Below are 72,089 nucleotides of genomic sequence, written 5' to 3'. Positions count from 1 at the left end.
TACACCGAGGTGACACCAATGATTCGGTATAATTAGATGGTACTGGTAGCGTTTTTTGAGTTTAAGGAGAAGTACGATATGGGAAACTTTCTCGGCATAGGTTAGTAGCCTGCGTGAAGGATCAAACTGTAGAGATTGGCAAGGATTTCTATGAAGTGCATGGGCATTTTTAAGATTTCCGATACGTAATATCGTCGTTATCAAGAGTAGTGTTTAGGTTTTTGTGTACCGTTTGTGTGATCTCTTGAGCTATGATTAGAGTATTAATATCTGTTTGTGATACGTGGTTTATCTACTAGAAACTGGAGCAAGAGGTGGATGGGAGTGTTAATTCGCTCATGGACTACATGGTATAAATAGTAATGAAGTTGCAGGTCGTCATGAGGGGTTGTAAAAGTATCTGAAAGTTGGAATACGAAGTGCTTAGCTTCATTTAGGTTGTCTGGACTGGATAGTAGAAAGTAGGTTTGTTAGCAGTACTTGGAGGAGTTTATGGTTAATGTAGTGTTGAGAACGGTACTTGTTCGGAGACAGCGCAGGCGTTTCTTTGCGTTCAGTAGGATTCTGATGTGTTTCTGTATTTGCACATGGAGTGTGAGTGATTATTAATATTTCCATGTTAATCCTAATAGTACACTCTGTAAAGTTACTATGCAGAAAGTTTGAGAGGCAAATATGATGAGAAATTCATATTTTATTTTATTTTTTAAATTTTTTATCCTTTTGGAAAGTTTCTTGTTATACCCAGAAAACCTATGGCGACATGCGTATTCATCCTGAACCATATACTACTTCCGTTTCTCATTTTTGTAAATTATTTGTTAAAGACTTCCAAGACTTCCGCTCTCAGGCGCATCATTTACTACTTTGTTTCTGTGTCACAATCAGGTGTAGACGTTTCATTTTCATCCACTGTAAGTAATTTACAATGAGGAGCTTGCCAGTCAAATCAAATCTGGTAAAAGATACTCTTATTTTAATAGGAATAACCTGTTCACTCACATTAATAATAGTTTCTGAGGTTTAGTCGATTCCAACTTGAACACTTTTAATATTTTCGTCTGATGGTTCTGAGTCACGATTCAGTGCATTAATCATTTTCATTTTAAATCAGAATGAACATTCCTACTGAAGATGGCCAAGGTGACAAAACAGGAAGCAGATATCATATATGGTTTTCACTCTCTGTGAAGTCGCGCGAGGGATGTCCCAAAAACACAATCTGATTTCTATAAAGTTGTTAAACGATAATGACACCCAATTTTTTGTAAAGGTTTTAGGCGATACTAAAGTCCAAAAACGGTTCTTCGACAACAAAAGGGACACAGAATCATGCTTCAGAATACAGAGTGACAAGGAAAATACATATCTTCTTGTTGCGATGATTCAAATTTATCAGTGAACATAAACATTTTCAAGCAGAAAATAATATTCGTCATCCACTTTGCATGATTGATACCCTAGAACATGGAAAGATATTCGCTGAGATGGTGCTGTGACAAGAGAGATCGCATTTAATTTTAAAGAAAATCAATATAATCATCTCTAGGTTGTTATTTTCTCAAAGTATTTCCAGCAAACGTGAGAATACTGAACACATCAACTTGATGCAAGTGTTCCCTGACTTTTTATTGTTGAAGTCTTGTTTGGAATTTGACATTAATTCAACATCAACGTTTCCAAAGTCTTTCAAGAACTATAGACGTACCTGTGGTTGTACAGCTCATCTTTCACACAAAAACGTGTCTGAGGAGAATTTCATGTACCGACATCCGACACCTGTTGATAAGTACAAACATTTTTTTTTCCGAGAGCTGTTCAGTGAAACCACATATGTCTAAAAACGATCGTAGTTTATTCAGTTTTGTAAAAAAACTTATGCGTTATCATATCAAGTTAAGGGACCGAAATATATCAAAATTTTGAGCATTGAATCACTTGTAGTTTTATTCTTTATTTTCAAAAACACTTGTATAAAATTTATATTATATAAGTTCATAAATACAGGGTGTCCATAAAGTCTGGGAACACGTTCAATTATTTATTGCACAGGAACCAAACGTTGTACAGATGTCATACATATTACATTTTGAAGACAAACTCTGAAAGTTTTTTTTTTTTACAAACATTCGATATGCGAACCATGAGTGACGCGGCAGACGTGATTGTGGTAATCGACTTCTTGCCATACCTGTCCCAGCTTGGCATCGTTGACTGTGGCAGCCAATTACCATATTCTATCCCGGAGCTCTGCTACATCACATGGTAGAGGCGGTACATACACCAGGTCTTTATAATGTGTCCCCACAGAAAAAGTCACACAGAGTGAGATCTGGTCATTGGGGAGGCCATTTCATGAAACATAGCACGGCAGATCCATCAATGTGGCAGCTCCGTGTTCAAGTACCCACGAACTTCACAATGAAAATGGAGCCCCATCCTGATTAAAGATGAATGGAGAGTCCGACTGCATTTGAGGTATCAGTCATTGCTGCAACATGTCCAAGTAGGAATATCCAGTCACAGTGCTGTAGGTGAAGAAGAATGGTCCGTACAGTTTTCGACGTCACAAGGCTCGAAAAACATTTACTTTGGGGGAATCACACTCAAATTGAATGAATTAGTGTTTATGCTTTGTACCCCAGATTCAACGATTATGCCTGTTCACTTTCCCACTGGTGTGAAAAGTGGCTTCGTCGCTAAAAATTAAGCGATCAACAATGCTATCTCCATCCTCATTCAATTGTTGTAACTGCGAACAAAACTCAAAACGCTTGTCTTTGCCGTTGTCACTGAGCATCTGCTCTAGCACCAGTTTGAATGGTTTCATAGACAGCTTCTGTCATAGGAGGCAATTCTGTCATTGGAGCCAATTCAGGTTCACGGGATGCACGATGCACTGACTTCTTTGGTCTCCTTATGAATGTCTCTCATATGCGCTCCACATTCACTTCACTCACACTGGGATGCCCACTTCTCTTTGCTGGGTACAAGCAACTCACCGAAACGAATTAGTTGTGTCAGTGGTAAACGGCCTTCCTTGTTGGTGGCTTCCTACTGTACTCGGTTCTAAACATCCGTTGAACAGCTGTAGCTCACTTGTTTTTGTCGAACTCCAACACACAGAAAGCTCGCTCCACACCTGAACTCGCCATGTTTGCGACTAGTGCTGACTAACAGCAAATTACCAAACTACACTGAGGTGATGTACATGAAAAACTTTCAGGGTTCCTCTTCAAAATGACATTTTGTATGATATTTGTTCAATGTTTGGTTCTTGTGCAATAAATAATTGAAAGTGTTCCCGGACTTTATGTACACCCTGTATATTACTTACTGAACTGTATTTCATATTCGCTTTACTCTCGCCTTTATGGCTGCGTGCACTAGTGAAGAGAATTCATGAGTGAAGCCTGGTTTTTCTTCCAACCGCTGCTTATTCAAAACTTTCTTCTGCAACAGTATTGATGTACAATGCTCAAATTGTTTCTTATTGCTCATGAACCTCAGACAGTCTTACAGCGAGTTTTTTTTTTGTTATTGTCTTCGTTGTTGATACAAAGTTCCTAAATTTCGTACGCAGTTTTTTTAACCCTTTGTCGGAATTCTTTTCTCAATAAATCAACACTTTATGCACATTTAGTGTGACACTTTGACCCTCAGTTAATTTACACATCCGCAAATCTAAAAGAGAACTATTGACTTTTCAACGGACGATAGCTTGCTTTCAGTCCTTTCATACGAATAATATCCGAGAAAATAAATTTTCTCCCGTAAGTGAAATGAAGTCAAATACACTGTCGTCAGTACTATTGCTACAGCCTCAAGAAACTGAAAAACTACCGGAGTGGTCCTTGTTGATTGTGTAATAAAAGGCACAGTCTAATGGAAACGAGACAGACGGAAAAAAGTATGTTAACTGTTTATTATTCCAAAAGCCATCGCCATAAGTGTTAGTACACATACCACACTGTCAGACAAGACGGTGAGTGCCTTCAAGGAGAAATGTTTGCAGTTGCCTACGGTGCCAGGATTGTTGTTCCCAGACGCGTACATCTTTGTCCGGAGCAAACTCAGCGAAACGACAGAGCGTAGGCGAAACATGTGGGCCACCCCCACATGTGGCCAAGGTTGTTCCGAGTATGCTGCAGAAGCCTCGCTGGGAAGCTCTTTCACATCCTTCATACAGTCACGATCTCCTCCCACGCGATTTACATATGTTTGGAGCTCTGAAGAAAGACATTCGTGTCGTGGCCGTCAATTTGCTTTGGACAAAGAGGTACATGTTTGAGTACTATCAAGGTTCCAGAATAACCGCAAACATATTCCCATGAAGGTTTTGACCATCTTGTCTCATGGTGGCATAATGGTATTAACGGTTATGGAGACTACATCTGAAACAATAAACAGTTTATTTCCTCCTATATTGTCTTCATTTCATTGCCACTTACAAGAAGGAAAGGCTCGGTTCACTTCGCCCTTTCAGCGCCTCTCTTGGGATTATTGACGTTTCATATCTTCCGACCAATGTGGTCTGCGAAAAGATAACTCATTCAGTTTAGGGGGCTAGAAGTAAACAACTCACGTACATTAGGAAATGAATAAATGTATCACGCAAACTACTATAACACGAAGTTGACGGTTTTTTATCCGGTTTTGAATGCACAGTGGCACACTTCCCCTTGTACAACTGAGCCCAAATTTCGCATTGCTCATTTTTGTATGGAGAGCGACAAAACCGCTGGGAGCGGGGGGGAAGGGAAGAGGGTAGCGCAAGAAGATTCATTAAACATTTTTAAAAAAGTGCCGTATAAGAGCCACCCTACAATACACAATGTCTGATAACAGTTGACCACTTTTCACAACGATTAGATGCGCTCCATGTGGATGACAAGCTGCATTTTTTCCATGCTATTATGACTACTTTACGCAGGCCGTAGTGCACTACATAGACATCTTAGCCACCACAATGCAGCAAAACTGTGATAAGCAGCTGAGGCCACGGGCATTGTTGCCCATGCAGCAACATGTGGAGGTGGGCTGCGTGAAGTTCTTCTGTCTGCACTTTGGCGCTATCTTATATTTACTTACAGCAATCACACTTATTTTTTAAAGAAAAATAAAGGAATTGGAAAGTAGGAAATTATAAATTTATGCTATATTTTAAGAAGAGACTAAAAGAAGACAGAAAGGAGTAGGTGTAGGTACTCTTTCACCAACATCACTTGGGGAAGAGAACTTGGTATTGAACTTAGTCCACCGTTGACATGAGGTGGTATTATCCACATGAACTTCCCTCTTTGGGAAAACTCGATTTGTTGAGTCCATCCATCTGTGTCGGTGTTTCTTCTCAGAGTGCTGTGTGAGGTGATATTTGTTAAGTTACATAACAACTACAACTACTAGGTTAGTTAGTAAACAAATTCTGCATAGGTTTGTAACAATATCCTGCTTCTATGTAATCTAGTTAAGTTATATACTGCTCCTGCATAGCTGTAGGAGAAATAACAAACCACCACTACCCTATTATTAATCTTGTAAAACCATTTTTGCAGAATATAACTAGACTTTTTTGAGTAGTGGTCCCATTAATTTTCTGTAACTGCGTAACACGCATGATCTGTTTCTGTTACGTATTTACACTGTTTGCTTGCTTGCTTTATATTAAATTTATATTACATTCGTGTGTAACTATTAACAATGTTGTATACAGGTTTAACGTGGATTCTGGAACAATATCTACCCATGGACTATTCTAATTACTTCTACTTTTACTTTGATTCATTCATAATAAGATGTATATTACAATCTTTGACTAATGTTCACATGAGTAGTTCTGCGTGTTTTACGTGTTTTATGTTATGTGTATTTTGTGTGTCTATGTTACGTCAATCTTGTCACTGTCACAAGTTTCATCGTCGGTACTGGAGTTACTCAAGCTATCTAGGTCGTCCTGTCTTCATCGTCTGCTCCTTCTGTATTGATGAGTCTGTTTGTATATGTCCTCTTCTGCTTTTGAAATGTTGGCGATTGCGTTCGACTGCGTCCATGTATCTGGGTTCCTCAGTGCATCATATGGTGTTGTTTCTGTCAAGTGTTCTATGTCATTACGTAAGTACCTGTGCAAAAGGAAGTGTTCGGGGAAACCAATTTCCCTGAATGTGCAACGATTGCTTTCTGAAGCGACATGCGTGTATAGACACAAAATGAACCTTGCTTCGGTTGAAGTTGTCTTGGCGCAGCCGTGACCGCTCCCTGATACTGGGGAAAAGTAAATAGAATCGAGGCCCTTATCACTCTCATCTCACTCTTTTTGCCGTGTCCACACATCATTTTTTTTAGTTAGCGCCTATCTTCTTTGTGCTGCACAGTGATCTGCAACTCTCTCGCAGGTCTACCCATTTTCAGCCAGTAAGTTGCTGCCCGATATGTGATGGTTATATTGATCAGTTGTATTCGAGGCACCACATACACAAATCGACTGATGTGGTTCCGAATGCCCCAGATACTCTAAGTAGCAGGCCCCTCTGTCCCCGCCTAAAAGTGATCCTGTTCATGACGAGAGCGAGACTATGGGCGCATGTACTAGCTTCAAAGCTCAATACCGACTCGTAAAGTGCATAGTAGTGCATTATTATGTGTGTGAGTGATAGTCTGTATCTTGTCGAATTTAATGCAATTAGTTTGTTAAGAATACTTTCGGCTTAATGCAATTTTGTCACATGATGGAGACCATGGCTGTTGTTTGAAGACAAATGTTGATGGTGTTAGGGCAGCAACCAGTCACAAATTTACTTTCAGTTCCTTTATTCAAAGGCTACCTTTACCGGTTTCGAATGGTTGCTGTCCTAACACCATCAACATTGACTTTCAGCTTTATTTCTGATTAGTCGTATGTTCGTTGAAGCTATGTCGTTCGTCAAGATGTGCCCCAAGATATCTAGTTACTACTTGGCGTTTTATGTTTGTGTTGTTTATTTTAATTGCTGGTTGTCTTTGTAGTGATTCTTTAAGCATTATGTTCGCTGTTTTTTGTGCTGCTAAGGATAATTTGTTTTTGGTTGCACCAGTGTTGTATTGTGTGTAGCATACCCTGGCCTTGTTTTCCAACATTGCTCTTGTGTTGGCTGATATCACAAGTAACAGGTCGTCAGTATACGCAGCGGTCCCGTCTGAACGTTAATCTCCCTCGATTAAGTTGAAGAGCGATTCAGTTGTGATATCCGATGGAATACACCACAGCTCAGACCGTAGCCAAAACAGTCTCTCGTGAACGTTCGCGAGATTTGGCGTATCACTGCGCGTAACTATAGACAAAGGCCGACAATTCCACCGTAATTTATTCCAGGCGCTATGAACGCTTCTGGGAATTAACAGAACTCGGGAATCTGCCTACCATCCTTCAGCAATCGGAGTAGTAGAACGCTTACATCGTCAGTCGAAGGCCTCTATGATGTCGTGACTGCGAATATTGGTCGGAGACTCGACTGATTGTCCTGCTCGGCATGCAACCTTCTTCAAAGATGAATTGGATACAATAATCGCAGACTTGGTGTGTGGAAAAACGTTAGGTCTACCATCAGTAGTTATTTATACCTCTGGAAGTAAAGATACTGGAGTATCTGACTCTGTATGAGAGTGAGTCAGTAACGAAGTCGCAAACTGGGGTAGAGACATCAGAGCCGCATGTATCAGCCTGGAAGTTATTTTTCTTTTGAACATACTCCTCATATAAAGGTAAACACTTATCTCATCGTTCGACGAGGCATTAAAAGCCTACAGCATAGAGTTATTGTGGCAGCGTTTGCATCTAATGAGTGCCCTATTGGGATGTAACAAGTTTATTCGGTTCCTTTAACTGCAATAGACCACAAGATCGATGTGTCCTGGGGCTAGAGAAATACGCCTAGACGGGGAAACAATGTGCCATCACTGTATAACCAGGTCGGCCAGCACGCTACTTGTTTGTACTCATTCTTGTCCTTTGCCAAATTGCTGTATCCAATTGAACCCAAATTTCCATGAAATACATATGAAAACCATATGCATATGAGAACCATATACGAGACGAATTTCGTTTTGCATGTGCTCTGCGGACAGTCCCTCGGCTCACAAAAATCGCGTTGTTCTAGCCGGGTACACACTCGTAGCACAGCTGCCATCTTGGTCTGACTGCAGATCATTACCCAATGGCCACGGAATTCTGCGATATTGGCTGCCTTCCACGTGACATGTGCTGCCACCTTCTGCAACACTGTTCGAAAGAACTGCATCTCCTTGATTGCAATAATGTTCTTTTGTTAAGTACACATCTTCACGTAGAAATGTATACAGAGCGAGTCAAAAGTCCTTGGACACCTTCATAAGTTGGAAGATTAAAGGGAAAATTGAAATGTGATGGTGGGAACATAGGTTTGATGTGGTGCCACAACTTTTGGAGGGAATATCATTCATGGCCGCCATCTTTAAATCCGCCATTTTGGATTCAAGTCATTTTTTTAAATGGGAAGGGGGGTGTATGACACATCAAATAACGCTAGCTTGAGCTCTGTAATTTAGTGGTGTAATTTGTTTTTGTCTATCTTGTAGAGTTTATGTGTTATTAATGTTCAAAGTAAGGAAATTACCTTCATACCGACTGCTGCAACACATGTTCTACGTGTTGTCCATCCCGTGCAATGCACAACTGTAGTCGCCGCAACTACTCTGACTGCACACGGAGGAGAGTGTCTCCTGCAGTTTGGTCACAGGCGTGTTGCATGCGTTCCTCCAGGTGTCTCAAATCATGGACGCTCTCAGCATACACTATCTGCTTAAGATGTCCCCATAGATAAAATCAAGGGGCTTTACGTCAGGGGATCTGGGCGGCTACTCCACAGGACCACGGCGACCAATCCACTTCCCTGGCAGTTCTTCCTCCAACCATTCACGAACACCAATGCCATAGTGGAGAGGGGCTCCATCGTGCTGAAAATAAGATGGGAAAATGCCGTCAGCATTCTGTGTGAAAGGGAAAACAAGGTCCTGCAGCAACATCAGCTAGTGTGGTGCAGTTAAGATGTTATAAATGAAAAATGGCCCAATGGTGCGGGTGTCCGATATGCCACACCACACCATCACCTTCCCTGAACTATGTTCTCGAATTGGGGCAACCCAGTTTGGGTTTGCATCACTCCAGTATCGAAAATTATGTCGATGAACCTCCCCATTCAAAGTGAAATACGCCTCATCGCTGAACAGTATGCCCTTGGCAAACGAAGGATCCAGTTCGTGTTGTTCAGTAACCCATAGGCAGAACTCCAACCGGCGATCAGGGTCATACTCGTTAAGTGGATGTTGCATCTGCAGCTTGTAAGGATGCCACTTTTTGGTGTGCAATATCCGGACAACGGAGGTTTGGCTTATTCCACATTCTAGGGTCACACAACGGGTACTTTGTTTAGGACTTTTCACAAACGACACAACAACCGCAGTTGCAGGTTCCTCATTGGTGGCAGTCCTTGGTCGCCCTCTACCTGCACTATCGTGAAGAGAGCCCGTGTCCCGCAATTGGGTGATCACGTGAGCCACCGTGCTGTGCGATACCGGTTCTCTGTCTGGGTGCCGTCTGTTGTAGCCAGCTGCTATTGTTCGGTAGCTGCGTTCCCCTGATATAAGGATGATTTCGATCTTCTGTTCATGTGTCAGACCCATTTTAGATCACCTGGAGCAAAGAGAGGCATGAGTCGGTATCAAGGTAACTTTGAACATTAATAACTTCTAAAATGTACAAGATCAACAAAAACAAATTACACCACTCAATTAAAGAGCTCAAGCGGGTGTTTTTTGATGTATCATACACCCCCCCTTCCCATTAAATAAAAAAGACTTGAATCCGAAATGGCGGATTTCAAGATGGCGGCCATGAATGACATTCATTCCAAAAGTTGCGGCCCCACGTCAAACATATGTTCCCATCATCACATTTAAATTTTCCCTTTAATCTTCCAACTTATGAAGGTGTCCAAGGACTTTTGACTCGCCCTGTATGTATTTTTTTTTGGGGGGGGGAGGGGGGGTTGCCTTGCCTGCAGCAACGTGATCTTATACAGCCGATTATCGCCTCAGAAGTGCTCTGTGTTAACTGAGGGTGCGTGTTCGCTACCTCTGTCTTGAAAGTGTTACTTCATTTTTTAATTTTCTTCCTACTGTGCATGTGTGCACTTACCTTCATGGTTAAAACTCATAATTAACCCCTAGGAAGAAAAAGCGCATAGAAATTTTATACAACATAGGCCTAAACAACACTGAAATTGCGAAGAGATTAAACTGTTCGAGGGCTGCTATGAGTCGAAATCTGCAGAAGCTGATAGCCAAAGGAAATATGGAAAATTTACCACGAAGCGGGTAGCCACTCATTTCTCCACCCCAGGAGGACTGAATACTTAATCAGCTAAGCCTGTTAAACAGTACAACTTCAATTGAACTGGCAAATGCATGGCAAAAGTCAATGGGAATTGATTCCAGCTCATCAACTGTTAGGAAAAGATTCTGTGCTATGGGAAAGAAAACTACAGTTGCCAAGAAGCAGCCTTTTCAACTGCTATGATGAGGAAACGAGGCTGCCTTTGGCTGAACTGCACGTAAACTGGACAAAAGAGCAGTGGAGAATTATGGTATTTTCAGATGAAAGCCGATTTTGCATGATGGGTGACAGACCCACAGCTCGTCAGGTGTGAACTCAGTGAAATGATGGATCCTGAAGTCCTTGTGCAAACCACAAAACATGCTCCATAGGTAACTATGGGAAGCAAGAACATACCGAGGTATTGTACTTTGTTCAGCCCTCCAACGCCTTTTTCAAGGAACAATGAAAAGTGATCAATACGAAGTTGTTATTGGGCGCCCGCTGATGTTCACTGGTTTTGATGTTTTCCCAGATACGCAGTGAATTTTCCAACATGATGTGGCTCCAAGCCACACATCAGAAAAGGTGAGTTTTGGTTATTTAATCTTGGTAATACAATATCCAAGGTTACTGCTGTTACGCATCGTCCAAATCTATAATTTCATATTTGTGATGACTGAATTCAGTATCAGAGAACTTCCATGCCTGGGAAATTCCCCAGACCTTAATTCAGTTCAAAATTTGTGGCGACTGGATTGGAAAGGGGTTCAGATGAAGAAGTTTGCAACAAAACATGAACTGTTGGCGGTGATTCTGAAAATGAAATTGACACCAATACCATAAACAAACTGACAGATTGAAGGCTGTTGTAAGGATCAGGGCGGTCCAACAAAAAACTAAGATCATTTAAAGCATGACAACTGAATAAGGCACTTGTGAACACAATATTTTACACTATGACCAAATGCGACCTACAGTAACATGGTGTCAAGTGCCCATTCACTTTACGAGGCGTATGAAGTGAGTGCATGTCTATGAGTCATGATGTGACCGCTTTAAAGTTCTCACACACTGTGAAAAGACATTTGACATCAACACGTGCGGTTCTATAGCAGCTTCAAGACTAGGTACATCAGTAGCAGCATCAAAGCTAGTCCATTCGCTTGTACTCTCTATGTAGCACAGACTTGGGATTGTTTATGCTGAAGAAGACTGATTATTTTGTATGTCGCTCTTTGCTTGCGACACATCTGTGTAATTGCCAAAGTTAATTATTGTAATTTTCTTTTTGTAATAAAACTCATGAATACCACTTGTTTCATTGTTTGTCTAGCGAACCGAGTATGCAGGCTTCCTAGACACTACACATACGATATGAGAGAACAAATATATTCAAGGATTACAACTGATAATAGAAGCTACTTCTCACTGGTGAAAGTATTTAAAGCAAGAAGCCTTAGTAGGAATCTGAAGCTGACAGTGTGTGGTACAGTAGTGAGGCCTGTGGTGATGTACGGTTAGGGGACTTGGACAATGATGCAGTATGATGAGGAGTTGTTGCAGGGATAGGAAAGGAAGATATTTAGAGAAATCTTCGGGCAGGTGAATGGTAGGGGTTTTTGGCGAATCAGAAGTTATATGATCAGAGAGTCGTACAGCAAACCAGATATCGTGACAGAAATAAAGAGTAATAGACTAAATTGGTTGGGACATTTAGAAAGAATGGCGGATAGCAGCACAATCAAGAAAGTTTTCAGAGGAAAAGCAGGTGGACGGTGTATAAGGGGCAGACCAAGGACCAAATGGCTAGACAACGTGGAGGAGGACTTGAAAAGAATGGGAATTAGAAGACGGAGAACCAAGACAGCCAGTAGAGGAGAGTGGGCGGAGATTGTCCAGGAGTAAAGTAAAGTAAAAGCTTGCCGCAGAAGAGATTTGCTTCACAGTGTCGAATATGAAGCAGTGTTCATAGCTCTTAAGGCATGCATTTTAGAGCCGATGCTCATTACACTTATTTGCTTCGAATGTTCATTTCTGTCAAATCTCGTTCCTCCTGGGACACCCTGTGTATAGAACCCTGCACGTGCACTGATGTTCCGGTCGACTAACCAACCAACCATCCAACTTCGTGGCAGCCTCCACACTGCCCAGTAAACGGCACTCAGCGACCACAGCGCCGCCCTGTTCCTATTGGTCGCTGTCTATTAGGCTCGTTGCGGTTGTGTTGCTCGAGATGGCTTCTGGTTAGACTGTTCTTTTTGAATTATTGATTCCATAAACAGGTGAGACAAATCTAAGGGCAGGTAAACGACTTCTTCAAAGCAAGAAATTCATTCACGCTTTTTTACTGAAAGAGACGGAATCCGACGATTTCCGAAATTCTTTAAGAATAGACAGAAGTGCTAGTCATAGCTGTCAAACCTCGTCGAACCATATTTGACGCAAAAGGTTACTCTCATCAGAGAACTTGCAATGTATGGGGAGAGGCTCTTAGCTATGTTAAGGTTTCTAGCTACTGTCAGAACTAACGAGTAGCCCTAATATGGTACAGCTGTATCTCTTTAGTTGCTGTGTAAAATTATTCCTGAAATCTGCGTACTTGCCAGTTGCCTGAGGAAACATACACGGAAGCGCCAAAGAAATTATTATTCACATACAGAGGAACTGAACAGGCAGAATAAGGCGCTGCTGTCGGCTACGCCTATATAAGACAACAAGTGTCTTGCGCGATTGTTAGGGCAGTCACTGCTGCTAAAATGGCGGGTTATCAAGATTTATGTGAGTCTGAACGTGGTGTTATAGCCGGCGGACGAGCGATGGGACACAGCATCTCTGAAGTAGCGAGGAATTGGGGATTTTCCCGTATGACCATTTCACGAGTGTACTGTGAACATCAGGAATCCCCTAAAACATCAAATATCCGACATCGCTGCAGCCGGAAAAAGATAGGACCAATGGCGACTGAAGAGAAACGTTCAAAGTGACAGAAGTGCAGCCCTTCTGCAAATTGCTCCAGATTTCAAAGCTGGACCATCAACAAGTGCCGGCGTGCGAACCGTTCAGCGAATCATCATCGATATGGGCTTTCGGAGCCGAAGGCCACTCGTTTACCCTTGACGACTGCACGACACAAAGCTTTACGCCTCGCTTGGACCCGTCAACACCGACATTAGAGTGTTTATGATGGAAACATGTTGCCTTGTCAGACGAGTCTCGTTTCAAGTTGTATCGAGCGGAAGTACATGTACGGGTATGGAGACAACCTCATGAATCCATGGCACCCTGCATGTCAGCAGGGGACTGTTCAAGCTGGTGGAGGCCCAGTAACGGTGTGTGGTGTGTGTGGAGGGGGGGGGGGGTGCCGTTCGAGAGCTATGGGACCCCTGATACATCTAGATTCGACTCTGACAGGTGACACGTACGTAAGCATCCTGTCTGATCAGCTGCATCCATTCATGTCCATTGTGCATTCCGACAGACTTGGGCAATTCCAGCAGGACAATGCGACACCCCACACGCCTAGAATTGCTAGACAGTGGCTTCAGCAACACTCTTCTGAGTTTTAACTCTTCCGCTGGCCATCAAAATCCCCAGACATTAACATTATCGAGCATATCTAGGGTGTCTTGCAACGTGCTGTTCAAAAGAGATCTCCACCCCCTCGTACTCTCACCGATTTATGAACAGCCCAGCAGGATTCATGATGTCAGTTCCAAAATGGTTCAAATGGCTCTGAGCACTATGGGACTTAACATCTGAGGTCATCAGTCCCCTAGAACTTAGAACTACTTAAACCTAGCTAACCTAAGGACATCACACACATCCATGCCCGAGGCAGGATTCGAACCTTCACCTGTAGCAGTCGCGTGGTCCCGGACTGAAGCTCCTAGAACCGCTGGTCCACCGCGGCTGGCGTATGTCAGTTTCCTCCAGCACTACTTACGACACTAGTCGAGTCCGTGTCATGTCGTGTTGCGGCACTTCTGCGTACTCGCGGGGGTGCTACACGATATTAGGCAGGTGTACCAGTTTCTTTGGCTCTTCAGTGTGTAATGGTAAAGCAAAACAAAGAAACACATTTATAGGACATCATATTTTGGCATTATGAGGTGTAATAAAAGCATAGTGAATACGTTGGAAAAATAATTGATATTCGTAAGCTTTTTATACCTGATAAACGAATGAAAGCCGAAAATGAACGTGAGTGATTGGAAAACGTACTACATGCGATGAAATATCACAAGAAAAGGGAGAGTAAAACCGGAATATCTCTATTAAAAATCGCAATAATTGTAACGGTGAAGAAAATCTACCCATTAACTCTGCTGGTCTCAAGTGCTTTGATGAGAGGGGTAGTACGAGGGAGTGTGGAAAAGTAATGTCTCCGAATTTTTATATGAAAACTTTTGACGATTTGTAAATAAAACTAATGGTATTAACGTTTACATCTTTATTTTTCATGTCTACATATTTAAAGCTCTCTGTCGCTAGAGGACTCAGACTTTAAGCGTGTATCATGGCGGTGTGTAACGAACTATGTTGGTGTGTGAGAAACAGCTTGCAGCATGCTGTAATCGAGTTCCGAATTCAAAGAGTTCCTCCAGACATGGAGAACCCTTTGTTTTAGCATGACATGGCACCTGAAAGCAGGTTAGTTTTTTTCAGGATTCCAATACACCATGTTATTCCCCACTCCTGCGGCTATAAAATCTTTTTTTTTGTTTGTTTCAACATTGGACGGCCTTACGCCACCTTAGAGGGAGCGTTTGTATGCCCACACATTACCACTCTATTGTTTGACGTCCGAGCCAATGTCGTGCTGCATCAGTAACCTCCCCATTAACCATCTACAGCTTTCTGCAGAGTGCATCCTTCATTGGACCAAACACATGGAATTTGCAAGCTGCGAGATCCGGGCCAGTGGGTGGATGAGGAAGAACAGTCGAATGAAATTCTGTGAGCTCCTACCGGGTGCGCAGTCTTGTGTGAGGCCTTGAGTTGCCATGGAGAAGGAGAAGTTCGTTTGCATTTTTATGGCGACGAACACGCTGAAGTTATATCTTCAATTTCCTGAGGGTAACACAATACACTTCAGAGTTGATCATTGCACCACGAGGGAGGACATCACACAGGATAACCTCTTCAGAGTCCCAGAAGACCGTCGACATAACCTTAGCGGCTAAGGGTGCGGCTTTGAACTTTTTCATCGGAGCAGAGGTCGTGTGGCAGCCCTCCATGGATCGCCCATGTCTCATCACCTGTGACGATGTTCGACAAAAACTGGTCTCGATCAGCCTCATAAAGTACAAGCAACTCCTCATAGATGGTCTTCCGTTAGGTGGCGAGCAACCCAGCTGGCGTACACCTTTGAGTACCCCCGCTGGTTTACGAGTTGTCAGCACTACCAACGGAGACATCCAGTTGTGCAGTAAGGTGTTTATGATCCGTCGATTACTTCGAATGAGTGTGTTCACACGTTATAACATTACAGAAGTCAGCTGTCTGCGGCCTGCCAGCCGGCACACGGGAGATCGGTTAGGTTTGCATGACCTTGTTGCGATGATAACAGATGCTCCACCCAACGGATTCCCAAGCCTTTCTCTACTGGTTCTCCATAGACATCTGCGATGCTCTGGAATTTCACCGAAAGAGACTCGTTGACAACTCTCCGCTTGGAACGGATCTCCGTTACAGACGGCATTTGGAAGCGGGAATATTCCACGATGTCCCACAACAAAGTCCCCATTTTTTCAGCCGAAGTTACTGGACGCCCCTCGTGTAATCACTGTCTCTTTTCTTACAACGCTTTCCGCTTTCTTACAAACGCTTTCCGCAAGTCAAGGAATACGGCGTCCGTCTGATACCCTTCATCAATGGTTCGCAAGATACCATGTGAAAAAAGGGCGAGTTGCGTTTCGCAGGAGCGATGCTTTCTAAAGCCGTGCTGATGCATGGACAGCAACTTCCTTGAGACAGAGAAGTTTGCTGTCCATGCATCAGCACGGCTTTAGAAAGCATCGTTCCTACGAAACGCAACTCGCCCTTTTTTCACATGATATCTTTCGAACCATGGGTGAAGGGTATCAGATGGATGCCATATTCCTTGACTTCTGGAAAGCGTTTGACTCGGTGCCCCAATGCAGACTGCTAACTAAGGTACGAGCATATGGAATTGGTTCGCAAATATGTGAGGGGCTCGAAGACTTCTTAAGTAATAGAACCCAGTACGTTGTCTCGACGGTGAGTGTTCATCGGAGGTGAGGGTATCATATGGAGTGCCCCACGGAAGTGTGGTAGGTCCGCTGTTGTTTTCTATCTACATAAATGATCTTTTGGATAGGGTGGATAGCAATGCGCGGCTGTTTGTTGATGATGCTGTGGCGTACGGGAAGGTGTCGTCGTTGAGTGACTGTAGGAGGATACAAGAGGACTTGGACAGGATTTGTGATTGGTGTAAAGAATGACAGCTAAGTCTAAATATAGATAAATGTAAATTAATGCAGATGAATAGGAAAAAGAATCCCGTAATGTTTGAATACTCCATTAGTAGTGTAGTGATTGACACAGTCACGTCGATTAAATATTTGGGCGTAATATTGCAGAGCAATATGAAGTGGGACAAGCACGTAATGGCAGTTGAGGAGAAGGCAGATAGTCGTCTTCGATTCATTGATAGAATTTTGGGAAGATGTGGTTCATCTGTAAAGGAGGCCGCTTATAAAACACTAATACGACCTATTCTTGAGTACTGCTCGAGCATTTGGGATCAAACTGTTTTTTCTGTTAACAAAAATGGCTCCACAGTGCGATCACCCATCAAATAACACCACATATTCAAAAAATGGTTCAAATGGCTCTGAGCACTTTGGGACTTAACATCTGTGGTCATCAGTCCCCTAGAACTTAGAACTAGGTAAACCTAACTAACCTAAGGACATCACACACATTCATGCCAGAGGTAGGATTCGAACCTGCGACCGCAGAAGTCGCGCGGTTCCGGACTGTGCGCCTAGAACTTCTAGACCACCGCGGCCGGCGCATTTGGGATCCCTATCAGGTAGGATTGAGGGAGCACACAGAAGCAGTTCAGAGGCGGGCTGCTAGATTTGTTACTGGTAGGTTTGATCATCACGCGAGTGTTACGGAAATGCTTCAGGAACTCGGGTGGGAGTCTCTGGAGGAAAGGAGGCGCTCTTTTCGTGAATTGTTACTGAGGAAATTTAGAGAACCAGCATTTGAGGCTGACTGCAGTACAGTTTTACTGCCGCCAACTTATATTTCGCGGAAAGACCACAAAGATAAGATAAGTGAGATTAGGGCTCGTACAGAGGCATATAGGCAGTCATTTTTCCCTCATTCTGTTTGGGAGTGGAACAGGGAGAGAAGATGCTAGTTGTGGTACGATGTACCCTCCTCCACGCACCGTATGGTTGATTGCGGAGTATGTATGTAGATGTAGATGTGGACGTAGATGTACACAACGCATAACAAGACCGCCTCAGAAATATGCAACATTGATATACGATTTCTGAGTGATAAACCCGTTGCATAACATTTCTTTATACACTCCTGGAAACTGAAATAAGAACACCGTGAATTATTTGTCCCAGGAAGGGGAAACTTTATTGACACATTCCTGGGGTCAGATACATCACATGATCACACTGACAGAACCACAGGCACATACACACAGGCAACAGAGCATGCACAATGTCGGCACTAGTACAGTGTATATCCACCTTTCGCAGCAATGCAGGCTGCTATTCTCCCATGGAGACGATCGTAGAGATGCTGGATGTAGTCCTGTGGAACGGCTTGCCATGCCATTTCCACCTGGCGCCTCAGTTGGACCAGCGTTCGTGCTGGACGTGCAGACCGCGTGAGACGACGCTTCATCCAGTCCCAAACATGCTCAATGGGGGACAGATCCGGAGATCTTGCTGGCCAAGGTAGTTGACTTACACCTTCTAGAGCACGTTGGGTGGCACGGGATACGTGCGGACGTGCATTGTCCTGTTGGAACAGCAAGTTCCCTTGCCAGTCTAGGAATGGTAGAATGATGGGTTCGATGACGGTTTGGATGTACCATGCACTATTCAGTGTCCCCTCGACGGTCACAAGAGGTGTACGGCCAGTGTAGGAGATCGCTCCCCACACCATGATGCCGGGTGTTGGCCCTGTGTGCCTCGGTCGTATGCAGTCCTGATTGTGGCGCTCACCTGCACGGCGCCAAACACGCATACGACCATCATTGGCACCAAGGCAGAAGCGACTCTCATCGCTGAAGACGACACGTCTCCATTCGTCCCTCCATTCACACCTGTCGCGACACCACTGGAGGCGGGCTGCACGATGTTGGGGCGTGAGCGGAAGACGGCCTAACGGTGTGCGGGACCGTAGCCCAGCTTCATGGAGACGGTTGCGAATGGTCCTCGCCGTTACCCCAGGAGCAACAGTGTCCCTAATTTGCTGGGAAGTGGCGGTGCGGTCCCCTACGGCACTGCGTAGGATCCTACGGTCTTGGCGTGCATCCGTGCGTCGCTGCGGTCCGGTCCCAGGTCGACGGGCACGTGCACCTTCCGCCGACGACTGGCGACAACATCGATGTACTGTGGAGACCTCACGCCCCACGTGTTGAGCAATTCGGCGGTACGTCCACCCGGCCTCCCGCATGCCTACTATACGCCCTCGCTCAAGTCCGTCAACTGCACATACGGTTCACGTCCACGCTGTCGCGGCATGCTACCAGTGTTAAAGACTGCGATGGAGCTCCGTATGCCACGGCAAACTGGCTGACACTGACGGCGGCGGTGCACAAATACTGCACAGCTAGCGCCATTCGACGGCCAACACCGCGGTTCCTGGTGTGTCCGCTGTGCCGTGCATGTGATCATTGCTTGTACAGCCCTCTCGCAGTGTCCGGAGCAAGTATGGTGGGTCTGACACACCGGTGGTTGTTCTGGGTACTGATTTCTCAGGATCTATGCACGCAAATTGCGTGAAAATGTATTCACATATCAGTCCTAGTAAAATATATTTGTCCAATGAATACCCGTTTATTATCTGCATTACTTCTTGGTGTAGCAATTTTAATGGCCAGTAGTGTAAGTTACAGGGTGTCTGTCCCGGAGCTGTCCAGAAGTAAAAGCTTTGTAACAGTTCGTTGTGCCACTGTAGTGCCAACTGCTGCTCACATTGCTCCTGCAGGTGCAGTATGATGCGCCAAAGCCATACTCCGGTAGTGGCCGTCAGGAGAACTGTCTTCTTGCGACCGTATATTCTCGTGACCATTGCTGCCAGCACTCATGTACAGTGGCTATATTCCTGCCATGTCTTTCTGCAGTACCCAGCTTCACGTAGCCCTTTTACAAGGCGACGTTCAAACTCGGTCAGGTGTTGGTAATGTTGTCTCTGTAACCTTAAAGGCATTTATGACTAACATCAACGTACCACGTCCAATCCAAAAGGTAACTAATGCTCACGACCGTTACAGCGTGGTTTTAAAGCGAACCTGATTTGCATCCTCCTATTGCCGCCACTAACGCCGCTCTTGTGCGACTGGCGCAAAAGTGGAATAGACATCATCTTAAAAACATGTAGAAACACATCTTCCAGCTTTCGTCCCACAACCTATGTTGTTCGGATTTTTTTCCGTCATTGTAGTTGCACATGGTCTGAGATTAGGTGTCGTGTCGGTAGCTCTTCGACGGAGTTAAATATGAAGTGGGGAAATTGTTCGCTTCTTGTACATTTATGCTATGGATGGGTGTTTACGGGATTTCATTAGTACCCTATAAAAACAAGCGTCCACTTGTTGCCGTATTTGATGCGCTCCTAATCGACATGAACATGGACTGATTGTTGACATCTGAGCTAAGGAACAAAATTCATTCCATTAGAAACACATACACAAATGAATTACGAATATCAGAAGCAAGTAAAATGTGTGGCTGTGGAACAACAACTTCTACTGTAGAGACGAATGTGAATTGCATCTTGTCAAAAAACAGTTATGTGTAGTTTTATTTCAGGCCACAGTGCTTGAGGCTTGCCAAATATCTCCCTCACTTTTTCGTTGTGTGTATCGATTTCGTGAGGACAAGCATTAACTCCACCACCAATCGTGCAGCTGCCAAAAATTATATTTCAGAGACTAAACTGGCCTCAACAAAACGACAAAAGTGACGTATAAACTGGTGTCGCTGTGTCTAATCATACACGAAACCATTTACGCGAGCCAACTGTTGAACAAAACTGTGAAAGCGATTTATTAAATTGAACAAAGCACCATGGTTTTGTCGCCTACCGTGCTGAACACCTGCTGTTTGTACGAACGCGCGTTTAGTTTAGTTCATGTATTTTTATCTGTTTATTGTAAATATGTGTTGTGCGTTTCACTTGTAACTTAAACTGTGTGTTTGCTTGGTTACTCCGGAATTTCCTCAGTTGCAGATTATCGCACGAAGTCCGCTTTATCATATCTCTGTCTTCCGCTTGTGACGTGGGGAGGGGCGTTATCTAACACAGATGTGAAGACACGACTACTTACTTAAACGAGAGAAATGGAAGTAATGTGAATGAATGAACGTGTTCTTAACTCACAGTCACTAAACGATTTATATATCGTCTCTTTTTCTGTGTACAACAATATTACTGGGTGTTGCAAGAAGGAATCGTTACAGCAGCTGCAGATTGACGTCAAATCGGTGTTTCTAACACGGTATCTGTATCTTAAGCTCTTTAATATCATTATGTCACTTATGCAATGGAAATAAATTATCTTTAGTCACAGTAAACGCATTTCACCAACAGAATTACTGTTCTGATTGTGTGACCTCTTCACCACGTTCCACATCCAAATAATTAATATCAGTGATGAAATAGTTGTTACGTATAAGAATAATCAAACAAAATGTAGTATTTTAGTCAGGGCCGGTTTAGGACTTGAGCGACACAAGCAGTCGCTTAGTTCTCCACGCTGAGAGGGGCGCCAGACACACGATAGTCCAAATTTTTTTTAGGGTGTACCGTAATTAGAACCGGGAGGATGCCAAATAACATCTCGCTTGTGTGGAACATGTTCTTGAACAGGCCCTGATTGTACTACACAACTGAATTTATTTACAATTCAGTACTGGATTTTGATTGAGAAACATTTCGTCTGGCAGATTAGTTGTACAAAACTTTTGTTGCACATATTTTTCCTTAATTTTAGATTTATCACTGCCAAATTTCTACCTGCACCTGTCAGGAATTTTATTGAGTAATGAGCGTGAATAAACATATATCGTAGTGTAGCTATTCCGAATTTCAGAATGTGCATATGTATAAGAAAATCATTCGGAAGGCGCATGAAAAGAAGATAAAATAACAAACACCAGAAAAAGTTTAAACGCAAAAATGTTTTTGTTCATATCACTTTAGAGAAGAAATTGTGTACTGCTCTTATCTTCTGTGTGAATAGTTATGTACTTCATGACTACCATCGCGCTACAAAATTTTCGGGTCAGTAGCAAGGTCCGATTCCACCCATCTGCTTTGACCAATGGCATTCTGTAAGTCGTCAGTAATTTACGTTGTGAAGGATGTAAGCGACCTGTTATTCAATGGTATCTGGGCTTGAATTGATCTCTCGTGTAATCTGTGACGTTTGCAAACTATGATATATGATATTTAATCCAATTATGTGGTGGTTTGTGGGGGTGTGATTTTGGTGGAATCTGAGAGCATAGCTTAAATTGTCGATGGACAAACAAGTAGCTTATATATGCGAGGTGTGTGAGAAGAGTAATGAGACTGAAAACACTGCAAGTGATCTGGCAACGCTGTGTTTTTCTACTTTCGTACACCGGCGTGTTCATCCCTTCCAGTTGCTCAGTCAGAGTTCCAGCCCTGTACAGCCATCAGGATTCGAGAGCGCCATCAGTAAAGTCGTGATTTTGTTGTGTGTTATGAAAACGCAACAGAGGAATTTAGAGCAACGTTATGCCGTCAAGTTTTCTGTTAATCTTGGAGAATCCGTGAGTGTGACTTCGAAAAGTTGAAAACAAGCCTATGTGGACATTTCTTTTTCGCTGGCACAGATCGTTTTCGGAAGGTCGAGAGCACATTGAACATGAATGTCACTCAGGCAAACCTTCAGCTTGAAAAAAGCGACCAAAGGTCGATATGTGCTTGCTCTTGTGAGATCAGACAAACGGTTAACAAGTAAGGATGACGGGTGACCTCTCACACAGTTTCACTGTACATCAAATTTTGACTGAAGTCTTGCGTATGCAAAAGACGTGTACCAAAATGGTGCCGATAAATCTTACAGCTGAGCAGAAGGACACTCGCAGAAGCGTGTGCATTGATTTTCTTGAGAGGACTACAGTGACCACGATTGGTTCAGCCGTGTGATGACAGGTGATGAATCATGGCTTTTTTGGTAGGATCCTAAGACAAAACGGCAAACTGAAGAGCGACTCGCTGAGACATCTTGTCGACCGGAAGACCTCGAATTAGCAAATCAAAACAATGCTGATTTGCTTTTTTGACAGTGGAATTTGTTGCAAGTGTTTTACAAACATGTCCTTGAATGACTCAGGAATAGGGCAAATCGAGTGACACCAGACATTGCACACAAATCGATGGTGCTTCACGACAACGCCCCATGTCACATGGCCACTTATATTACGGAATTTTTGACCTCAAAAAACATTCCTGTTGTTCCACACCCTCCCTATTCACCTGATCTGAGGCGTTGTGACTTTTTTCCTTTCCCAAAATTGAAAAATCTCTTGAAAGGACGAAATTTTGAGAATCTGGAGAACATTCGAAAGAATGTGACCGCGTTGTTGAAGGCCCTACAACGTGAAGCCTTTCAACGTTGCTTTCAGGAATGAGAGAAACGACTCCGCCGGTCCTTAGCTGCCGAAGTCAAGCAAGACAAGTTGTTTATTTATGAACTGGATACGATCTCTGAACGTAATGTTAAGTAGGAACTTAAGTGCGGAAGTTAAATTACATCGAATGAAACGATTAGTAATTGTAATGTTGTTTCTTACAATAATTTTTTAATCTGGCGAGATTTTTCAGCGTAGGCCCTGATACGTATGTACATTGCTCATATGCTCGTAAGTGAAGTGAGTTTCAATTCCAATGATAATTTTGTTCTTTGTTTTTTTTTTCAATAATTTCCTTTATCTTCAAAGGTGACGTTGTTGAACTACTGCATATACGAAATCGCTTATTTTTATTACATGTCGCATTGTTGTTAGCGGTGGGTCACTTCTGTAGTAGAGTCGCTTTTTTCCGGTGGTGCTTTGCACTCATGATTTAGTTAAGTGGGACTGAGTCTTTCGTTTTATTGGTTACTTTATTGCTGTATGCCTATTGACTTGTCAGTTTACGTTTGTATTGCGATTTCAATTGTTTATGTATGTTCTTTGTTTCTATCATGGAGGAATTTGAGAGAGTCTTTTTCGATGAATTCGTTCTTTTCTGTGTGTGTGTGTTTTCCTTTGAGCTACATACATCAGACAAAGAATGCGATTGCTATTGTGCGATTTTTTGTATATTTTAGAGGTTTTCGTTTGCATAATTTTTCTTTTACGCAGAGTTTCTTTTTTAAAATTTATGTTGCTTTATTTTGGAAGAGTTTATGTGTGTTATTATTAGATTTTTTCGAAATATTAGATTCCATTTCGGCATTTATTGAGGGTTTTCTGTTTGGTTTATTCTTAAAGAATGAGTGTGGGTTGTTTTCCGATTATGTGATTTCTTGGCGGTGCGGATGTCTGGTATCGTTGTCTTCGTTTGAATTACATAGGTTCAGAATATGCTGGGATTCCAATATCTTCTGTATTTTGTAGTTTTATTGTGGGCGAATTACTTTTTTAAAATTTTAATAAGCCGCCAGTTTGTGTGTGTGTGTGTGTGTGTGTGTGTGTGTGTGTGTTAGGGGAGGGGAAGTTCTGGATAACTGTCTTCGTTGCGAAGATTTAGATTCCAACTGTGCGATTTCAGCATTTTCAGGTTGAGTGATATATTGGCATTTGTGTATGTAATTTCTCTCTTTTTCTTGGGGCGACTGGGGGGGGGGGGGCAGCAGAAGGAGAGGGACCTGGCCTCACAGTCTTTATTGTAGGTACTTAGGTCCAGCGGATGCTGTGATTCCGTGTGCTGGCTTGCCTGACTTAACGTAACTCGAAGAATTGTGATTTTTTTCCTCGTTTCTGCAGTTATCCTCTTCATCTTTTCCTGTGGGGCGGCGGGGGGGGGGGGGGGGGAGGAGGAGTTTGGGTAGGGTACCCGTATCGTTGTCGTCCTTTCACGTATACAGGTTTAGCATACACTGCGATTGCATTTGTGTGCTTTTTTATAGATTCGTTTTATTTTATTTTGGAAAAAAAGTGTTTATTCCTGGCTCCGTCTCAGCAACATAAGACAAACGAAGAATTTGATTCCAAGTGTCTTTTTATGGATGAATTCATGTGTCTTACTTTTCAATACACATATCAAAAAAAGTTTTGAATCTACCCAGTTCCCAGAAATCCTGAAGATAGATCTTGAATGTGGGCAGTGTATCACAGGCACAGTCCCTTTGACTGTTCAGAGATAACATTAAACCACCCAAAGATGTAAAGAACCATGCATGAGCAGCGCCTATTAGACGGAGGGGGTCCGACAACCGATCAGTTCCAGTCATTCCACTAGGAAAGATGTACACGGCTCGTGTTCTTTGTAGTTCAACCATCCCTAGACGGTCAATACCGCAGTTCGATCGCCTCCACATTGTTACTTTGTGCCAGGAAGGGCTCTCAACAAGAGAAGTGTCCAGTAGTCTTGGAGTGAGCCAAAAGAGTGTTGTTCGGATATGGAGGAGATACAGAGAGACAGGAACTGTCGATGTCATACCTAGCTCAAGCCGCCCAAGGGCTACTACTACAGTGGATGACCGCTCGGAGGAACCCTGACAGCGACGCCACGATGTTGAATAATACTTTTCGTGCAGCCACAGGACGTCGTGTTACGACTCAAACGTGCACAATAGGCTCCATGATGCGCAACTTCACTCCCGACGTCCATGGCGAGTCCATCTTTGCAACCAAAACACCATGCAGCGCGGTACAGATGGACCCGCTCAGGATTGGCATCACGTTGTTTTCACCGATGAGTGTCGCATATGCCTTCAACCTCAACCAGACAATCGTCGAAGACGTGTTTCGAGGCAACCCGGTCAGGCTGATAGCCTTAGACACACTGTCCAGCGAGTGCAGCAAGGCGGAGGTTCCCTGCTGTTTTGGGGTGGCATTATGTGGGGCCGACATTTGCCGCTGGTAGTCACTGAAGGCGCCGTAACGGCTGTACGATAGGTGAATGCCATCCTCCGACCGTTAGTGCAACCATATCGGCAACATATTAGCGAGGCATTCGTCTTCATGAACGACAATTCGCGCTCCCATCATGCACGTCTTGTGAATGACTTCCTTCAGGATAACGACATCGCTCGACTAAAGTGGCCAGCATGTTCTTCAGAGATGAGCCCTATCGAACATGCCTGGGATAGATTGAAAAGGGCTGTGTATGGATGACGTGACCCATCAACCACACTGAGGGATCTACGCCGAATCGCCATTGAGGAGTGGGACGATCTGGACCAACAGTGCATTGATGAACTTGTGGATAGTATACCACGACAAATACAGGCATGCATCAATGCAAGAGGACGTGCTACTGGGTATCAGAGGTACAGGTGTGTAGACCAATCTGGACCACCACTTCTGAAGGTGTGGTTTTCATGAGCAATAGAAAGGGCAGAAGTGATGTTAATGTTGATCTCTGTACAGGTTCCGGAACTTTCGGGAACGAGGTGGTGCAAAACTTTTTTGATGTGTGTATGTCGTACTTTAGGATTGTGTCTAATATCCCTGCGTAGGTCAAGTGAAATATTGAATTTTTTCTTATATATTTTTCCTTGGTTACTAATGCACGAGGGATCTGTGTAATTTGTTTTCGATTGTGTGGTTCCTTTGTGGGTGTGTGTCTGGCATCACTGTCTTCACTTGAGCTACCTAGGTTCAGTGCATGTTGAGACTCCAATGGTGGTTTTTTTGTACATTCTATTTCAGTTCATTGTGGAGGTTTTTTTTTATTATTTCGTGAATGTCATTCATTCGTGGCTCTGTTGTTAGTATCATTGTCTTCGTTTGAGCTATGTAAGTCTACCGTTAGATGCGATTCCACTTGTTTGTTTTGAATTGTAACGTCTTTGTCTTATGTTGTGTGGAGTGGTGTATACTCGGTGTATTGCAAGCTTCCCTCCTGAAGCAAGCGTGGACCTTTCTCTTCTGGTGGATCTTTATGTTTGTAATTTCGTTTGTGGAAATTGTGTCTAATCATTTGTCGTAGTATGTCAGCTATGTGTTTTTCCTTTTATGCTTGTAAGCTTTCGTTTTAAGGTAGTTCATTTTTGAGATTGTAGTTTGTTTGTCGTTTTTCATATAATTTTTTCTTTTGAATTGTGTTTACTTCTTTCGTAGTCTCAAGTATGATTTGTTTTGATACTTCGTTCTCATTATAGTGAGTTTTTTTATTTTTTCTCACTCATTATCTCGTTTCGTGGCTTTGGCATGGGTTTCATAGGAGTTTTTTGTCTCTCTCTACTGTGTATTTTTGTTTTAAAAAAGTGTTACAAAGTTTCTTTCTGGATGAAGATGTTTTTTGGTCTGCATGTGTTGCTGTACTTTCTTTCTGTCGTTTGTTTTTTAATTTGTGAATGTCGGTGTGTATATAAATTCTTGTTTTCATTTGGGTATTTTGTTACACATCTACACTTGTGGCTTGGTTCGTGTGCTCTGTCATTACATAGAAGGTGTTTGTCAGGTGTGGTTGATATATATAAATGTGTAGGTGTGTGTATGTATGTATGTATGTATGTATGTGTGTGTGTGTGTGTGTGTGTGTGTGTGTGTGTGTGTGTGTGTGAAGATGTCGATATTGCTTCTCATGGTTTGGCTTTTTTAAAGCCAAAAATGTGTTTGACTATGTCCCAGAATCTTAGTCACGATAGCATTTAAGAACAGATTAGCGGACCAGGAGGTCAATTTCAAGGATATTGATAAAGAGTAGAGAAGCTTATGCCTAGAAAATATGGATACTTTCACCCATGTTTATAAGTTTTAGTATCAGGTACTTGAAATTAAAGACACAAATGGCAAAAAGAAACATGAAAAGTCATGAATCTGTTACCATACTATTTTGCTTTGCCTTTTTCGAATGGTTTAACTGAAAGGTTGTTTAGCACTCTAAAATTTCAAGACTAGTAGTCGACACAGAGTTTGTTCACAAATTTAGTCCCATTTAATATGCAGCAAAGAAGGTTTAAAAAGAACAAAAACAACCCCTTTAGATATTCCGTCTGGAAGATTTCAGAAATTGAATTGTTTCATCGCATAGAGCAAAACTTCTGAGAATTTCAGAAGATGGCGAATAGCCTATTTCAGGAGTTGTAAAATTATAACGAAACTGCAACTTTCTCCTTTATTCTCATTCTTTTCATATATAATGACGATATTATTTGTAGTGTAACGTGCTTTTCAGCCCTCATTTTTGTATATTTTACGTTGAACAAAAAAAGTCTGGTGCAGTATTACAATTTATTCATTTTCTTTACTGCAATTGCTAAATTTTAGATTAATTTGTTTCATTAAGATTTTGGGTGTTTTGCACTGCTAAAATTTATTTCAGTATTGATTATCTAGTTTGAAAATGTTATTCATTTATTTTCAATTCATATTATTTTACAATCATTTCCCACCTGAATTTTTTGTTAATGACGTTTGTTAGTGTAATTGAGCCAAATCAAATCAGTATTGTTTGCAGCATATATTTTGCTTTTCTATTTGTTCATTAGTTATCAAACTAAACTGAAAATGTTTGTCTTTGACAACGCCTACTATTCCTCAGAAGACTATCTATTACTGTAATGTGTAATTAGTGGTGGGTAGGAATTACTGACTAACGTCTTTCTGCCTTTAATTAAAAAGCAAAAACTAGTAAATGATCAACATGGAGGCATATTTAAAAATTGATGCTAATATAAAATGACTCTTTCCACATAATGGTGCAAATGATACGTGGATAAAGCAGTTGATCAAAGTACTAGATGTACATTCCAACTGTGATGTATTTGGTTATTCCTGAAAAACTGACAGTTGCTGATGAGAAATATTACAGGAAAAGAAGGAAATAGGCTACTGTTGGAAAGGCAGGCCCATACGTTACTCTGGTTAGGCTATAATTACTAACAAATGACATTTTTATAGATAAAGCAAAACGTTAGTTTTAAGGGATCCAACCGTCTGAGACCATTCCCTTAATGCTATTAACATGTTTAAAAAATTATATCTTTATTGACTCTGTAAATTTCTGTTATTAGTCACACACTGAATGAGGCATCATAGTTAAGTTTTCAAAGCGAGAAGATGTGTGAACTACAGCGAAACTAAGCCACTGACAATCTAATAAAACCAGAAGGCTATTCTGCAAGGAGGCATACGACTATGCAATTGTGTTTCTTAGACGTTTCAGTAATGGTTCACTTCGTTGACATGCACAAGACACGATAGCATGCCTTGCTTCTTTCCTCATTGCACACAGTATATGGACTTGTAAAGAAAGTGTAGGTAAGTTTTTTGCAAACGTGAAAACTAAAAGTATTGTGCATACAAGTTAAAAGGTGAAAAAGTAACGAACAAGAAGGAGTACCAGTAAGCAAACAAGCATTGGTTTCGGAGTTTCAGCTCCATTTGCTATCGATACAAATATAACAAAGGGGTATTAAATGGATTACGAAAGCATGCTTTTCACATCAGTTCCTTCCCTTCTTGGTTATTTAATATACAGTGTGATTAGGCATATAATTAAAGTTAAACTTTCAAAACGCTGTAGAAATAACACCACTGGTCCGAATGATGTCAAATTGCAACGGAATATTATCGGAGAAGGAGGAAAACGTATGTCAGAATAAAAAAATAGTGTGAAAATTGATCATTAGACGTCGCTTGACGTGTTAGAATACGTAAATGTAAACACCTGTCATGTGAATGACCCATTGAAGTTGGTATAAACACGCCAGGTACACAGCTTTTCCTCCTTTCGCGTCTGTGACGTTCGCTATGACTGTCTCAATGCAGGCTCGCGCTCTGCTTGTAAAGCTGTATTACAAGAATGATGACTGTGCACATGTCGCTCTGCACAAGTTCCAGACACTGAAGGGTTTGAAAAAAGACATTGATCCGGTGGGTCTGGAAAAACTGATTCCGAAATTCCAAAAGACGGGTTCCTCCGGTGTGCAGCATGGTAGAGAGAGGAGGCATGTTGATTCGACGTCAGTGGAAGCAGTGGCCACAGCAATGCAAGATGAGACGAGTGGTGGTGTGCAAACGTGTAGTGCACGCAGAATTGCACGAACATCGGATATACCCATGAGAATGGTGTGTAAAATGCTATGAAACATCCTTCTTTGCTATCCATTCAAAATTACCCATGTGCAGGAGTTGCTTCCTGATGACCTGCCAGCATGAGAGACCTATGCTAAAGAATTTCTTGCTCACATGGAAGTGGACAATGATTGGCAGTGGAAGATTTTGTGGGCACCAGACAGGATATGCCAATACACAGAATTGTCGAATATGGGCAACAGGAAATCCACACGCAAATCAACCAGTATCACTTCGCCCTGAGAAGGTCGCAGTGTGGTGCGGATTTACGGCATCATTTATCATAGGCTTATATTTTTTCTAACAGACAGGTGCTACCAGTCCTGTTACCTGTACCGTCATTGGTAAGCACTATGAGTGTCTTTTGCACAACCACGTCATTCCAGCTCTCCAAATTCCCTAAATGTGGCCTCCTGGCCAACGATGCCATTCGCTCATTTCCATTTCCAGCAACCTGGATGTATGGATGGGATCATTTTTTATGCAAGATGGCACACCTCCGCAAATTGAAAATCCAGTTAAGCAGATGCTGAAGCGCCATTTCGGAAATGCTAGAATTATCTGCCGCCATTTTACCACCTGATCTAAATCCGTGTGACTTCTAACTGTGGGGCTAACTGAAAGATGTTGTGTTCAGTGTTCATATTGCAAACTTAGTTGCATTGAAGGCATGCATTGCGCAACATATTCTGATCGTGACCCCGGAAACACTTTGATCAGTTGTGGAACATGCTGTTTTGCCTTTTCAACTTGTAGCAGAAAACGGTATACATCATACTGAACATGTTTTGCGCCAGTCACACGGAAATTAATAATCCTGTTTCATTTTGATTGATGCTTTTTATGCGGTTTTTGGCCTCAGGATACTTAAAAACAGATGTGTTTGATGATTTTTATGCTGTTTTTGGCCTCCGGACAGTTAAAAACCGAATTTCCCATCTGATGCGATGTGACCTTGTCGTGGTAGATGGATTTTTTGTAGTTAACAGTAGCACATCTATACACCAATGCACACTGAATCATATAGTTTGTTTAACGTCAGATGTACAACTTAGGCATTTTTGTATGATTCATTTGCTATTTGTAGTCGACCACATTCAAATTGTGATGCTTGCAGCGCCATCTATTGCTACATTTTGTAACTATTTATTTTTCTTCTGCATACGTTTTCCCCCTTCTCCTATAACATTCCGTTGCAAATTGACGTCTTTCTGACAAGGTGGTGTTATTTCTACAGCGGTTTGAAAGTTTAATTCTAATTATTCTTACCCTGTATAACAACAAAAAACAAGTTACATTAACAAGGTCACATTTGTCGTATTACTAGACCAAATGCTCGTTAAAGAACAGAGAAACGTTCGAAATTGTCTTCCTGACTCTATGTTACACACGTAAGCACTGTAATTTTTAGTATTTAAAGCAGTTGTTGCGCATTGACGACAGAGGTAATGAACAAGAAGCATTTGTAAATGGTAGTCTCCTAATGTTTTGTGCTATTTAAGATGGCAGCAGGATGCGCCCACTCTGGCTTCAAAATAACGTACAGCGTAAGTTCATGGCTCCATCTCTATTTTTTTTTTTTACATCCATGATTTTAGTAGCCATATGTAATATTTCGTGTGTTTATTGTGTTTCTTATCGACCGTAGAGGCACATATTGTAATCTTCGTCTCCAAGTATGTAATCGGCCTGTTATTAAATGTTATCTGTGATTGTCATGGTATCTGATATCGCCTTCACTCGTATTACGACGCCATTGCTCAAAGCAGGCGGCTGGAATCGGAACTTACTCTACTCCCTAATTTTCATTGCTCGCTACAATTTTTTTATATCTGGACAGTTGTACTTTTCTTTGTACCAGACAAATAAGTTCATAGAAATACGGTTTATAGCGACATCGCTTTTAATTAGGTACGGGTATTGTCTAAAACAGCTATATTTAATGGTCCCGTCTAAATCCTGTTAAAACGATATATTTAAAAAAAAGAGCCTAGCACGGCATCCCCTATTAAAACTTATAATACACTGATGAGCCAAAGAAACTAAGAAACTGGAAACTGGTAAACCTGCCTAAGGTCGTGTAGCCCCCCGCCCCCCTTCCCAGCATGCAGAAGTTCCGCAAAACGGCGTGGCATGGACTCGACTAATGTCTGAAATAGTGTTGGAGGGAAATGACATCACGAATCGTGCAGGGATGTCCATAAATCCGTAAGAGTATGTGGAGGTCTCTTCTGAACAGAAAATTGCAAGGCATCCCAGATATGCTCAATTATATTCATGTCTGGGGAGTTTGATGGCCAGTGGAGGTGTTTAAATTCAGAAGAACGTTCCTGGAGTCACTGTGTAGCAATTCTGGACGTGTGGGGTGTCGCATTGCCCTGCCGGCATAGCCCAAGTACAACAGAAAGCACAATGGACATGAATGGATGCAGGTGATCAGGCAGGATGCTTACATTCGTGTTACCTGTCAGAATCGCACCTGGACGTCTCACGGGTCCTATATCACTCCAACTACTTGTGCCCCACATCATTAGAGAGCCTCCACCAGCTCGAACAGTTGAACAGTCCCCTGCTGACATGCAAGCTCCATGGATTCATGAGGTTGTCTCCATACCCGTACACATTGATCCAGTCGATACAATTTGAAAAGAGATTCGTCCGACCAGACAACATGTTTCCAGTCATTAACAGTCCAATGGCGGTGATGACGGGCCCAGGCGAGGCGTAAAACTTTGTGTCCAGCAGTCATCAAGGGCGCACGAGTGGGACTTCGGCTCCATATGGATGACTTTTCGTTGAATGGTTCACACGCTGATACTTGTTGATGACCTGACATTGAAATCTGCAGCAATTTGGGGAAGGGTTGGACTTCTGTCACGTTCTCTTCGGTCGTCGTTGGTCTCGTTCTTGAAGGATCTTTTTCTAACCGCAGTGATGTCAGAGATTTGATGTTTCAGCAGATTCCTGACATTCACGGTAGACTCGTGAAATGCTCGTGCGGAAAAATCCCCCTCCATCGGGGCCTCAGAGATGTTGTGTCCATCGATAACTCTGTATTTGAATACACATGGCTATACACGTTTCTTTGGCGCGTCAGTGCATAAAACGGCGTGATTTTATTATATTTTATGAGAAATATATCGGCTGTAACGTCTAATGTTCATTTTTGTTTGTTACATATTTGGGGATTATTAACAACAGTGTTGGTTTCAAATCAGCATATCTGTTAGACAGTTAGTGCAAGCATCGCTTTAAGGATATCGCAAAAAGAGGAAAGTAGTTAATATTGAAGAAAAGTCACACATATTATGGCGATTAAACAATCGGAAAACAAACGTCAGCATCGCGAACGAAATGGATGTCTCACACTTAACGACTTCTACAACTTGAAAGGACAGAGCGAAAATAGTCTCTTTTTGAACACAGTTATTTAAAATTCAAGCAGGCGAGATCACCTGAAGACAAAGAGCTTTACAGATACACTCCTGGAAATGGAAAAAAGAACACATTGACACTGGTGTGTCAGACCCACCATACTTGCTCCGGACACTGCGAGAGGGCTGTACAAGCAATGATCACACGCACGGCACAGCGGACACACCAGGAACCGCGGTGTTGGCCGTCGAATGGCGCTAGCTGCGCAGCATTTGTGCACCGCCGCCGTCAGTGTCAGTCAGTTTGCTGTGGTATACGGAGCTCCATCGCAGTCTTTAACACTGGTAGCATGCCGCGACAGCGTGGACGTGAACCGTATGTGCAGTTGACGGACTTTGAGCGAGGGCGTATAGTAGGCATGCGGGAGGCCGGGTGGACGTACCGCCGAATTGCTCAATACGTGGGGCGTGAGGTCTCCACAGTACATCGATGTTGTCGCCAGTGGTCGGCGGAAGGTGCACGTGCCCGTCGACCTGGGACCGGACCGCAGCGACGCACGGATGCATGCCAAGACCGTAGGATCCTACGCAGTGCCGTAGAGGACCGCACCGCCACTTCCCAGAAAATTAGGGACACTGTTGCTCCTGGGGTATCGGCGAGGACCATTCGCAACCGTCTCCATGAAGCTGGGCTACGGTCCCGCACACCGTTAGGCCGTCTTCCGCTCACGCCCCAACATCGTGCAGCCCGCCTCCAGTGGTGTCGCGACAGGCGTGAATGGAGGGACGAATGGAGACGTGTCGTCTTCAGCGATGAGAGTCGCTTCTGCCTTGGTGCCAATGATGGTCGTATGAGTGTTTGGCGCCGTGCAGGTGAGCGCCACAATCAGGACTGCATACGACCGAGGCACACAGGGCCAACACCCGGCATCATGGTGTGGGGAGCGATCTCCTACACTGGCCGTACACCTCTGGTGATCGTCGAGGGGACACTGAATAGTGCACGGTACATCTAAACCGTCATCGAACCCATTGTTCTACCATTCCTAGACCGGCAAGGGAACTTGCTGTTCCAACAGGACAATGCACGTCCGCATGTATCCTGTGCCACCCAACGTGCTCTAGAAGGTGTAAGTCAACTACCCTGGCCAGCAAGATCTCCGGATCTGTCCCCCATTGAGCATGTCTCACGCGGTCTGCACGTCCAGCACGAACGCTGGTCCAACTGAGGCGCCAGGTGGAAATGGCATGGCAAGCCGTTCCACAGGACTACATCCAGCATCTCTACGATCGTCTCCATGGGAGAATAGCAGCCTGCATTGCTGCTAAAGGTGGATATACACTGTACTAGTGCCGACATTGTGCATGCTCTGTTGCCTGTGTCTATGTGCCTGTGGTTCTGTCAGTGTGATCATGTGATGTATCTGACCCCAGGAATGTGTCAATAAAGTTTCCCCTTCCTGGGACAATGAATTCACGGTGTTCTTATTTCAATTTCCAGTAGTGTATGTTTCAAGCGGCAAAGATCACATAATGCACCATTCATTCAAGCGAAAGCCAGTGATTTTGCACGTCTACAAATTTGTGGCGACTTTGTCGGTGTACCTGATGATGTGACACACGAGTTGGCATCTAATTGTAAGAAGTGGCCTGTATCGCGTGCAGGTTACAAGTCAGATGACATATTCCGTGCAGACGAAACTAACTTGTTTTACAGCAAGACACACTGAAATGTAAAGATGAACAGTGCTCGGATGGGAAAATGTCTAAGACGAGAATCACAGTTAAGTTACGGCAAACATGACAGTCTCATGTGAAGAAATCGTTTGGTGATTGGAAAATCAAGAAAACCTACATGTCTGAAAAACATTCACTCCCTGCCTGCAGTTTATGAAAACAATGCAAAATCTTGGATGACGTCTATCAGTTTTGAGACGTGGTTGCGTAACTCAGACTCAGCTGAAAACAAAACTGAGCGAGGTGGCGCAGTGGTTAGTACACTGGATCCACTTTCGGGAAGACGACTGTTCAAACCCGCGCCGGTCATCCAGATTTAGGTTTACCGTGATTTCCCTAAACTGCTCCAGACAAATGCCAGGATGATTCCTTTGAAAGGCATGGCCGACTTCCTTCCCCGTCCTTGACACCATCCGAACGTGTGCTTCGTCTGTAATGAGCTCGATGTCGACGGGACGTTAAATCCAATCTACCTTCCTTCCTAAAATCAAAGAAAAGAAAAATTATTCTCTTGTTTCCTAAATGGCCATACAGTAGTCGACAACCTATCGTTCATAAAGCTTGCGTTTTTACCTCCAGACATGACTTCATTTCTAACACTTATGGACCAGGTATTTATAAAATCTCTGAAAATATACAGGAAACTTAAAGTGCTGAACGTGTTACAAAAAATCGAAGAAGGTAAAAGAATTAAAATTTCTAACGTTCTCGATGCCATTATCAGAAACGTGGGAAAACGTCACACACAACACAATTGGCAATTGTTTTAAACATCCAGGATTTAGAGATCTTTGTTCACCATCCCTCAGTTAGGGGTGGTGAAGAAGCTTTCAGCAGCAACTAATGGTTCTGGTGATGAAGATCAGAATGACATTCATCTGGCGGAACTAGTGCAAGAACTTTGCTCAACTTTGTGAACTTGTGAAATACAAGGTATTCAGATATTACCTTTACAGACTTGTAGAGGGTCGTGATTACATAATATTTTGAATTCAGATGGGTAATGCAGCCACGTCTGCTGAGGGAAAGAGAAAATTCTGCGTTGCTTGTCCTGTAGTCTATCTGCTAAACAGAATGAGGTTTACTACTCCAGGCACTCAGCTGATGTTACTTAACGTCTGCCTTACTGTGAGACCAACTCAGTGCCTGTGCATCCCAATATACTAATCGTGATTCAGTACAAGTTTTTGGAATACAGACACGCTCTTTGTGTATGTGAAGCTCAAGGTAACAGAAGAGCTACTAGTCACCTGTATCACGAATGTTTCCCACAATGTAGCACACACATAATTGCATAAACGTTTTGCCCAAGTAACACAGAGAATCTGTCAGTGTGTACTCGAACAACTGAATGTGATATGGGTTTTAGTCACACTATCGTCTGGGACGTTCTGCTTTGGCAACAATTGCATCGATATTACTTACAAAGGTTACGCACTATGGCTCCAGCTGATTTTCCATAATGCATTGCCTGCTACATGTGGTTCCTGTACTGCTGTGTCGACACAACCCTGCTTCCACATCGAGTTCTGTTCACAGATGAATGTAAGCTCACTAGGGACTATGTTCTGAATTTGCAAAACAGTCATGTCTGGGCAGACGACAGCAGTGTTTTGGTATTAACATGTGGGCAGGTATTCTGGAGAGTCATGTGATTGGGCCATATGTCCTTCCATCCAAGCTAACTAGTCCTGCGAACTTGATCTTCCTCCAAATCATATTGAACTTGTTGTTGGAAGCTGTGTCACTGCATGTCCGTCTGGAAATGTGGTTACAGCATGATGGTGCGCCTCTTCACTTCTCACGTGAGGTACAGAGACATCTCAACAGATGATATGGTGAAACATGGATGGGCTGAGGTGGTCCAGACATTCGGCCACCATGATTCAACTCCCATGGACTGTTTCTTGTGGAGTCATATGCAAAGTTTAACTTGCGAGACCCCTGTAGAGACAGAGGAAGATCTGATAGCTCCAGTTCCAGCCACTCGCTGCACCTGAAACTGAAGACATATCAGTTGGGATGAAGAATGTGAACCAGAACATACATCGTAGGTACAATGACTGCAACAATGTTGGTGGTCATTGGATTAAACCGCTGCTGTAATGCATCTGTGCTATTCTGTATGTACGATATACTGGGTTCCTTTCTGTTTTGGAATAATGTAAACATGATATTTTATGTGTTAATACAAAAAATGTGCTTCATGATAAATGCATGTTTCGCTACGTTTCCTTTCGAATTGTTAGCTAACGATTGTACTGCGCCATGTTTCATTCATTTCCTCAAGCAGAAGTGGATGAGTCAAACATATGAATTGAAACTGTCTTAGAATGGAAATGATATGTTTCTGGACATGGATTCCTCTTCAAAATATTACCAACTACTCACTTTCCTCTACAAGTCGTAGAAGTTTGTAACTGGAATTTCCAAACACCCTGTTGAGGACTTGGCTCAGTTACTGGTGGACAACAGTCTTACCATGAATGCCACAGTGAAGAAGAGAAATTGTAGCTGACACCCAAATTCACAGGTAACTGACGAATACGAAAATAAAAAAAGACCTGTAGTTTGCTGTGGCGTCACTTAATCCAGCTCTCAGTGCAGAGAAAACTTTAAAAAGTGTTTAAAGAGTTTAATACAAATTACAATAAGAATGCATTGTCAAATGCAAAACGCGTACGCACTTCTTACACGCAAAAAGTAAACAAAGACAAATGATTATCTGAAGTAGCAAAATATACTATAGTATATGTTACTATATTACATTTTGAAGTTAAAGCAACTGCTTAAAAATCTAAACAACACTCTCTATGCTGCGATTGCAGAGAACTAGAAAATTAAATTCCAATATTTGTCACTTTTTCAAAGTACTGAAGTGGAATAATAGTGTGTTAATTATTGATGTTTTATGGTTACGTGAGTTGGACATTTTAAATGTGTTAGGTACAGTACATCATATCTGTACAACATTTCAAAGAGAAATGCAAGAGACAGTGTAGGCCTTTGTGAAATTTCTACATAGAATACTCTCTTTCCATTTTGGTACTGTTGATTAATTGCTGTAATACAGTAACTTGAACAAAGCTGTCTCACTCATGACTATTATGCTATACATCCCTTACAATTAGTATTAAACATGTTCAAACATTTTATGTCATTCATTATCCAAGACCCCAGTACAACATTACTGGACAGTTTTCATTGCTGCTTCTTCTTCCTTCACCTATTAATCGTTTTTAGAGTTTGCTGGCACATTACTGCTGTAGATGCTGAGTAAACATATGGAAAATTCCTCTTTGGTCCCTCTCCAGATGTACTGGATTCTAAATACTGTAGATATACAGCATTTTTGCTACTTTTTGAAATTTTAACTCTGTGAGAGCCTAAAATTCATGGATATGAAATTTTTATCTAAAAACAAAGCGAAAATCCAGTTTGTGAACTGCTGGTCCCTTCAGTGATATTGTAGCTGATTTTGACTATATTATAATAACGTTCATATTATAACTTTAAGTGGGAAGGGTGTAACTAAAGGAAGTAATTTATACCTTCTATTACTAATGTTTAGTAAGATTATGTACAAAATTATACTATTGTAAATTTAATACCGAAAGAACCAGGAAGCATTGAGCTTACAACTAACAAAAGCTGTACCTCTACATCTACATCTATACTCTGCAAACCACCATGAGGGGCATGTCAGAGGATATGTCCCACTGTACCTGTTATTAGAATTTTCCTGTTCCACTCATGTGCAGAGCACAGGAAAAATGATTGTTTGAGTGCCTCTGTGCACACAGTAATTATTCTAAACTTATCCTCGAAATCCTTATATGAGCGACACTTTGTAGTACAACTGAAGGAATGTGCCTGATCAAATATATGTGTGCTTCTAGAACAAAAGTAGTTAAGTTTGAAAGAAAAATTTAAGTATAGCAGCATTTTCTTTTTGGCAGAGAACATGTAGTTCTTGTGTCTCATAAATGGAAACAGATGTTACTGACTTTTTATTATCAGTGTTTTAGACTAATCAACTATGTGTTTCAGAAATGGGCTGTTGTTTCAGCCATGACTCCAGCAGCGAGGAACTCATCAGACCTCATAGACCACACACAAACTATGGGGCCAACAGCAGCTGTCAACCAAATGTGGCCAGTAACAACAACGTAATTGTGTCACCTTCCTATTTACAAGCACCCATCAGCAATTTCTACCAAGCACCAACTTCCACAAACAGACTGACAAGATCACAATGGAGAAATGAGGAACAAGTCAGCCATAATAGACCAAAACCATACTTTGAGGCATACAACAAGTTTCAACCATTTGTAACTGGCACCAATAACACAACTGTATCATCTTCTTCTTTACGAGCACATAACTGGAATTCCTATCATGCACCAACTTCTAGGAACTATTCTAGATTGGCAAGTTCAAAGCGCATTGTTAATCACAGTCACTCAAGTTATTCTCTAGTCAAGACTGTGGAGTCTACATTGCACAAATCTGTCTTACAATTAACTGTTGAGTGGGACCACATGAATGCCAGCTCAGAATTTGAGCTGTGTTTGTTGCTCCCTGACACTACTGAATATGAAGAAATACTGGGGTTATTCAAAAGGACCACACAGAAGCAATTCATGGTTGAGAAAATTTACAGGGTTCAGAATCCATACTTGTTGGGATGTTACTTACTCAAGAAACAAGAAATGGAATCAAGATATGGTTATGTTACTGAGGAGTATTTATTTCATGGTACTAAAGAAGAAAACAAAGATAAAATTTGCAGAAATAATTTTGATTGGAGGAATCATGGCAGATCAGCAGGCAACACTTTTGGGAAAGGTGTTTCATTTACATCAATTTCTTGTTATGCCAGTCATTATTCAGATAAACATAACTCTCAGAGAATCATGTTTGTATCAAAGGTTCTAATTGCACATGAAACTGTAGGTCACAAAAATATGAAAATACCACCTCTATTTGCTTATAGGCAGTGCCTTAGGTATGACACTACTACTAAAGAAAATCGCCATGTTATTGTAAAATACTCTGATAATGAGTTCTATCCTGCATATATTGTGTATTACACAGGACAATATGAGAAGAAGGAACAGGGACAATTAAGACTCTAATGCAAAACTTGCAATTTTCCCCAGGAGCTGTATTTTTAAGATGAGTTGACATGCATTAACAGATTTTATAAAAAATGTTGTGTGCTTACAGAATGTTTTGACATGAAAAACTCCAAATGTACTTTAAATAAAACAGTCTAACTTCTAGATGCGACCCTTTGCAATAATGACTGCCACATACCACAGGTTTGTGACAGCTGCTTGTACCTCATTGTGCTCCTTTCACACTATATTTTGTTTCTGATGTAGGTGGTGTCAGACGAATCTCATTTAATTTCCATATGTGAAAATACTTGCAGCAGACTTTTATATTTATTGATCCGAGAGGAAATTCTATTGGTATAGAGACTACAAAACTGTCCCGGAAACAACTTTAACAGATTCTTATAGTTTAATGCTTGGCTGTTCTGCTGCCCAAACCAACTAGAAATTACACAGATATTTTAACTTTACACTTTGTGTACAGACTGTTGGTAGTGATTTTAAGGGGTTCTATCAATTCCTAGCACACTATTCAAATCAATATAGTAGGATGGATAAAAATCTACTCACCACACAGCAGCAGGAAAAAAATCATAGAAAAGTGTGGAAATATTGCAAGCTTTCAGAACCAGTGGCTCCTTCTTCTGGCAGAAGGGCTGAATAGACAGACATAGTGATGAGGAAAGAGGACTACTGGGGTTAGGAAATGCGAAGGGTAGTTGTATTATACTTTTGATACAACCACAGAAGGAGATCTTATTCGCCGCCAGCCTTAACTATTTATAGTGTACTGAGGGAAAGACTATGAGAAGAGAAAGAGGAGAAACCTGGGACACTGATTATGATTAGTGACAAGAACATGAACATTCATTGACGAATACTCAACTTTATGAAAATGGACTCAGGTAACAGATCCTGAAGGTCAACTACTATTCCACAAGCAAAAGCTGGATAGTAAACAGTTCTTGCCCCATTAGAATTTCCACTGAAGATGGGCTGGTGTAGAGCCATTTGAAGCAGACGATGCAGCATTAAGTACACAGCAGAAGGCAGTCTTCTCAAAAGTCAAGCTGACTTGGAACTGCCTGCTCTGCTGTGGCACTGTGTGTATCACTTCTCTGGTGGCGCCACTGCTGCAACTTCTTGGTGTGGCAATCACTGGACTATACACCACAATATGAACAGAAATCTAAATGTATTCTGTGGTAGGCAGAAGTGGCAGCAAGAGGCGGAGGGCAGAGAGAGGGAAAAAATACAGGTCTGAAAATAAAAACGTTAAAGGGGAAGAAAAAAGGAATAATTATGAAAAGGAATGCTGTGACCACCGAAATTTACATGTATTTAAGCCAGATTGGTGGTGAGAACCAAGTACATATTATAAAGCCAGTTCCAACTTGCAGAGTTCTGAGAAACTGGTTTCAGGAGGGAAAGTTCTGTTGGCACGTATGGTAAAACAGGGACTGAAGTCGTGACTGTCATAGAGTCTGCTCCACAACAAGATATTGTGTGTTGCTAGTATACAGCCTCTGTCTATGACCATTCATCGCAAGTGATTACTTGGGGTAATCATACTGGTAAAGAAAACAGGACATTGTTTGTGTAACAGCTGATATACGAAATGTGCCATTTCAAAGGTGACACGACCATTGATAATATATGTTTTGCCAGTTACAGGGGTTGTGGAGACACTGGTGGATTGCAGAGAATAGGATGGGGATGACACAACTATTTGGAGTGGTCGAAAAGATGGCGTGGACCTCATTTCAGGTCATGATTTTAGGAAGACACAGCCCTGTTGAAGCAGCTGAATAATACGTTCAAGACTAGGATAGTTCTCAGTGATAGGAGTAGACTCCAAATTTGTTTTCTGTGTAGTTCAGCAGTACTGGGATAGGATGTGATGGCACCCTGATTACCTGCTTTTGAACTGGAGTGGTGGGTAATTACGTATATTTAAGGCTGACATGAGAATGATGGTGTTAGTTAGTTACATGTTCCATTGATCAATCTCATGGTAACCATTATGATGGGGAATGTGTCAAGTGGATAAGAAATGCACACATTAATCAAGGGTCAAAGAATAAAATTTTTATTACCTACCCCCTTCCCCCTCCCCCCATGAACCATGGACCTTGCCGTTGGTGGGGAGGCTTGCGTGCCTCAGCGATACAGATGGCCGTACCGTATTTGCAACCACAACGGAGGGGTATCTGTTGAGAGGCCAGACAAACGTGTGGTTCCTGAAGAGGGGCAGCAGCCTTTTCAGTAGTTGCAGGGGCAACAGTCTGGATGATTGACTGATCTGGCCTTGCAACATTAACCAAAACAGCCTTGCTGTGCTGGTACTGCGAACGGCTGAAATCAAGGGGAAACTACAGCCGTAATTTTTCCCGAGGACATGCAGCTTTACTGTATGATTAAATGATGATTGCATCCTCTTGGGTAAAATATTCCGGAGGTAAAATAGTCCCCCATTCGGATCTCCGGGCGGGGACTACTCAGGAGGATGTCGTTATCAGGAGAAAGAAAACTGGCGTTCTACGGATCGGAGCGTGGAATGTCAGATCCCTTAATCGGGCAGGTAGGTTAGAAAATTTAAAAAGGGAAATGGATAGGTTAAAGGTAGATATAGTGGGGATTAGTGAAGTTCGGTGGCAGGAGGAACAAGACTTCTGGTCAGGTGACTACAGGGTTATAAACACAAAATCAAATAGGGGTAATGCAGGAGTAGGTTTAATAATGAATAGGAAAATAGGAATGCGGGTAAGCTACTACAAACAGCATAGTGAACGCATTATTGTGGCCAAGATAGATACGAAGCCCACACCTACTACAGTAGTACAAGTTTATATGCCAACTAGCTCTGCAGATGATGAAGAAATTGAAGAAATGTACGATGAAATAAAAGAAATTATTCAGATAGTGAAGGGAGACGAAAATTTAATAGTAATGGGTGACTGGAATTCGAGTGTAGGAAAAGGGAGAGAAGGAAACATAGTAGGTGAATATGGATTGGGGCTAAGAAATGAAAGAGGAAGCCGCCTAGTAGAATTTTGCGCAGAGCACAACTTAATCATAGCTAACACTTGGTTTAAGAATCATGAAAGAAGGTTGTATACGTGGAAGAACCCTGGAGATACTAAAAGGTATCAGATAGATTATATAATGGTAAGACAGAGATTTAGGAACCAGGTTTTAAGTTGTAAGACATTTCCAGGGGCAGATGTGGACTCTGACCACAATCTATTGGTTATGACCTGTAGATTAAAACTGAAGAAACTGCAAAAATGTGGGAAATTAAGGAGATGGGACCTGGATAAACTGAAAGAACCAGAGGTTGTACAGAGTTTCAAAGAGAGCATAAGGGAACAATTGACAGGAATAGGGGAAAGAAATACAGTAGAAGAAGAATGGGTAGCTCTGAGGGATGTAGTAGTGAAGGCAGCAGAGGATAAAGTAGGTACAAAGACGAGGGCTGCTAGAAATCCTTGGGTAACAGAAGAAATATTGAATTTAATTGATGAAAGGAGAAAATATAAAAATGGAGTAAATGAAGCAGGCAAAAAGGAATACAAACGTCTCAAAAATGAGATCGACAGGAAGTGCAAAATGGCTAAACAGGGATGGCTAGAGGACAAATGTAAGGATGTAGAAGCTTATCTCACTAGGGGTAAGATAGATACTGCCTACAGGAAAATTAAAGAGACCTTTGGAGAGAAGAGAACCACGTGTATGAATATCAAGAGCTCAGATGGCAGCCCAGTTCTAAGCAAAGAAGGGAAGGCAGAAAGGTGGAAGGAGTATATAGAAAGTTTATACAAGGGCGATGTATTTGAGGACAATATTATGGAAATAGAAGAAGATGTAGATGAAGACGAAATGGGAGATACGATACTGCGTGAAGAGTTTGACAGAGCACTGAAAGACCTGAGTCGAAACAAGGCCCCCGGAGTAGACAACATTCCATTAGAACTACTGACGGCCTTGGGAGAGCCAGTCATGACAAAACTCTACCAGCTGGTGAGCAAGATGTATGAGACAGGCGAAATACCCTCAGACTTCAAGAAGAATATAATAATTCCAATCCCAAAGAAAGCAGGTGCTGACAGATGTGAAAATTACCGAACTATCAGTTTAATAAGCCACGGCTGCAAAATACTAACGCGAATTCTTTACAGACGAATGGAAAAACTGGTAGATGCAGACCTCGGGGAGGATCAGTTTGGATTCCGTCGAAATGTTGGAACACGTGAGGCAATACTGACCTTACGACTTATCTTAGAAGAAAGATTAAGGAAAGGCAAACCTACGTTTCTAGCATTTGTAGACTTAGAGAAAGCTTTTGACAATGTTGACTGGAATACTCTCTTTCAAATTCTAAAGGTGGCATGGCTAAAATACAGGGAGCGAAAGGCTATTTATAATTTGTACAGAAACCAGATGGCAGTAATAAGAGTTGAGGGGCATGAAAGGGAAGCAGTGGTTGGGAAAGGAGTGAGACAGGGTTGTAGCCTCTCCCCGATGTTATTCAATCTGTATATTGAGCAAGCAGTAAAGGAAACACAAGAAAAATTTGGAGTAGGTATTAAAATTCATGGAGACGAAGTAAAAACTTTGAGGTTCGCCGATGACATTGTAATTCTGTCAGAGACAGCAAAGGACTTGGAAGAGCAGTTGAACGGAATGGACAGTGTCTTGAAAGGAGGATATAAGATGAACATTAACAAAAGCAAAACGAGGATAATGGAATGTAGTCAAATTAAATCGGGTGATGCTGAGGGAATTAGATTAGGAAATGAGACACTTAAAGTAGTAAAGGAGTTTTGCTATTTAGGAAGTAAAATAACTGATGATGGTCGAAGTAGAGAGGATATAAAATGTAGACTGGCAATGGCAAGGAAAGCGTTTCTGAAGAAGAGAAATTTGTTAACATCGAGTATAGATTTATGTATCAGGAAGTCGTTTCTGAAAGTATTTGTTTGGAGTGTAGCCATGCATGGAAGTGAAACATGGACGATAACTAGTTTGGACAAGAAGAGAATAGAAGCTTTCGAAATGTGGTGCTACAGAAGAATACTGAAGATAAGGTGGATAGATCACGTAACTAATGAGGAGGTTTTGAATAGGATTGGGGAGAAGAGAAGTTTGTGGCACAACTTGACTAGAAGAAGGGATCGGTTGGTAGGACATGTTTTGAGGCATCAAGGGATCACAAATTTAGCATTGGAGGGCAGCGTGGAGGGTAAAAATCGTAGAGGGAGACCGAGAGATGAGTACACTAAGCAGATTCAGAAGGATGTAGGTTGCAGTAGGTACTGGGAGATGAAGCAGCTTGCACAGGATAGAGTAGCATGGAGAGCTGCATCAAACCAGTCTCAGGACTGAAGACAACAACAACAACAACCCCCTTCCCTTAAATGCCACAAAATGCATAGATTACACCTACGGATTTATTTATTCCTTTTCAAGAATTCATCTATCGTGTAGAAAGAGTTGTCAAGGAGATATGATTTCAATTTATTTCTCAAAACTATTATTACTGTCTGTCAGACATTTTATTTCATCCGGTAATTCATCGAAAAGTTTTACAGCAGCATATTTTACCGCTTTCTGTACCAAAGACAGGTTAAGTTGAGGAAAGTGTAAGTCTTCCTTTCTTCTGGTATTACAATCATAAACGTCACTGTTGTTTTCAAACTGGTCCATGTTGTTGAGAACAAATTTCATTACTGAGTATATATACTGTGAGGCTGTCGGAAGAATTCCTAACCCTTTAAACAGATGCCTACAATGTGTGTAACTATGTGCCCCATATGTTATTCTAACCTTGCTGTAAAGAATATGCCTCTGAAGAAATACACTTGCCACGAATGCAAAGGCTGTACGGGAGGGGAAATTTTTTACATGAAAAGGACAAGAAGTTTCAAAATGTAAGTACTGTTGTCTGTTTGTAACTTTAATGTGAACAGAAGTATGTAGCGTTTCTTGAGGATGAGGTCAACACCAAGGAAAGTGGTACGAGATTCAGGATATAATTATACGAAATTTAACTGGGAGAAATATTCGGAGATTCCAAAAATTTCAGTAGGTCAGCCTAACAATATGGCAAAGATGCCACCGAGGTTTCTAAACCAAACGAGGGGTTGAAACCTTATAGATCTCAGAGAACCCTCCTCATATCGAACCATGAAAATGTTGACAAATAATAGAGCCATCTGGATTCTCATGTCTGCGCCCCTGATCTGTTTGTATGTCCTCTCCTCAAAGTTGGTGCAGTTGTTAGTATGTATAAAGTTGGTTAAGGTTAGTGGGTAGACTGTCAAAGATTTGGTTTCAGGTGGATGCTGGTACGATAATATTCAGCAGGACACAGACTATGTGGAAGGGGAATGTTGGTACATAGACATGTGGTATCAACAGTGACAAGCAAGGTGTGCATGGTGAGTGCGATGGGCCCATATTTCAGACAACCTAGGAAATGGTTGGTGTCTTTAATATAGGGTAGGAATCTTTGTATTTTGATTGTAGATGTTGATCATCAAATACATAAATACATTCAATGGACAAGGATGACCAGGGTGGAGTGTGTGGATCTTAGGAAGAAGGTAAAAGGTGGGAACACGATTTGGGCGCGATGCCAAGTTTTATGGTTGGAGATGTCTGGCCTTGAGAGAATCCGGAGGTTTTAAGGAGGAATGATAGGTACGTTTTTACTACTGGGGTGGCACACGATTTCCGTATAATTGTCAGAAAACTGACCCTCGCATACATACTCCCATTGGTCAAGTATGATAGTAGAAGATCCCTTGTTCACTGGGTGTCAGCTACCTTGACAGAGCTATGACTTCTTCAGATCATGTACTGAAATTAAGTCCATTCTGTCTGATATTTTTCCCCCTACAACAGCTTTTAGTTGCCACCACCCCTGCCCCAAATACCCACAATATCCTGATCAGACCCTGTCCTCCTTCTGCACCCGTTTCCCTCCCCTATGACTCCTACCCTTGTGACCACCCCTGCTGAAAGACAAGCCTCATGCACTCTCCTACCAACACTGACACCAGCCGTGCAATCGGAAAAACATTTAGAGGGCATCTTAAAAGGTACAGTACAACTTAATAGTTTATAGCATCCAAACTAATTAAAATATTCACAACATATTTGGCTTATGTGGCACACTATTCTCTAAGTTTTTATGCCAGTCAATCAGTTTCAACATGTGTGTCGTTGGTGGCACACACAACACCCTGTCTGTGTTCGAGCTCTACCCACACTGGACACAACATATCCACATCAACTGTGGCTATGGCAGAAACAATTTGATTCTTTGAATCATTTATGGAGCGACAGGTATTTGGTAGCCTTTGTTCTTGACATGTCCCTATGGAAAGAAGTCCATCGGTGTAATGTTTAGAAGCTATGACTCCAGGAAATTGGACACCCCTACCAATCCAATGATCTGGAAACACCTGGTCAAGAACACCTCGCACAGGCTGAGTCCAATGTGGTGGTGCACCGTCTTACTGGAAAATGACTGAGCCTTGGTGATCAGACAGTTGTGCTATTGCAAACAGCTACAGCTTATCAAGGTAACTTAGAATTGACTGTTTTTTCTGTTAACAAAATGGCTCTACAGTGCGATCACCCTCAAATAACAGCACATATTCACTTGCAGTTTATACATACTTCTTCTATCACAGTACACAGATTGGTTGTGACCCCAGATGTGAACATAGTGTTTATTTACTTTACCACACTAGTGGAATGTTACTTCATCACAAAATGACACGTTTGTATAGAAAGTTTCCATTCTCCTCTAAATGCCGAAGAACATGCACAGCAGATCGTATGCATTGTGACTAGCTAACTGGTTTCAATGTGTGCATCAGATGCTATCAATATGGATACACCTGTGTTCATTTCCAAAGGTCACAGGGCACAGTTTTCCCACAGATTTGCAGCTTCTGTGATGAACACTGAAACTCCAACTGTATGCATTCTGTGTAACTTTATTTGTTCCAGGTTTTCGCTGTGATGCTTCATATCAGCGCTTCCTGTCGACATAAAATTCCTGTATCACTAGTGTATTGACATCCACAAGAGTAGGTGTTTCCTATACCATGTTTGGAAGTTGCTTTGAACTTGTGTCTCCAATTTGGTCTGAATACCACACATTGAGCCTTTCCTTGAACCTTTGCCACAATGCTTCACTCATAACAACTTGGAACACATGCAAATAAATTTTGTGAGTTTGTCTGTCTGAGAAGCCAAACATGGCATGGATATCTTTATTAATTTGGGTGCTGTAACACCATGAAATTGTAACGTAGCGTATGAGACTCGCTGCACTATCAAAAGGAGAGCTACCTACGAAGTGACACATGTCCTGTACCAGCGGTTATGTAAACACTGTACTGCCTTCTACCCTGGTATGACAACCACCGGGATACCACTTACAATAAGAGAGGATATACTGACAACACACAGCACATTCTATAACATGACCTCATGATATCATATGCTTGGTTCTTGCCGACCACCTGGCTTAAATTTATGTTAACTGCAGTGGTCTCAGCATTTCTTTTTAGTAAAAATTCCTGTTACTCTCCACCTTTTACTTTTTTATTTTCAGATGTGTTTATTTTTCCTGCCTCCTCTCCTGTCTCTCACAGACTGCACTTAGCTTCCTGATCTTATCGTTTCTCTTTCTTTTTAGAAATCTCTGTCTTCTTTATTACTCTACTTTCCACCTCTCAGGGTTTCAAATCTTGTATGGTGCAGGAACCAACAAGCAGTCTTTCTTTCTCAACTGGCCTAGTAAGTATCCCCTGACACAAGGTTGTGGATGATATTCCCACGACTCCTCCCATTTCCTAAACCTCACCTGGCCATTTTCTTCATCCTTCTTCCTTTTCCTTCATTTCGCTTCAATCCTTCTGCCAAAAGAAGTGGCCATTGATACTGAAACCTTTCACATTTTCACAATCCCCCCTGCTGTCACCTGTTAAGTAACTTCTTATCCACCCTTGTTAGTTATATATATGGACAACATCAGTTTACGTATTACAAGTCATCTTATAATGGCATAGATGCTTCCATTTCACTCAGAGGAAACCGTATATCTTGAGAAACATCAGAGCAAGATTTTATACAACAATAAATTCGGAATATAGTAGTAAAATGATTTATCTCATTTTTTAAAACGCATGTTCAGAGTTCAGGGATATAATTGGTATAAATAAACTATGGACACAAAAAAGAAGGGAGTTGTCATTACGTCAAAAACTTGAAGCGACATCCTCGATCTTATGTAGCCCAAAACAATAGGTTCACCACATTCACTACTCCGTGGGTCAATGTAGTTATACTTCTCCCTGAGGTCACTCCGACTTGAGGTGCACAGTTTCGACCTTTGGGGATATCTATCAACTTGTGCGGTAGTGTCCCAAACAGCATCTGGTGTTTTGACTGTGTAGATACATAGCTGTTTCATCAAAAATGCCAACTTGCACCGTTTAAGGGCATATTAATCGATCAGATTGTAATCTAATCTAAACTTTAAAGGAATCACATTTCATTCGTAAGCGGAGCCGTTGAGGCAAAATTTTGTTTGTATATATGAATTATAGCTGCGCTTATATTCATTCCTGTGTTTTTCATTGCTTTCCAAACCACAAACGATCCGACATCCGAGTCACATTGTCACTACGTTCACATGTGACATCTTCTGAAAGACGAAAATCGAATTTGGGAAACCGTTTTTCGGCGTCGTGTTTACATGTTAAGGTCTGAAGTGGATTTGCCTGCCCAGTTAAATATGGCGCCTGGAAAACAGTTGTTACAAATTCTGCTTTAATCAACACAATCGCTGTGTTTCTTGAATTAGACCAGGTGTAAATAGCTTGTTTAATACTTCTACTTATCTTTCATTGTTCAAAAAGCCACTCCGTCCATATTAGTCGGAAATTTTCAAAAGCAAGACGAAACCTGACAGACCAAGCACATTTAGAAACCGGTTGCGTTTACATGGGGGCGAAAATCGATTAGGGAATTGGAAAACCGGGGACTGGATGTGGATTTCCAGAATCGATTTTGAAGTGTTTACATGGCCACCCAAAAACAGCATTGGGAAACTGGTTTATGAAATCCAGTTTTTGGGAGGTCCCCGTATTTCGGGTGTGTATCAACCGTTACGTGACCGCGCTTACTGTTGGTACAGAATCTCATGTCCTAAATCCCTCCCGTCGATAGTTATTCATTGTTCACATTTCCTCCTTGTTTAAAAAATATTCTGGCTAGAACATACAGAGCAGCGATCACGTTTGTGAGTCCTGTGTGTATGATTATATGAATTCGTGTGTGGGCTTTGCTTCCTTTCTGAAGAAGACTTTGGTCGAAATCTTATGTGAACACGCTTTTCATCGTGCTTGCCTGCTGCTCGGCGTGTGAGTAGCAATCTGTGCGCTTCACCGTTTACCTGTTCCCTCATAAACTTAGTCGTAAATAATTCACTGTACCTCAACAATGATGTACGTAATAACAATACCAGAAGAAAGTAATTCCCTAGATTACGTCACACAAGGTTGTCTGTAGCGCAAACAGTGGTTGATAATGCTGCAACCAAAAGATTTGATCACTTATCTAAGCAGAAGTTTTGATCACTGAGCCAGTGACATAAAATGCCTGATAGAGAGCAAAGTAAAATTTGAAGCTGAACTGAAAACACTTCTCGTTGACAACCACTCGAATTCCGCAGAAGACTACTTATTATTGTAATGTGTAAATGATGGTGGGTAGGAATTACTGTGAAACATATGTCTCTCTTTAATTAAAATATCTAGTAAATCATCAGCAAGAAGGCATATCTACAAAAAAGAAATATATATGAATATAAAATGACACGTTGCACATCATTATGATTAATTACACCAATGATACATGAAAAATGAAACTAATTACCTAACGATTGGTATATCAGAAAGAATAATATAGACTTATATACTTTGAAAACCTTGAAAGGAAATTCAAAAGTGAAGTGAAGCAGATGGTCAAAGCAGACATACATTCCAGTTGTGATAGTCTGGTTATGCTTGAAAAACTAACATACGTAGTTACCGGCGAGAAATATAAAAAAAAAGCATAAAGGCTACTGTCGGAAGGTAGGCCTAATGTTAAACAGGTTCGGCTATCATTACTAAAAATAATAACTTACAAAGTATTCATTTTAGGCCTCTAAGCGTTTAAGACCATTCCCTTAGATGCGCGCCGACTACGTGGATGAGCCAGGGCTCGAGCACCCATATACATGATCTTTTGAGTGCGCCGCACCCAGAAAATTTTTAGTGAGATAAAAACAAAATAAAATAAATATTTCTCATTTGCCTTTATCAAAAAATAATGAACTGTTGAAACATAGAGATGGAAGTTAAAATTTCTGACCTCTAAAACATAGCTGTTTGTTTCACATGTCTTTGTGCAAAGGCAACTAAGCGAGACATTACCCTGCTCCTTGCCTTTCTCTTGCCAAGTCAAAGGCACTCGCCAGGATAAAAGTCCCACTATGCTGCGAATGGAATCCTGTCTTTCCAGCTTGTTTATATGTTTCCTTACAAGTGATACACTACAGTAAGCCCATTCCATTCGTCAACAATTGCTTTAAAATATCTGCTTGCCAATACTGAGCAGTAATAGATAATAATCCGAGGTACAAGGAAGCCGGGGTTGTTAAAGATTACTTCAATAGTTATTTATTTTTAAATATAACAGCGGTGTGGTTTAAGATTTCAGCGAAATTGTTTGCATGTAATCTGGATTGTTATGGTTTAGATCGTTGCGACAACGACCGTGAAGGACGCTGGAGCTTATATTGTGTACTGAAGGTATGTTACAGCATTAATATCTGCTACACAGAAGACGGTCTACTTACGTGATGCGTGGAGCAAAAGCTCTTTGCCGGGCAAAAATTGTCACAGTTTTCAATCGTTGCGTGACAACTAGACAGGGGTATGGAAAGCTGAAATAGAGTATTGAGTATTGCTTTTATATATACTTTCGAATTCGAACAGTTTCCTAGTCGCTATGGATAAATTCGTCATATGTTTGTTGTCATCATCACAGGTGGACGGCAGCGCGGGGTAGCCGTGTGGTAAAAGGGGTCTTGTAATGGTTCGCGTGGCTCCCTCTGTAGCAGGAACGTACCTACAGCTTTTGCATGGGGGGGGGGGGGGGTCCAACATTATCTTTAGGAAGGTAAACCTGTCTTCGTCCACATAAAAAGGTTTTGCTGTTAACACCAATAGAGTCAATCAAGCAGACATTAAAAAAAACCATAAATATGTTAGCATCCACATTACATGCGGGTTAAACTGTAGAGAAACACTAATTGATCCAAGCGTCTTTAAAGAAAACAAATGTATTGTAGCTGTTGAGGTATTTATTTATGTAAAAGCAACTAATTGTGAGCCAACATTGGAGGTAATTTTATATTTTTGAATATCATTATTAATCATTTATATTAAGCAATAATAGTATTATATTAGTATTTGTATTTAAATTTTGACACTTTGACATTTTGCTGTAACTTCAGGTCGTACGCTAATTTAAAAATAAACATTAATTACTTTAATTTAAAGTATTATATTTAGCCTTTTACGTCTTTCTGCTAACTTACTAATGATTTCTTCAAAATCTAGTTGCACCGCCAGGGGTGCAAAATTTTTATATCTGCCACTGTTTGTCACATTTACTTTTCAGGCAATGAAAAGTCACCACTTTTGCTGCCAAAGAAAATCTATTGCAACATGGACAAAGTTCCAACCATTGTTCAATATTAAACTTCATAAAATTATGGCACACTGTACAGTCTCAGTGATCGTAGTTTCAAGATTAGGTACCACAAAAAGAGAGCTCCAAAACAGTCACTCGCTTTCTATGTTTGTATTGGCCATGGAAAACTTATTTTAGAAAAATTCTAAGAAACTTTCAATAAGTGATTGAATAATACTGTAAGTTGAGATTTACACTGCCAATACATGTGCCTGTAACCACATGAAATTTCATTAACATCAAACTAACACGTTTTAAGAGATTTGAAGTGAGTAGTTCCTAGGGAGAACGCCCATAATCCAGGCAATTGTTACTATAAATATAAATAGAAAATAGTTATTAAACATTATAACCAAATAATAGCCTAACGTAGAATTAAACTAGAAAAAATTGATATAACGTATTTTGAGGAAGGCCCATTTGTTCACTTGTAAGTAAATGCTAAACTAGAAGGTTCTTCTTAATTTTTTACAAAATTGCTGCTTAAAATCATATAACCCTTTTTATAATGGCAAATAGGAGACACACCCTTCTTTGCTTTATCCTCAGTTTTCCTGGATGGTCCCACTCCTTCATGCTGGGGGGATTCCGCATCACGTGGTGACATGCCACTCTCTTTCGAAGCAAGTGCATCAGAATTCTGAGTCTCTTTTTTAGAAAAAAAAACCCAGAAGGTATTTCTGTCTTGTCCGTTTCATAGTTTTTTTTTCAAACACGACTCTTTTAATAACCAAACACAGGCACACACAATTTAAGCTGGCTTAACACACGACGTCCGAAACTTCGTCACTCTAATTGTGACTGGCAAGGGGAAGTGGCAGAACACACTAGACTGCTTCCGTTCAGTGTTGCCAGCCAAAATTAAGTTAATTCCGCCACGAGCACATACAAATTCCACTACAGTTTCAAATGTAATTTGTGATATATTCTACATAATTCCTGATGATATACAGGCTAAATAAATAATTTAAGATATAAACAAATATATTCCATATCTTTCCAGCTGGGGCATTTAACGATCAGCGACAGCTAGGACGACATTGTCCCGTGATGGACCTGAATATCGTGCTTCATTCAAATAGTTGCTGTTAATATAGTAATTGTAGTTTGATGCGACAGGTAATTTTCCTCTTTATATGGAATCTGAACTGGCTAAGGCGTAAGGAGTTAATTTACAAGTTTTTTTTGGCATCGTGTGTGTGAAACGTTTCAATGTTAATTAAAATCACAGTGAAATGTATGATTTTGTTGATGCAGCAATATTTTGATCACCTTCAGTTCTCAGATAATAATTGACACGTTTTTCAAACTTGCGGAAATGTTCCACCGTAATTGTGTGCGAAATATAATAATGATCAATAACGGTTCTTGTTTTGGATGTCTAGTCATACTTTCAACTACTCACTTAACGTATCTGCGAGAAACTTAATAAGTTTTTAGTTTTAATGTCTGTCACCATGGAGAAAGACTGTTCGTTATCCGCATTCCCGTGCATATATTACATGTTTTGTACTTGGCAGTGAAAATTTACTAGGGTTTTACATTGCACCAAAGGAAGTTGAATTCCGCTACATTTTTAACAATTTCAGACTTTCGCCTCTACGCCACGAAGGCCAAAAAACTCCAATACGCGTAGCGAAATTCCTCTACGGTTGGCCAGTTTGCACTCACTTCAGTTTCACTCATAGTGAGGGTGGGGGGTAGACACCTCGCCGCAGGCCACAGCTATTTTTTGCAGCCTCATTCATCCATGGCTTGTCACTACGTCAACCAAGCGCAGTGAGCGACTATTTTGTGGCACGGGGTTTCAAAACCGGGTATTCTTCCAATATTGGCGTTTTTTGTGTAAACTAAGGAAGGAGAGGGGGGGGGGGGGGCGGTTCCGGACCCCCTGGACCAACACCCCTATATACGTCCGTGCCCTGTCGGAAGTTCGAGTCCTCCCTCGGGCATGGGTGTGCGTGTTGTCCTTATCGTAGGTTAAAGTTAGATTAAGTAGTGCGTAAGCTTAGTGACCGATGACCTCAGCAGATTGGACCCATAGGATCTTACCACAAGTTTCCAAATTTACAGGCGGATATTATGAACACGACAATAGCGAAAATCAAGTATAACCAAAAAATAAGGAACTCAAGAACGTTTGCTTTGCCAGTTCCTGCAGAATATGAGAAAGAAGTGTCAAGAAACCGTCAGGGAGGTCATACCATGATGAATAAAAAATACATTTCCTTGGATTCATTACAAAAAGAATTGGAGAAAGTGTTCTGTAGTGTGTGTAAAAACGCTTTTGATTCGAGTATAGTGCTTCCGTCGGCAACTGCTATTTCTGCTTACAGAGGATTCGAGTAATGCATTTGTTTCAAATGGGTTTTCCCAATGGCAAAAGACAGTTTAACGTTTCAGAGTTCATGAAAAATGTACACTTCACCGTTTGTCCATCACTGCTCTGGCAAATACGAAACAAGGTACCAACGTATCATCCCTTATCTCAACACATAAATAAGAAGATATGAAATATGCACACAAGGCGATTTTAAAGATAATAGCGTCCCTCCAGTTTTTAAGTCAGTAAGGAATAGCCATTCGTGGTCAACTGTTGAAGCATAAAATATTCATCAGTTGCAGCTGCTTAGAGCGGAAAACGCTCCTGACTTAAATCTTGGCTGCAGCGAACTTCATACACTCCTGGAAATTGAAATAAGAACACCGTGAATTCATTGTCCCAGGAAGGGGAAACTTTGTTGACACATTCCTGGGGTCAGATACATCACATGATCACACTGACAGAACCACAGGCACATACACACAGGCAACAGAGCATGCACAATGTCGGCACTAGTACAGTGTATATTCACCTTTCGCAGCAATGCAGGCTGCTATTCTCCCATGGAGGCGATCGTAGAGATGCTGGATGTACTCCTGAGGAACGGCTTGCCATGCCATTTCCACCTGGCTTCATCCAGTCCCAAACATGCTCAATGGGGGACAGATCCGGAGATCTTGCTGGCCAGGGTAGTTGACTTACAGCTTCTAGAGCACGTTGGGTGGCACGGGATACATGCGGACGTGCATTGTCCTGTTGGAACAGCAAGTTCCCTTGCCGGTCTAGGAATGGTAGAACGATGGGTTCGATGACGGTTTGGATGTACCGTGCACTATTCAGAGTCCCCTCGACGATCACCAGAGGTGTACGGCCAGTGTAGGAGATCGCTCCCCACACCATGATGCCTGGTGTTGGCCCTGTGTGCCTCGGTCGTATGCAGTCCTGATTGTGGCGCTCACCTGCATGGCACCAAACACGCATACGACCATCATTGGCACCAAGGCAGAAGCGACTCTCATCGCTGAAGACGACACGTCTCCATTCGTCCCTCCATTCACGCCTGTCGCGACGCCACTGGAGGCGGGCTGCACAATGTTGGGGCGTGAGCGGAAGACGGCCTAATGGTGTGCGGGACCGTAGCCCAGCTTCATGGAGACGGTTGCGAATGGTCCTCGCCGATACCCCAGGAGCAACAGTGTCCCTAATTTGCTGGGAAGTGGCGGTGCGGTCCCCTACGGCACTGCGTAGGATCCTACGGTCTTGGCGTGCATCCGTGCGTCGCTGCAGTCCGGTCCCAGGTCGACGGGCACGTGCACCTTCCGCGACCACTGGCGACAACATCGAGGTACTGTGGAGACCTCACGCCCCACGTGTTGAGCAATTCGGCGGTACGTCCACCCGGCCTCCCGCATGCCCACTATACGCCCTCGCTCAAAGTCCGTCAACTGCACATACGGTTCACGTCCACGCTGTCGCGGCATGCTACCAGTGTTAAAGACTGCGATGGAGCTCCGTATGCCACGGCAAACTGGCTGACACTGACGGCGGCGGTGCACAAATGCTGCGCAGCTAGCGCCATTCGACGGCCAACACCGCGGTTCCTGGTGTGTCCGCTGTGCCGTGCGTGTGATCATTGCTTGTACAGCCCTCTCGCAGTGTCCGGAGCAAGTATGGAGGGTCTGACACACCGGTGTCAATGTGTTCTTTTTTCCATTTCCAGGAGTGTATTAGTGGGTTTCTCTCAAGACTGAATAAAATTGTCTCGTTATCATGCAGTGATGTTCAGCAAAACATTGTGAAACCTGTTAAGGATTACTATGTTTTTCCCTTCTTGTAGATGAGACTTTCTACGTGTCAATGAAGGAATAACTAACCACATAGTGATTAAATTCATCTGGGTATTATGCCGCGTCATTGCTAAAAACTATCAACAATAATGAACTAAAACCGACGACCCCAAAGAATTTTAATCACTATGACACCGGCCGCGCAAGCCTAAGTTCTTATAACTAACCACATGTTTCAGATACATCGATAAAAATCTTGAAGTTGATGAAATTTTTTGGACTTCTATGAAGTAGTTTCAACAAGTCCTAGTACATTGAAGTCATCCAGGGTGTAATAAGGCATTTCTGTGGCTTGGTTCTAAAAGGGCCAATGTCAGTATTTGTCAAAACTGGTTTTATTGGTGTACGCCATATAGTTTCAAATGCTCTTCATAATGTTAAAACGGCCAATGTCTATACTATATAGCACGAGAGATAGTTAGGTTTTAAGAGGCAAGCCCCTAAGTGTTTTACCACGTTTCCAGTCAGCATAAAAGAGCCAATCTTTACATTGGCCCTACCTCTTATTCTACATTTGTTGTAAGATGGGGCCAGTGTAGACATTGGTCTTTTTTGCTGACAGATGGTTTCAACAACTGAAACAGTGCTGTGACATTGGACTTAAATCTGCGGGTAATACACAATAATAAGAGCTGTTCCTTTAATAATTACCCTAACTATTCGGCGCATTGTTAGTGAGGAGTCTAGACAGTCTTGGTGGGCACAAACATATTTCACAGAGGAAGAGCTTGAGGAACAAACTGCGCTTGAAAAATCACCACTGAAGTCCTCACTTTGCCTTGAAGATAAGTTTAACAAAATAAACTGCTATCAGCAGCATTTGCCCTATTTTTTCCAGCACAAGACAATAAATTGACTGGTATCTCTACTTAATGCCAATCTAATATATTATCAACTTCCTATTAAATTTATTTCATTGTTGTTTTCATTAAGGTCATCCCAATATCAGGATAGAAGGAAATGCATGTTCGTCATTATTGACAGACTTGATTTCCAGTTCTGATGAAGATGTATTTGAATATTCTGATGAATATGTTCCAAGTGGTAGCGAAAGCAATGACGGAGGGAAAATAGCTGTACGAAAGACAGTTAAAAGATCTTCAAGGATTGAAGAAATTGATCGAATTCAACAGCAGCCTGGCAAAGAAACAACAAAGTTATGTGGAAGGCGGAGGAAGAAATGTGATCCATAGGATTCTTCCAGAAAAAGAAAGCGAAACAAAAAATTATGGAAGAAAAAGTAGAGGCAATAATTGAAAACTGCAGGAAAGGAATATGTGACGCCGAAAGAGAAAGTTATACCTGCTAAAGTTCTGAAACCGTCGTGCAAGTGCAGGAAAAATTGCAGAGGAAAAGCAAATGATGATGAGAGAGAGAAAACGTTCGTAGAATATTACAAATTGTCCCCAAAAACTCAAAATCAGTTCATAGCTAATCATGTGTCTGAGGAAAAGAAACAAGGGGAGCGTTTAAGGAACAAATCTGAAGGAACTGAAAGCAGGTGAAAATATTCTGGAAAGTAATTTCTTTACAGTCCTTCTTTGCATACTAATATAGAAGTATGTCAGAATATGTTCCTTAGTACATCTTTTTTAACACAAAAGAAGGTAAGAATAATTGTGGAGAAAAGACGGGGCTCTGAAGGAGGAGTGTGCTCTGAAGATGGGCGTGGTAAACATTCTAATCATCCGAAAGTTCCATCTGACGACACTGATTTAATAAAGGAACACATTAACATGTGTTCTTCCTACAAAAGTCATTATTCTTGATCTCATTTTTCTAAAAAATATTCATCTCCAGACTTGAGTATCTCAGCAATGTACCGACTCCATCAAGAATCTTACCAAACCAAAGGTATGACGCCAAGAACCGGAACATCCTGTAGAAGAGTTTTTGTGACCTGTTTCAGTGTTAGTTTCCAGAAACCAATGGCTGGCAGTTGTGCAAAATGTGTCAAATACGTCATGATACTCAAGATTTGTACTGTTGATGTTGAACGTTGTGAGGTTGACGTGGAACGACAGAAGCATTTGTATTTAGCCCAGGCTGCTTACGATCAGAAAGACAGCGATTAAAGAAAGCTGCACAAAATTCCAATGTAATAACCCTGGCCTTTGGTTTATACTGTAGAAATGTCTACCCATTCCTGTTCATTTTGTGGTGTGACATTTTACAAAAGACAACTTTGGACTTTCAACTTGACCATCTACGTAAAGAGACATGGAAAATGTTCCCCAGTATGCTACATTTAGAGTGAAACAGTGGCAGGAAGAGTGGGGCCAAGAATAGATTCTTGCCTATATGATTATTTGATGAAACTGGCCTACGAAAAATTTGAGATACACCTGTACAGCAATTCGTGTACCAGACAAAACAGAAATATTTTCATTGCCGTCATGTTTCTGAGAATAGTGGAAGAAATCTCGATTCAGGGAAGACGTTCGGAAATCAACCACAAGTTTCTTGAAGTTGGATATACTCACTTGGAAGCTGACTCATTTCATACAGCCATTGAGAAGACAAAGAAAACAACAACTTTTGAAGTAGAACTACCCAGAGACTGGGCCAAATTAATAGGCATGGTTCCCCAAAAGCCACCCATAACAGCAACAGAGCTGGAACAAAAGACTTCTACAACTTTAAAGACTTGATGAGAAGTAATTATCTGCACAAGAAAATTAACACAGATGGGAATCGTATTGTTTGGAACAATATAAAATGGATGAAGTATCACCCAGGTATGCCACGAATTGTCTCCTACAAACACAGTTACTCCTCAGCAGAACCATTCCAGATGATAGATCTGAGAGAAAAATCGATGTTTGTCTCTACCAGAACTTGCACCTATTTCTGATGCCAACATACCCGTTTCAGAAAAGAAATTCAAGGACTTAAAGAGTCTCCTTCCATACATCAATGTAAACAGTTGTCGATTCTACATGAATTTTACCAATCAACTGAGAACCAATACACAGTCAGATGAAAGAGATAAACAGATATCTTATGAAGGGGAAGTTGAGGATGCTGATGATATATTTTTTTCTCTCCCCTTATACAGTAAAAACCATAGTGCACGCAAATTATTTGTCTGGTATTAATAAATGTGAATAAAAAGTTTCCCTCTGATTACGAGACCGAAAGTGTTTACCTGATTTACGATGATAAAATGTGAATTTTGGAACATGTACCAGTTGCTATCAGTTACTAAATTTTTGAGGAACGAAGAAAGTGATTTAATTAATGAGTACAAGGAAATTTTTATCTTAAAATTACGTGTTATTGGTTATTCAGTATACCTGACACTGATGTCCAAAGCCCAGTGTCAAATTATTTAAGAGGGTTCATGACATTAAAAAGAGCGAATGTCCTCTTTAAGTCCTTTAATTTTGAAGCTGAAAATTCTAGAAATTTATAATTTAAAAATAAGCTTTAGTTAAGTTGATTTACTATAATGATAGTAACAAATAGCCCCAAATATATTGTTAATAGTTCTCAGGAAATGACAGAAAATATTCAGAAGCTTATAACTTAAAACTAAGAATTCTGACATTGGCCATTTTAGAACCAAGTTACAGATTTATCCCTACACATTAAATACTGTCATGGTCGACATTATGGTGGCGCGAGCAATGTCAGCCTACATTTAACAGTATTACAAAGTAGGGTTACTCAGTTGGAGCTGAGAGCTATTTTTGTTTATTGTTCGGCGCATAACATGAATTTGGTAGTTCAAGGTGCAATGCAAGGTATCAGTTATGTGCTTTCTGTTGATTCTTCGTGAATTAATATCATTTGTAAGACATTCGCCAAAGTACGTACTGGTTTTTCAAATGCTACAAGAAGACAACGAGTTGGTGTTGTAAAAAAAATTCACAGACACTTTGTGACCCTTCTGCCCTACAAGGCGGTGTGTCAGAGTGCAATCCTTTAAATCGTTGGAAAGTAATTATGACGCTCTCTTGAAATTGTTGGAAGATCTGTCAGAAGAATAAAGTGAAGTCGGTGAGAAGTCAAGTGGATATTTCTCAAACCTCCGTCACTTCACATTTCTTATTTCCCTGAAATTGTTAATTTTAGTTGTCGGCTTATGCAACTTCATTCTGCTTTTCAGAAGAAGTCATTGTCATACTGAGAAATGAAAACACTGCTGGGAACTTTTTCTGCAAGTTTAGCTTCACAATGGGATATACATTTTGAATTGTGGAATAAAACCACTAGAGAAGCTGAGGAACTTCACACTAATGAACCAGTTTTGCCAAGAAGAAGCAAGATGCAAAAACGCTATGCCAATGTGTTCCTCATATGTATCAAATACCGGAGGAAATATACAGGTAAATATTTTGTGAAATAATTGATGAGGCTTTGGATTCGCTAAACCGTAGATTTGACTCAAAGGTCCTGGAACTTATTTCACAGCTTGAAGCTTTTGCTATTAGTCAAACTGGTGCCGGTGGAATCCTGCAGTTCTATGGGGCAGCCTTCAATAAAGACAAGCAAACATTGCATTGGAACATATTTCTAGATGAGTGCAGAAATAAGAGAGGGGAAGTGGCCAATTTGTCAGACATTATAAATATTTTACGTAAAGAAAACAGTGGTCCCATGTGTCAAATGCTCACAAAATTTGTGCAGTTTGTTTGGACGGTTTTTAACAATAGCTGTTACTTCTTGTAACTCTGAGAGCTCGTTTCCAGCACTTAGGCGAATGAAAACGCTTTTGCGGTCAGAAAAGATTGAATGATTTGACAATTTTGCATGTTCATAAATAAATGACTAAAATATTGATATTACCAAAATTACAAACAAATTCTTATGTGCATATGACCTACTCTCTTATACTGAAAGTTAATATGACATGATTGTTATTTTTTTTTATTGTTTCCATTTACAAATAAATCTTTGCATAGTTCTTTCTCCAATAAATTATGACTGATTTATGAACATTTGTTTCGTTTTAAATTGTATGAATGTATTATTGTCTTTCAGTAATGTGTTGATAACATCATTGGCTCTTAACACCACAATAGATTGTGAGAAATCGGTACAGTCCAACTTTATTTAAGAAGTGTTTACTTGTTACTGGTTAACTTCTTTGAATCACTGGAGGGAGGTGGTACTTTATGAGGTATAAATTGTTTAACATAGTAGTGTTCTTAAAGGATGGAATTTTATTAAATATGTTTGTTTATGTAAGAGAAACTACAATGTAACACTGGTTCATACTTTGGGATTTTGTATTGTATAATATAAAATACATAGTGATTCCCCTCCGCTACGGAAGTGGTTTAGCGTGCAAAGAAAAGTTGGAAGTGACAGTCAGGCTGAGCGGGAAGCAAGAGAGCACAAGAGGTAGTCAGTGGCCAGCAGTTGTGGAGTTAACACCGCAGATGACGAATGAGGCATTTGGTATTCTCATCTATGATGGAACCACCACAGATGTGGTTACTGCTATAAAAGGGTGCTGTCGCACCAGGAATGCCTTTAAAATTAATTTTTACATCGCCAAGAAGAAATGAAATAGAGCAATAATACGCCAGATGAGGGACCACGTAGCCACCACGTGCTCGCCACGACTATTGCGCCACTGCTCCAACAACTTCAGGACTTTAGAACTATATATCAGTATGAAACAGTGTGCTTGTGTGTGATTAATTTTGCAATAATAGTCCAAATGTTTCTAAAACTGGTATTTGAACCATGCAAGTTTCCGCTTCAATCAACCAAGCAGGATCCTTTCCTCAAAGTATTTAAGGCTGCGTATCCTGTTTGTGAATGACTGATATTGATCTATTTTATTTTATGTTGAATTTATGTAAAGCTCCAATTTACTTTAAAGAGCTTCTAATTTACAAGTGTCATTGTTAAAAGTGTAGGAACATTAAAATTGTCAGTGAAAGCTACTCGCTTTACGAGTAATAAAAGAGGCACATAATATTTATCAGATGAAAAGTTTTTAATTTTTTATGAAATATTTCGATAGGAAAGTGCCAAATGGTTAGTACTAATGAATCTAAATGTGATTGGTTAAAAAGATGAAAGAGACAGAAAAATTTGACACCTTTCAAATATTTGCTTTAATTTGAAAAACTAAAGGAAGATAAAAATATTACTAGTGTATATTGTTTTCTAGCTTTGAGGACTAAATGATCTTAAGTGGGGTTGTAGTTCAGCATTTATTATAATGCGAGGATTTTTGTGAAGTGTGCTTATTTGTGGATAAAGGAGTGGTCAGTTTGTAGGATTCCACTATAATATTTAATAACAGAATAAGTCAAACTGAGAGTAGGTTTCTGTGAATGAACCTGAAACAATGACAAAGTGAAATGCATATGAAATGCGAGTATTGTGAATTTCATTGTGTTTATGATATGTGTAAGTGTGTTAACCTAAAATGAACTCTGGTCAGATGCTAGTTAGTATCGTTATTCTTTGAGAGCATTTTTTGTGTTGAATTATTTGAAGACTGAAGCAGTGATTGTAGTCAGCAGGGATAAAGCTGCTATTTTGTTTCTGCGAATGCTAGTCTTTGCAAGTGAGTGCTAATACTAACCGCTGTGGAGTTCATCTGGTTATGGTAGGTGTCCACTGCATTTTTCTGAGAAAGAATCTATGAAAGACACTTTTGTAAGAGTATATGCAAATCCACTGAAAATAATGTTTTCACAATTTTATGCCTAATTAGGCAGGCGACCGTTTTATTATTTCATTTATATTAAATCTGTTACTGTAAGTTCTTAACAAATTTCAGTCTTTCTGTTGTCTACCAACTGCCACTGTTTGGATTTTATGTTCGATAGCCTCTTTCTGTTACGTAACACATGTCAAATCCAAAAATCCTCCCAGAGGGTAATGCTATACTGTGCAGGTTTAAACCATTTTTGGTAGTTATTAATCCGCAGCAGTGTTATAGCTCTTGGAATCACTGTGCATGTGAGTTGCTTAAACTAAACAATACCTGATACAGATCTAACTGGCATTTTGTCAGTACATTAAAAGTTGAAAGAATAGAAATAATTGACTACAGAAAGAATCGAATAATGTTACGATTACATATTTTGAGAACATTCATCGCAGTAACTTGTTGTGATACTCCAAATCCACTAGCGCGACAGCCCTTGCGGACCAAGGTCTGTCACAGAGACCTTTGTGCGGGAGGACAAGTGGTCAGTGATCCACTTTGGTAACAGGGCTGCCCCCGGTAGTCAGTTCAGTTTGAGTAAACCCCGGAAACATATGCCCTATTGAAGTGTGCAGGGGTATAACGTTTTTGCTTGCAATGCGGGTAGGCCTGGTACTTCAGAGGCCCACAGAAAGTAAAAGATCATTGTTATTTTATTAAGAATTGAAATTAAAATATATCCAAATGTAAACACAGAAGTATGTGTACGATAGTCAGTAAAGTGAGAACAATAGAAATGGTCTGATCAGTACGGTTTTGTAGAATCACTCAGCACTATAGTGAGTTTAGCACAGAGTATGTAAACAGTGCTTATCCTTGCTGTGTCTCGTACCATTTGGATTGAAGCATGTTCCTCGGACAACACAAAAGAGTGGTGCAGATTAGTTATTAAAAAACAATGACAACAATGAAAATGTTTACCAAAGTTTCACATCCAGATAGAAGATATCCATTCTTCATGTTAAGTGTACCAGAGACTGTATATTGCTAATTTTTTTCTGAACGTTCAACTTTTGTCATATCTTTATTCGGCAACACTGCTAATTATCCACTAAGAAATAATGGCGTAATAATGGGCAGTCTACTCAGTTTAGCACAACAGTTATAGAAGTTTGCAGTGCCACAAGTAAATGCTGTTCTGAAGTCAAAAGTTATAACAGCAATTATAAAGCCGAAAAAGATGATGATAGCAAAATCGCCAAATATGTAATTAGGCCTATTAATATCGCAAATTATTCAAATGAAAGCGCAGACTATCAGTTGGCTGTAAATGACGAGACTAAAAAGCTCTTTGTTTGAAAAAATCCTTGATCTCGGAGGGAAGTGGTTCAAGATGGGAGGTGGTAACAAGTTGTGAATGTGTTTTGGTTTTTGAGAAGTAAAATAACTAAATGATGGTCGAAGTAGGGAGTATATAAAATGCAGACTGGCAATCGCAAGAAAAGCGTTTCTGAAGAAGAGAAATTTTTTAATTTCGAGTATAGATTTAAGTGTCAGGAAGTCCTTTCTGAAATATTGTATGGAGTGTAGCCATATACGGAAGTGAAACATGGACAGTAAACAGTTTAGACAAGAAGAGAATAGTTTTTGAAATGTGGTGCTACAGAAGAATGGTGAAAATTAGGTTTGTAGATCAAGTAGCTAATCAGGAGGTACTGTATATAATTGGGGAGAAGAGAAATTTGTGGCACAACCTGACCAAAAGACGAGATCGGTTATTAGGATACATTCTGAGACATCAAGGGATCACCAGTTTAATACTGTAAAAAGTGTGTGGGATAAAAATCGTAGAGGGAGACCAAGAGACGAATACAGTAAGCAGATTCAGAGGTATGTAAGTTGCAGTAATTACTCGGAGATGAAGAGGCCTGCACAAGATAAAGTAGCATGGAGAGCTGTATCAAACCAGTATTTGGACTGAAGATCACAACAACAACAACAACAACAACCAAAAGTATTGTGTGTCATGAAACAACAAGCACTCCTTTAGGTATGTGTTGTATTCAATTTATAGTGTAAGAAAAACACAATTGACCTGGGTATGTATTCATAGCAAAGAAAAAGTGAGAACATGTTAAAATAGGTGCTTGAGCTTAATGTGAATATAACGGTAACACTGGAATCCAATAACATAGCTTTTGAGGGTAGAGGAGAAAAGAGAAAAATCAAATAGTGGAAACTTTGTAGCAAACATCAAACTTCTCGGAAAGTACAATCCGGTATTACATGTTCTAATTCAATAAAAGCCTATATGCGGAAATACCTTATCCCTTCAATACACTCGACAAAGAAATTATTGATGACATTAACACTGCCTCATTATTATCTGTTATCAAACATGCAACACAAGACATTACAAATAGAGATCAGTTAAATCAGATATTTAGATAGGTTTAAATTGGAAAGCCTTGTGAAGTGCAGATAAATGAAAGCTTTTTAAGATTTTATGAAATAAAAGATCAATGTGCACTTTTAACAGGAAAGGAAATGCTAAATGCAATAGATGAAAATTGACTTTTTAACTAAATGCTGTAATTAAGGTTATGACGGTGCAAATACATCAGGCATACACAAAGCTGTCAGAACGAGAATTCAGTAAATACAAAAGACTGCAAAATATGTGCATTGTGCAATGCACACTTTAGGTCTAGCACTTAAGTCTAGCATTTCCTTTCACAATGCAGTAGACACGTTGTACCTTTTGTCAGTCATCACCTCCATGCAGTTGTTTGGTAGCATTCCTCAATGCTACAGACTGGTCTTATTTCCATATGCTACAATGTCCTTCACATGTTTCTAATTTTATTTATATTTTATTCACCAATAAGATAACTGTAACTCTTTTTATTTGTGCTACCCCAATGTGTTGTGAACAGCATCTTCCAGCGATGATCAACAACGGAACGATAATCATGTACATGGCTGCAAAATGAAGGAACAACATTTTTCGAAATGGAACACCAAGAAATCCGCTACCGTGTCGATGAGGAAGACGAGATTAACAATAGCTGTTGGAAGTGCTCTACAATACCGCAAATGCTTCCAGTTTCCATATGTTGCGATGTTTTCCACATTTTTGTCAATGAAGATCATCGCATCTGTGTTTTATTTCTACCAGCCTGTGTTGTGGTAACTGTATAATTTATGCCATGCGATGATCAACTTTCTGTGAGAGTGAGAGGATCAAAATGTGTAAATGTCGATCTAGCAGCAGCTGACATGGATCTCTAAGTCATGACAGAAAAAGCAAAGTGTGTGGTGGTGCTCATTGATTGGGCGTGTTACAACCAAAAAACGACGTATTAAACTGCTTATGAAGGAACAATACAAAAACCCTCTCATGTGATTGATAGTCTGCTGGATATGGTCTTCCTACAGTATAGGTGATGAAACTTTGCACCAGTCTGTGGAAGTGACTTCGATCACGAACCACCTGCTCCAATGTAACAATATCCTTATGTTTAAGAAGATCGCCACATATGGTCAATACCAGAAGGCAGACTGTATTTGTTTTCGATGTGTCAGAAGACAGGGATGTGGTAATATCTTATCGAGTTCTCTAGTAGATTGTTAGCTGAGTTTTATAATTCGTAGGTTTTCTCTGTTGGATGGTATAAAATACCAAGGCGAGAGAGAGTGTTTGGTGGTAGACATGAATGCACCCTGAGAGACACAGATTGCCTTTGGACTGCAGTACCTGTATGTAGTTTGGAGATGTGTCACAATGCAGAAGCAAAATCCTTGTCCTTCCTCCATGCAATGTACGATGTGGAGTCTTCCCAATTTTCCCAACAGGAAACACCTCCATAATTGCTTGTACTACCTTTTCTGCTACCTGGTGTAGCAGGGGAAAGCTTTCTTTGGCGCTGGCTTTGCACATTGTACACAGTTGGCGGAGCTACAGCAACATGTTCAAATTTCCACTGACTAGTCAAAACGCGCCGCCATTGCATTACCTCAGCTCGTCCTGTTTCTCCATGCGATGCAGAAGGACTTATATACAGCGCTCTCCGACTTCTATTCAGGTCCGACTTAAATTGGGATGATCACGTGGAAGAAGCTACAGGGATTACAGACCAGAGATTTAGTTACAAGATGCAGAGAGACTGTTTAAAAAACAGTGATGGAGATTTTGCTGTATGGGATCCTTAGCAGATAGGTTAAAAAAAAAGGTGACTCGTTTCAAGATATGAGAGTGGCATGAATATGATTCACCTGTGGCTGTAATCATTGAAAGACGTCTCTACAGAATCCAACGCAAGTACGTGGTTGAATGGAGAGACTTGATTCCAAATCGCTGACAGCGTTTCTACCCAAAAGTGTAACACTCTCAGCGACTCATATGTTCCTATAGACACGAGACCGTTTTTTATCCAGCGTGACGGTAACATAGACGCTACGATCATGCTTGTGATAGCGCAGTCCTTACGCAAAATGTATGATGTGGGCTGCTCAATCCCTCTGCGGTCAGCTTCAGTCGTCGATTCTCAATAGCGTTCCATGAAAAGAACATCGTCTTCCCTCCACGGATTCCCATTTGACCTACCTGGTGAGCGTAATCCGACTACTGAAAAATAAAAATATTACTCGCCATACAAACTGGCTTTCATGATTAATTTAATTACTTAACCTATCAAATTGATAACAATGACGTGACACCTCATGGGTGGAGGAGGTGGCTAGAGCACCATGGAATGGCTCTTGATGGGTATTTCTTTCCTTTTCGTTGCGGCGATATCTTTTAACGAAATTTCAATCTCCCATCTACACAAGACAAACCAGGCCCTTACGATTTGTTTCATTAATGCTAGTATGATATAGTATCGCATTCGCAAAACAGGACCTGCGACAGTGTACAAAACAGCTAACTCCTTTGAAATTATAGCCTGTTGTTATTGAAAGTAAAATGAATGTATTTTTTCCAACATGTGAGCCAATGGCGTGAAAGATTGAAATGTTTGTAATACACACACATGCATGACAGTTTATTTACAGACACCGAACATGAGAGATGCTCTCAGATTGTATAATTTGTTCAACAAGCTGAAAGAAATTTCTTAATATCGATTATTTTGCCGGCCGCAGTGGCCGAGCTGCTCTAGGCGCTTCGGCCGGCCAGTGTGGCCTAGCGGTTCTAGGCACTACAGTCTGGAACCGCGCGACCACTACGGTCGCAGGTTCGAATCCTGCCTCGGGCATGGATGCGTGTGATGTCCCTAGGTTAGTTAGGTTTAAGTTGTTCTAAGTTCTAGGGGACTGATGACCTCAGAAGTTAAGTCCCATAGTGCTCAGAGTCATTTGAACCATTTTAGATTATTTTTTATGTTTGGGGTTTAAATTCTCGCTTTTTCTTTACTCTGATGACGGTTTCGAGATAACGAGGACATTCTGCGGAGATCAGTAATTTTCTCTGCAAAATAGTCGAAGTTTTTTTTCCTGATTTTACACAGGGTGGACATGTCCGTGCTGATCATTTCTGATCGGCGGCTGTGCGTTTCGCTGGATGTCGCAAAATAATTGCATCCTGCGGTCAAACATAAAAACTGTACCTATTTTGGTCCAAAAACTAAAAGATAATGGACTCTTACTATTTTCGTGGAAAGAGGACATTTGTCATCGTCGCGATTCTGTTTTTTCTTTTTTAATAGGTGCTTGATTGTAGATGTGTTGACATCAAATACAATTGTTCTCCATCACAGAACGGCGGGCTGCTGTGGGTGACGGGGGGTATGTCTGCTGCGCGTGGTCGCCACACACAGCCACTCTCTGTCCAGGGGGGCGGGGTGTCGGGGCTCTGTCATTATATTTTACATAAACAAGTTGCACTTGAGGTGGGCGTCCTTTGATCTCCTATTGTTTAGTGGACTGTACATGCTACTGACACGCTATTGAGTTGGCGTAGGAGCGTCGCCTTAAGGCAGCCACCAGATGGTGGAAAGCTGAGTGAGGCCAGCAGAGGGGTGGTAGAAAAACAGCAATGGGTGGACAGCGGACAGCACATGCTACGAGGTGGTTGACAGGAGCTGGCCATTTGAAAAACCCTGTGTCCTCCCCTTAGGTGGATGGATGGAGTGAGGGAGGGAGGGGAGGGGCTTCATTTTCAGCAGTTTGTGATTGTACATCGAGGATAATGCATATTCAACTACCGCCCCCTTTACAGTCTTTTAGGAGGACGATTTTCCCCAGTACATGTGCTGCATTATGAACTATTCATTATGAATGCTGGTTTTTTCGCGTCAATTTAGAAGTGTAATCAGAACTGTGCCACATTTCTTACATCAGTTGTGGTGTTGTGTATTGGCTTTGGTTAGCTGGGCTGTATGGTGGTTGTTGAGTAGGCATCTGTAGCAGACTCTGACGTCAAACAGCATAGATACTGTTTGTTTACAGGTAATACACATTTTAAACTCCTTTCTCTCCAGCACCGGCATCTCATCACTTGAACGTATTTCCCATAAAAATAATAAAGATAGTTCCTTACACAATACCTTTTTCCCACCATCTTGTAGGTGTAGGGTAGAGTTTGTATGTGTATGTCGATGTTTTGGGGTGGTAATCGCAGGAAAATAACGCCATTTGTTTGGCATCGTCAGTTTTTTGGTTGTATTGCGAGATTATACTGTCCTTGTGTAGTACTATGCATGTGGTTGCGTAATTAGGCCTGATCTTCATGAGTAATTGGATCGATCTTTGTATCTGTTTCCCGACAAAAATAAATAAAGTACACTAACCTAACCTTCCTCTCCTGCATCTGGACAGTTTCCATGTGTTAGGGGGTGTTCTCGGGCTTTCCATCCAGTATAATCAGGGTTCGAGTCCTGGGAATGGCATCGCCATTTTTAATTTCCCATCAATTCCAAGGGTCTCTGGTGGTATAATTGTGTTAGGCGGGAGCACTGTCCAGGAGGACCAGGGTTCTTGTCCCAGAAAGGGTACTGCCAATTTTTCTCGCCAATTCGCAGATGGGGGCGGGGGTGTGCACATAAGCACAGCCCTAGGACAAAGAAATTCCCGCCAAAATTCCAAATTCCTGCCAATAGGGTAGGTTGGGGGATGGGGAGGGGGCTGGGGACCACATGCATGCTGAGAAAAACTCGTGACTTTGTCTAGGGATAGGGGTGGGGTGATCGGAGGCGGGGATGGGCATGGTCAGGTGAGGGGGCGGGTGTGGTTCGGAGTGGGGGTGGGCAGGGGCGGGGGGTGATTAATTGATCAATTTATGTCTGCTTCACATGACGAGTTCTCAGTGGAAAGTTCCCCTAGGTATTTAAATTCATGCACTCTCTTGTAGGACTGGTCTCCCACCTGCAGTGATTGTAGATGACCAGCAGTCTGACTTTGACCACGCATCATAAAGAGGTACTCTGTGTTGGCTTCGTTTATGTTTAGCCCAAATTTGCTTGCAGCCTCCTTTAGTGCTTTGATCATTTGCTCCAACTCCTCTTCAGACTTAGAGAGTAAACAGATGTTGTCTGCATAGGTGAAGTATGCCAATCTCTTTCCTTCGATTTTAAACCCTTCATTCTCTTGGAAGGTCTCACATACTGTTCGGAGGGCGAAGTTGAACAGGAGAGGGGACAACTCGTGTCCTTACCTGAGTCCTGTCACAATTTCAAATTCCTCAGTTACGTGATTTCTCATCTTCACCTTTGCCTGTGTTTCGCTCAGACAGATCTTCATCAGACTGATGAGTTTCTCTGCCATGCGAAACTCCCTTAAACAGGTGAGCAGGATCTTGCAATGTATACAATCATAGGCCTTCTGAAAATCGACGAATAAAATATGCAAATCTTCACCATATTCACCCCGTTTCTCAGTGAGCTGCCAGAGATTGAAGATATGATCTATTGTAGATTTACTGGCTGGAAACCTCCCTGGTACTTACCAATCACGGATTCTCCACTGGCTGAATTCTATGTGTGAGGCAATTAGACAGGATCTTATAGCAGACGTCCATCATTATAATGTGTTTAATTTTTAATAATATTTATCGGTATTAATAATTTTTGTTTAATACTTTGAATACAGTAAACAAATGATGTCTTTTTTATATCACATGTTCTTTTACACCACACTCCATTAAATTTCCGTTTATACCTGCTGTAATGAAAAGTTAGTTAATGATAGGTTACACATTTTATGTTACGGGTCAGATTTTTATTTTTGCAGGCGGGCTCTTATCGCGTGCATTACTTCCTTGGGTCTGTGGGATCGTCCAACTAAATCTGACCACGAGTTTGATCTTATTTGTGTTGTTTTTAAGTCAGCCTTGTTACCAACTGAGCTAGGGCAGTCTCAATGTATGCTTATAGT

General features: G+C 41.3%; 1 protein-coding gene across 1 annotated transcript; it reads left to right on the top strand.

Moving 5' to 3' along the window:
* The first annotated feature begins 20,934 nt into the window (after nt 1-20,934).
* LOC126267221 (protein mono-ADP-ribosyltransferase PARP14-like) lies at nt 20,935-40,265 on the top strand. The gene is made up of 2 exons (XM_049972198.1): nt 20,935-21,107; nt 39,033-40,265. The coding sequence occupies exon 2, from the start codon at nt 39,035-39,037 to the stop codon at nt 40,118-40,120; it is 1,086 nt and encodes a 361-aa protein (XP_049828155.1). The 5' UTR covers nt 20,935-21,107; nt 39,033-39,034; the 3' UTR covers nt 40,121-40,265.
* The last annotated feature ends 31,824 nt before the right edge of the window (nt 40,266-72,089 follow it).

Source organism: Schistocerca gregaria, chromosome 4 (genome assembly GCF_023897955.1).
Source record: "Schistocerca gregaria isolate iqSchGreg1 chromosome 4, iqSchGreg1.2, whole genome shotgun sequence".
Lineage (NCBI taxonomy): Eukaryota > Metazoa > Arthropoda > Insecta > Orthoptera > Acrididae > Schistocerca > Schistocerca gregaria.
The sequence above is the reverse complement of the archived record's forward strand: the minus strand, read 5'-3'. Positions and strand labels throughout refer to the sequence as shown.

Bases quoted from the DNA above. Each gene is read 5' to 3' on its own strand.
- LOC126267221 (XM_049972198.1), top strand. From the start codon at position 39,035: ATGGGCTGTTGTTTCAGCCATGACTCCAGCAGCGAGGAACTCATCAGA.